Here is a 72089-nt window from a genome sequence, read left to right as displayed (position 1 = left end):
TATTTTTTTCATTTATATTTTTATTATATATTTTTATTATAACACTACAACAAAACGTACTTAGTTCAATGACGTCTGTGCGATGACATTAATTAACCCTGAATATTGGCACTCGAATTGGCAACTATTTCTAACATCCAAGATGACTAAATATTAATAATATCTTTTACATTTATATTTTCACCACATAGTCGTGTTATAACACAACACCGGTGAATGTTCCAATTTCAAAGCCAGTAATGATTATGCGCAAGTGTGAAAGAATTGCAAGCAGTCGAGGCATACTTATGAGCAATGTAATGCTCCATCCAATTTCAATAAACGAGATCAGCAGATCCAATGTCATTGATTGGAGATATTGCGACAGAACAACATTTTTTTATTTAAGATACAACGTCTTATATATTGATTTTAGGACAACCTTATATTACGGCAACACAGATCGAAACAAAAATACTTAATGATGGTTCTGCTTATGCAAGAGTACATAGTGAAGATAGAAGGAAAGCTGTATAATTTCTGATAGTACCTCCTAATCATGAACGGAATAGAAATAGGTTGAAGGAGAAACCATTGCCAAGGGTTGTTGAAGGATTTAAGGATTTTGGAGAAGTACCACTATAAAGCGGGATTATGGAGGTACAAAATAGGAAGTACTCTCGCAAGATGAAGGTGTCTTTGATGCAAGTTTTATTGGTATTTTTGAGAATGGAAATATTATGTATAAGAAAGTTGATGATTTTAAAAGAAAAGAAAGAAAAAGATTATATAGTATTGAAAGGAAATTACGCAAGTTAGGGACATTAGAAGATGATGACAAGATTTTAAGTGTTTATGAAGAAAATGGATTGGAGGATTCTTTAGAATTAATTGCATCTATTGGATTAGAGGATAATGATAAGATTGTGGAAATTCATTCAAGGGAGGTTTATTCTATACTTGAATCTTTTCAAGCACCAGAAGTTATTATAGAGACAAAATATAAAACAGTAGATAAAAAGGTAAAACATGTTGCCGGACCTTTATCAAAAGATTCTAAGGAACAAATGGAAGAATCATCAAAAGAAGAGAGTTTAACAGATCCAAAGAAGATTGGAGATCAGTTTACAAAGGAGACTTTTGAAGAATTGAAGATTGGATGTGATGGTTTCTTATTTCCAACACAAATTGAATATTTTTAAAAAATACTTGCAAAACGAGGTAAATCATTTACCTTTGGATCTCGTGAAATATGATGTGTAGATCCTAATATTATTGCTCCTATGGTTATCTTTACAGTACCTCATGTGCTTTAGAACTTAAGTCCAATTGTCATGCCGAGGGTTTATTTACCTAAATTGGTGGAATTATTGAAAGAAAAGATGCAAATGAAAGTTTTGGAGCCTTCTTTTGCTCTATATTCTAGTCGTTAGTTCACGGTGCTTAAGAAAAATGAATCGTTATGTTTTATTCAAGATATGCAGCCAATGAATGTAGTTACTATAAGAAATAAAAGTATAGGATCTTTAGTAGACAAGTTTGCAGAAGCGTTTACGGGAAGGGCAATTTATTCAATGGGTGATTTATATTCGGATTATGATCAATTTCAACTTATGCATGGAAGAAGAGATCTGACAACAATGGGCATACTACTTCAATTATTTAAAATGTATACTCTCTCTCAAGGTGCTACTAACTCAATTGTACATATGATAAATGGGATGAAAAAGGTATTAAGAGAATTTATTCCTAAAAAAACTATGTCATTTTTAGATGATGTTCCTATCAAAGGATGTAAAGTAGGAGAAAAAGTTGAAACTTAAGATGAGAGGAGGTATCACAAATATGTTGTTGATCATATATAAGATTGTGAAAAGATTTTAACTCGACTTGAAGAGGTTCATCTTATACTTTTAGGAGCAAAATCTACATTTGGAATGCAAGAAGTTCTTATTGTTGGACATTTATGTGGGTTTTATGGCAGAAAGCCAGATCCAAGCAAAGTTGATACAATTGAAAGAATGAAAGATTCATATGACTCTTTAACGGAAGTACGCAGGTTTTTAGGGGCTTGTATATTTTATCATATATGGATTCCTCATTATGCTCATATAGTGGATCCATTGTATGAATTATTACATAAGGATTATCGATTTAAATGGGAAAGAAAGCATACGAAAGCAATGCAGAAGCTAAAGGTATTATTACTGACACCTCCAATTTTAAGAAAAATTGATTATGACTATAATAGATAAGTAATTCTTATTGTGGATACCAGTCCTATTGCTATTGGATGAAATGTGGGTCAAGATGATTTAAGTGGAAATAGATTTGCAATTTGATTTGGAGCTAAAATTTTAAGTACTCACCACCGTACATATTCACAAATCAAAAGAGAACTTTGGGGAGTTGTTTCGGCTATGAAAGGTGAAAAGAATTATTTGATTGATGCAGCAGTAGTAATTGAAACGGATTGCTTGCCATTACTTGGAATGATTACTAATTGTTCAATACCAAATATTGCAATGTTAAGATGGATTGCTTATATTAAGTCATTAAATCCAGAATTTAAGCATGTTGTTAGAAAAGATAATTTAGTAGCAAACATGCTATCTCAAGCATGATATGAAAGAGAAGACGAAATAATTGAAGACATTGATGATGTTGGATCAAAATTCTATTCAGTATCAAATCTTAACAAAGAAGACAAGCTATTTTTTGAAGAAAATTATGAAGGAGAATTATTGGATATTGGTCATTAGTTGAATACCTTGACTAAACAAGAAAATTGGTCTACAGAAAAATTTTAACAAATAAAAAAAAAAGCATATGGATTTTTGTTTCAAGAAGGATTCTTATAGAAGAGACTAAAGAAAGGAATTTTAATGCCACAAATAGTGATAGGCAATAAAAAAGAGAAATAAAATTTATTAAAGAAGTTTCATGATAGTCTATGGACAGGACATAGAAAAATTTGGGCTACTTTTGCTAAGCTTAAGGAACGATATTGGTAGAAAAATATGTATCGAGATGTGTTCTTATTTGTAGAGTCATGTGAAATTTATCAAGCATATTCTAATATACGACATCGAGATGATTTTCATCTTATATATCTTCTAGCTATTAATTTAAATGGATTGTTGATTTGGTTATTATGCCAATCAGATTATGACAAATGAGATATTTGGTCTTAGCTCATGAAGATTTATCAAATCAAGTATAAGAAAGAGCATTGAGAACAAAAACTACGGAAGGAATTTGTAGATTTTTTCTTGAAGATGTTATTTGCTACTAAAGATGTGTAGAAAAAAACACCGCAGATCATGAAGAATTAAATGCACAAGAAGCTCGTGAATTCTTTGAAAGATGTGGAATTAACCTATTGCTAACTAGTGCTTATAATCCTGAGGAAATGCAAAAAGTGAACGTGGTCACCCATCGATTGTGAAAGCATTAGTTAAAGCTTGTAATGGGAAGGTTAGAGAATGGCCAAGACTTTTGTCATTTGCATTATGAGCCAATCGAACAACTCATAGCTCAGTAATGGGATATATGCCTATTAAGCTTATGACAGGCCAAAAACCAATTATGTCAATTGAAGAAAAAGTATCTACTTGGAGTGTACTATCATAGGAAGATGGATTGATAAGACAAGAACTTGTAGCTATTAGAATTCAACAATTTGAGCAAAGATCAGAAGATGTGCAAATAGCATTATAAAGGTTAAAAAGAGCGAGGTTACAAAATAAGACACGATTTGATAAGCAGCATAGATTGAGGCCTAAAGCAATTGAAGAGGTGATTGGATTTTGGTCTATGATAGTAGCTTGGACAATCAACATAGTACTTTAAGGAAGTTTTCTAAACGATGGTTTGGTCCATATGTGGTAACAACTATTCACGATAATGTAACTTACTTGTTGTAGGAATTAGATAGAATAAGGTTAAAAATACCAATTACAAGGAAACGAGTAAAAATATTTAAGCAAAGGTATATAAGAATAAATATAGAAGACCTTGGTGAAGATATAGATATTCTTCAACAAGAAGATGAATTTGACATGGATAGCAAAAATGATGAAGGAAATTTAGACAAATACCTTGAAAACGTATTATGAATCAAACAACAACCGGGTTATTTGGTGCATACGTGAAGATGTATATGTTTAGAGGGAGTGGATGTCGTGTTGTAACATGATTATATGTTGAAAATATAAATAAAAAAGACATTATTAATATTTAGTGTGAAGGACACGAACTCGATAAAAAAGCAATTCAGATAAGTTAGCCTTCACTCAAAAAAAGGTAACAAAATATAAATAAACAAGTATATATATTGAAAGAGAAAATAGAATGGCTATTACCAAAAGACAAGAAAACTAGAGACCCTTGAAACTAGACTAGAAGCAAGAAAGGAGTTGACAAGAGTGAAGAAGGTTTCACTCTTGTCTCTGTATATACTATCTAAGTAGGGGCTACGTGGCGATGTTCTATAGGACCTCCAATATGTGTTGACTTTGTAGTACACATGCCTTGACTTACAAGGCAAGTTTTTCTACGTGTGGACCACATAGTTAGTTTGATCTTCAAACTAACAACATGTGTGGCACATGGTCAACTTGTTGACCACGTTTCTAATCTAAAAAGTCAATTAAAGATACTTATGAAGTCAAAGCAGTGTCTATAAAGCTTCTAGAAAGCTTCCATATTAAATACTATAGAATTAACTTATTTTTACCTACTTTTATTTACTTCCATCTATTTGTATATGTAATTACTAGCTTACATGAGTATGTCTATGATATTACCCTCCCTTCTAGGGACGAGTTCGACGAGGAGCGGTCATCATATGTTGAGGAAATCGATGATGCGATGAATTTTATTCGCCACATACTCTGATCTTTGTTCTCTTCGAAGATGATTGATAGGGCCTCTCAACCATCGGTAGTGTCTCATAGTAGGGCGGGAAGACCACCCAGTTATTTGATCATTGTTGAGGCTTTCATAACTTCCTTCGAATAGAACATTTGAAACACCATCAAGAGTTGTTTCTACCTCTAGCAAAATCACCAAACATCGGGAGTTCCTTCCCAAATGGTGATATCAAACACGTTGTATCTCGCCATCTATTCGAGGAAGAACATGTCATTCTTGAAGATCTTCATCTCGATTATGTCGTCTTGAAAGTTGTGACAATTGTAATATTTCATCCGGTAGGTTAGTAAATGAAGGCTCTTGAGTTGAATCCACTGGTTGTTGGTTCTCCATCTCTTGAGCGTCACAACTACAAAGAAGCTACAAACAAGAATTGAAAGTAGAATGTTATCTTGCCTAGATATTGTTTCCTTTATAAAGAAGGTTTTCATCTTGATTTTGATGGATGTCGTCGATGAAAAGCCTCCACCGCCTTTGCTACATTTGTAAAATTTTTTATTGGCTCCCATATGCATTCACTAATATCATATCTATGCCAATGGACAAGATATTCCAAATTATATTGGCGCCGCCTTGAATCTAAGACTTCTTCTACTTCAAATTCTTCATTATTGTCCACTTCTATAGGAGGAGGTGGAGCTTGTCATCTTCTTGGTATGTCCACTGTCTTGTATGGTTCAAGAAAAGACATGTAGAATATTGGATGGATTTTCATTGACTCTAATACATGTAAACGATATGCAACTAGATTGATTTGTGCAGAAATTGAAAATGGTCCAAGTCTTCGATAGTCCAATTCGTCACAAGGACGAGTGGTCTTGATATTGCGACGAAGTAGCCATACCTTATCACCCAAGAGAAATGGTAGTTGTTCCTTTTGATAGACATCCGCATTGACCTTTTGTTGTTCTTGAGCCTCTTTTAATTATGCCTTCATCATTATATGTAGCTCTGATAAATGAATCGCCAAATCTTTCACAGCAGGATTATCAACTTTTCAAAAGTCAAAAATATCAAGTCATGGATAATAACCATAATTAACAAAGAAAGGTGTTTCTTTTGTAGAAGAATGTACCATGTTATTGTAAGCAAACTCTACCAATGGCAAAAGAGTTGTCCAATCATCTTGTTGGTAGTTAATGGTACATCTTAAATATTACTCCAAAACTTCATTAATACGCTCCGTTTGTCCATCAGTTTGAGGATGGAATGCCAAAGATAGTTTTATATCCACTTTTAGAATCTTAAAAAGAGTTTGCCAAAATCTTGATACAAATTGAGTTTCCCTATCTGATATAATATCCTTGGATAATCCATGATAGCGGTAGATATTGTCAAGAAAGAGCTTAGCTATTTCTTCACCTATGATAGATTTTGTACATGGTACAAAATGTGCCATTTTGATAAAACGATCTACTATTACTATTAGAAGATCCATGATGAAGTCCATAGAAACAAAAGACCATAGTTGTTCTGGAATGGATAATAGCTGAAAAAATCCAAAAGGTCGATGATGAGGAGTTTTTGATCTTGAGCAAACATCATATGATTGTACAAAATCTTTGACTACCTTCCACATTTGAGGCCACCAAAAATCCCTAGATATCAGCTCCAAAGGCTTATTATATCCAAAATGTCCTGCTACTGGGAAGTCATGACGAGCTTGAAGAATACGTAAATATGCTTCTCCTTTTGGAACATATAGGCATCCTTCGAAATAGAGTAGGTTGTTCTTGAATTCAAATTTAGAGGGATCATGAGATTTAGAAGAATTATTCTTGATACCATGAACAAGAGGATCTGAAGACATACTTAACTGGACTTGCCTAAAAAAAGTTAAATCAACAGTCAATGTTGATTTTATTGCTCGAAGCTGAAATTACTCTGGCTTCAAGAGAACCGTTCTTTGTTGCTCAAAAGCTACATCTCCTTCTTTTGGTGAAAGATAAGATCGTCTAGACAAGGCATCGGAAAAACCTTGTTGTTTTTCTGGCTGATAAGTGATGATGAACTTGAATCTTGATAAAGACATGCTCCAATAAGCTTGCCGATGATTTAATATGCGTATTGACATAAAATACTCGAGGTTCTTGTGATCCGTATACACGATGATTGGATTGGAAGCGCTTTCTAGATAATGATGCCATTCTTGAAAAGAATCCATAATTATAAGAAGTTCTTTATCATGGATCTTATAATTGATTTCTACTCTTGAGAATTTTTTTAAATAAAAGGCTACTGGATGAAGTTTGTCATATATTCCCATTTGTGATAAAACCGCACCCAGAGCAAAGTCTGATGCATTTGTTTCTATAAAGAATGCTTTGGAAAAATCAACACGATACAAGATTGGTACAGAAACAAATGCCATCTTCAAAAATTCAAAAGCAACTTCCACTTCTTGATTCCATTGGAGTTTGTCTTTACAAGTCAAATGTGTAAGTGGAGCTGCAACTCGAGAAAAGTCCTTGATGAAGATCCGATAGTAGTTGGCAAATCCCAAAAAGCATTGGACATCTCTTACCATTTTTGGGATCTTCTAATCTATAATAGTTTGAACTTTCTTAGGATCCATCATAAGTCCATCATTTGAAATGATGTAACCTAAGAAATCGACTTGAGTAGTGTAGAATATACACTTTTCTATCTCGACATAGAGTCCTACATCTCTTAATTTTTGTAACACACGACGAACATGAAATTCATGTTCTTCTGGATTCTTAGAATAGATCAAGATGTCATCTAGATAATAAACCACAAAATCGTCCAAAAACTCTCGAAAAACATCATTCATTAGATGTTGAAAAGCTGTTGGTGCATTTGTAAGTCCAAAAGGTATGACGTTGTATTCAAAATATCCATAGCTAGTTCGAAACGAAGTCTTCCATTCATCTCCTTCTTTGATGCATACTAGATTGTATGCTCCCCGGAGATCTATTTTTGTATAGATCTTAGCTTGATTCAAGTGATCAAGAAGTCCAGATATTAAAGGTAGTGGATACTTGTTCTTGATGGTAATCTTGTTGAATCCTCGATAATCAACACACATCCGCAATGATCCATCTTTTTTCTTCATAAATAGAATTGGAGCTCCTATCGGAGATTTAAAATGGCATATGAAATTCTTGGCTAGATTTTCTTCAATATACTTCTTGAGTTCAGTTAATTCATTTTGTGATAAATTGTAGATTGGTCCAAATGGTGGTTGTGCTCCTTCTTGAAGGTCAATTGAACAATCATAGGGACCATCTTTCGGGAGTGTATCTGCATTCTTTTTTTCAAATACATCTTGAAATTCTTGATATTGGCTTGGAATGCCACTTGAAGTCTTTCTACCAGTAGTAACAGGTGTGGCATAAATAATATATGGTGATTCTTTCATAGTAGCATGCAAGAAAGCTTTTGCACCTGTAAATATGAGTTTAATTGAACTGGACTTATGACTCTCTACTTGATTAACTACACTGTTAGTTATACTTTTAGAGAAAGTCAGAATTCAAGAAATCCAATCTATTTGAGGGTTGTATTTTTCTAACCACGATAAATCTAAAATGACTGGATTAGAGGGAGATTTAATGATATTAAATACTACAAAGCTATTATGACCATTGATTATTACTTCTATAGGAAGGATTTCATGAGTAATATCTCCAAAAGATAATGGACGACCATTTATGACTTCTAAATGAACAGGTTTAGTTTTCTTTACTAAAGATATGCTATGTTTTTTTGTAAATTCTTCATCTAAGAAACACGTCGAGGCTCCTGAATCTAACAAGGCTGAGGCTTTGTAATATTTAGATCCTAAAATAATATTTAATATAAAACAAAGACAGGGCTGTGAGGAATTAATAGGACCTTTACTAGATGTTGTGCAAGGTTCCAGCCGCACGGTCCATATTGTAGCTCGACAGACTTGTTTTCCGACATATTATCTTCTTTCACAGCCATACTCCTCATTTTGTGATTGCGTCATTTTTTTGGACAATGTTGAGCAGTGTACTTTGGTTCTCAACAATATAAACATAATCCTTCTTGACGACGACGAGTCTTTTTTTGCTCAGTAAGAGGTTTGAAACATACTGCATCAATTTGCATATCCTCTACTTCCGAATGTATGTGTTGAAGAGGTGTTGGTGTTGCCATTGAATTATAGTAACGTTGAGGTCCACTTGTACGGTTCTCAGACCGAAATTCAAAAAGGTGATTGTCGCACTTCATAGCAAAGTCAATTGCTTGACTCAATGTTTGAGGATCAGGTAAGTTAAGCATTAATTTTTTTACCTCATATTATAATCCGTAGAGAAATTGGCTAATAAGTGCAGTATCATCCCACTTGATATCGGTTGCAAGTTGTCAAAATTGTGAAGCATACAACGTTACTGATCAATTGCTTTGTCGTAAAATATTGATCTTATTAGTTGCAACACGAATTGCATCATGTTCTCCATACATGGATCGAAACTATGTTAGAAAAGCTTCTAGATTATTTAATATTGGATCTTGTCGTTCAAAAAAAGATGAAAACTACAATAATACTGAACTTAAAAGATGCGTACCAATAAATCTAACTTGCAATCCTAGGATTGGATAGCTTTGGGGTTGAAGTTCAATCACAAGTTGCACTTGATTGATAAATCCTCGAAACTTGGATCTGGTGCCATCAAACTTCTCGGATAGGGCAATTCTTGGTTCTCTAATATTTTAAGGGTGTTCCACTATAGGAGAAAGGACATGGTTTGGTGCAGATGTTGAAGCAGCTCAAACCATTTCTATATCTTCACATCCTGCCAATCTTGTTGCTCCTTGTAGAGGTAAATTGAATTGATGCATCGCAAGCATTAACTTCGTCAATGCTCTTGCATTTGTGCCATTACAGTCTTCATTTCAACAAGTTCTGCCATGATAACACTTAAAAAAGAGAAGATGTGTAATATCGCTCAAGACAAATAGAAGAGAGAACTTGAGAACAAAGAAAATATTAAAGACAATATCAATTTAGAAGAGGGTAATCCACAACTTCTAATATGCTTATATCTTATCAAGAAAAAGGAATAATCCACTCTTAATCAAGATTAGAAAAAGCTCTGATATTATAGGTGTACTCTTGTCAATCTGTCAAGCACAAGAATTCGATGAAAAAGCAATTCAGACAAGTCAGCCTTCACTCAAAGAAAGATAACAAAATATAAATAAACAAGTATGTATATTGAAAGTGAAACTGGAATGGCTATTGCCAAAATACAAGAAAACTAGAGACCCTTGAAACTAGACTAGAAGCAAGAAAGGAGTTGACAAGAGTGAAGAAGGCTTCACTCTTGTCTCTATATATACTATCTAACTAGGGGCTATGTGGTGATGTTCTATAGGACCTCCAATATGTATTGACTTTGTAGTATATATGCCTTGACTTACAAGGCAAGTTTTTCTACGTGTGGACCACATAGTTAGCTTGATCTTCAAACTAACAACATGTGTGGCACATGGTCAACTTGTTGACCACGTTTCTAATCTAAAAAGTCAATTAAAGACACTTATGAAGTCAAAGCAGTGTCTATAAAGCTTCTAGAAAGCTTCCATATTAAATTCTATAGAATTAACTTACTTTTACCTATTTTTACTTACTTCCATCTATTTATATATGTAATTACTAGCTTACATGAGTATGTCCGTGACATTTAGTTATCTTAGATGTTAGAAACATTGGCCAATTCCAGTGCCAATATTCAGGGTCAATTAATGTCACCTCACCGACATCATCGAATCAAGTATCCTCCGTACCGACTCTACAACCAGGATCATTTTCCAACCCTACTTAGAACAAGCCTAGAAGGTATATATCGGTGGACACACCCACTATACATGATGGAGGTATAGGAAGACTACTTTGTTGTTTTCATTGCAAACAGGTTGGTCATTATGCCCATGAATGTTTCAATCTCAAAGCTAGTGATGATTACGTGCTAGTGTGTAGGAATTACAAGTAGTCGAGGCATACTTATCAGTAATATAATACTCTATCCAAATTCAATAAACGAGAGCAGTAAATCTAATGTCTAGGAAAAATTGAGGAAATAAATCAAGGTCTATAAGATTCTCCGATAAATCAGGTGGAATGAGTCGAAGCCGTTCTTACCAAGAGTCAAAAAAAATGGAAAGGATCAATTCAATATTCAGGTGAGTCTGATGTGAAGGGCCAATTTGACCTAATTATGGGGACATCCAATCCAGGTCCTAATTTGGGCCTCTTATCCAGTATGAGACCGGACTTGGTTAGGCAACCCAATGAAGTGTCAAATACGGAGGCTTCGGTTCCATTTCAAGTTGTTCTGTTTTCTATGCTGTTTTGGAAGAAACGTCCTTTCCGTAGAAAGATCATCTTAGAGACAAGAATTTTGGAGAAGCGCCGTCGACTGTTCTAATTTGGAGTCCAGGGTGGGAGAAAAGGAGACGACATGGAGTTAAAAGGGAGGAGAGGATAAGGAAAGTGGCATTCGGAGATCAAGATTTTGGAATAGGAGAGCTAGCTTAAAGCTCCTTCGAAAGGTGTCAAATTGAGTTTCATAAGGTTTGAGAGGACTTTTGGAATCGTTGCTGAAAGTCAATGTTTGTATTGGTGATTTGGATTTTTTTTTGTAATAAAGTTAAGGTTGGTATTCTTGACTATTTTGTGAAATTGAAGAAACTTTTGCGGTTGAAATTTAGAGGTATCTAGAGGGTTGAGTATGCCGAGTGTATACAAAAGTTTGTGTTAATCTGACGGAACAGCTAGAGGATATTTGACCATTAGTATAAAGAGATATCGAAAGTTAGCAGATTGGGGTTGTTTGGAGTTTCTGTAATATTGTGGAGATCTATTGACTAGAATAAGGTGACTTTTGGCGTGGTAAGTCGAGGACTTCTAGGCAGCGATCAAGATACATCAGTATGGATTTATGGCATTTTCTTGCAATCTGTAAGTTAGATTGGATTGAAACTTCTTGAGCATTTAGAAGGCTTGCAAAGACACTAGTGGTAGAAGTTTACAACAATCGCCCGGTTTGATTGAGAGTTACAGCTTGCTAAAGCTCGTTGTCTAGAGTTAGGGTTGATAATAAAATAAAATAAACTAATAAAATAAAATAAAATAAAAAATAAAAACTAACAAATAACAAAAGACTTTGTACTTATAATATCTTAAAGTTATTAAAAATAGTGTTCTAAGCACTTTGTATTGGGATTAAGCATTTACATTGAAATCCAAAATAGTTTGTAATTAGATGGTTGAAACCCACTAGTCTATCCGTATACTTAAAAAATATTATTTTATCTTCCATAGCTAGATGCCCTATGCATTCTCAAGCAAGATAGCACGTAATACTACACCAGCATAATGACCAACCTGTCTACAATGAAAATGATGAAGTAGTCTTCTTTCATCTCCATCATACATATTGGCTGTCTCCACGGGTATATACCTACTAGGCTTGTTCTATGTAGGGTTGGAAAATGATTCTGGTTGTCCTGATGGTACGGAGGGTACTTGGTTCGATGACACCGGTGGAGTGCCATTAATTGACCCTAAATATTGGCACTGGAATTGGCCACTGTTTCTAACATCTAAGATGACTAAATATTAATAATATCTTTTTCATTTATATTTTCACCATATAGTCATGTTACAACACGATAATGATACTGGAGCTAAGTGAAGTTGTTTTAAAAATCGATCTACAAAGATAGTAATTATGGTATGATTATGAAGTATCTACGACAAACACGTAATGAGATCTCTGATCACCTACTTCCAATGTGTCGTAAATAGTAGAATAGGCTACAATAGTCTAAGAGACTCTGTATTGTGTACTTTATTATATTGATATGAATTGTAGTAGTGTCCAGAGGCTCAAACATCATAATCTAAACTTGTCCAAAATCATGTCCTTGAGATCCATTCTAGAGTCTCTTTCATTTTAGATCTCAAAATATAAGAATGTCATGTCTCTCTTGAAGTATATAGGTTTAAAGTATAGCATTATCAAATATATAAATTTTTTTCTTGAAATATAGTAAGCCATTATTAAGACTATAATCTTGATACTATATATTGCCCACCTTTAGGTGATTGCTAATCATCTTGAAATAAGCATCTTGATATGTAGCTTCTTTCCATTCTACCTTTTTAGTTAGATTTGAAATGATACTAGTAATGGTAGCGACTTCTGTCTTATCTTTTGATTTATCCTTTAGGTCTAATCTTAGCAATAAGTTTTCTGATACAGTATGTTGTCGCCTTTACTTGTATTCATGCTGCATATCAAAAAACTGCAATTATTCTTCTCAATAGTGATGTCATGATTGTACATTTTTTAAATGCAAATCATGTAGCAAGGCTTGATAGTCAATTTGAACAACCATTGGTTGATCCATTATATAGTGTTGCCACATTTTTATGGTTAATACAATCACTTATTGCTCTTAATCACATACAGAGTAATTGCACTTTGCTCTTCTGAGCTTGCGTGATTCATATACTATAGGTTGAAGGCCCCTATCAAAGTCTTAGTGAAGGATTGTTCCAATAGCAAAGTCAAAAGTATTAATATCAAGCATATTAAAAAGATTAGGATCATATGATTGCAATATTGAAGTAGTAATATATACCTCCTTCAACTTATCAAAGGAGCTTTGTTGCTGCCATTTCCATTCCAATGAGGCACCTTTCTCTAATAGGTTTGACAATGAGATAGCAATGTTAGCAAATCGCTAAACCAAATGGCAATAATATCTTGTAAGGCCTAAAAATAATTGGACTTCACAAGCATTCTTGGAAGCTGGCTAATCTTCTATTGCTTTTATCTTATCTTGCTCTATACGCACACCTTTAGACGACACCAAATACTCTAAAAATGTGACTTTTGACTTCCAAAGTTTACATTTTGATTGTTTACAATAAAAGTGACTATCTTATAATTGACACAATACTTTTTATAGGTGTTGTTCAAGCGCTTTAGGGATTTCATTATATACAAAGATATCATCCATGAAGATGACTACATACTTGTTCAAAAGGTCTCAAAAAAATTTGTTCATGTGATCCATGAAAGAGGCTGAAGCATTAGTGAGGCAAAAGGTAAAATCAGCCATTTGAAATGTCTATAGCATGTATGAAATGCTGTATTTTTTATATCCTCTTTTACAATAGGTATTTGTCAATAACCGCTCCAAAGATCCAATTTACTAAAGATGGTTGCACCTTAAAGTTTGTCAAGAAGATCATCCATGTGTAGAGGTGGATATATATTCTAATATTCTGCTTATTGAGGTCTTGATAGTTGATGCAAAGGAAAAGTCCACCATCGTTCTTGGATGCAAAGAATACGTGTGCTCTCTATGGTGATGTGATTTTTCAAATGAGACCTTTTTCTAAAAGTTCATCTAATGTCTTGTGCAACTCTTCAAGTTTTTTTTAGTGCTAGGCAATAAATTGATCAACTTGCTGGTTTGGCTCTAGGCAATAGTTTTATTTGAAAGAAGGTACCTTGATTAGGAGACATGCCACTACGTAGGTCAGTTGGGAAGACATCTTGATATTCCTATATGAGTTACTCTACCCATTCTACTCCTTCGCTTGTCTTACCTATTATTGATGTAAGATTTAGAACCACCATATATATTAGTTGCTTATGTTGTAATTACTTCTTTATAAAGGTCATCCCTATGATTAAGTCTTTGGTTGTGGATTGTCTTTCTTCTTCACTTGATATGGAGGTATGAAGAGTCAACTTGCATCCTTTATCTTTAAAGTAGATTATCCTTGCTATTCAATCAACTTACTTATTTTCCATCTCTAGCCATAGTATATTAAGGATAATATCATATCTTAGCTTTGTCACCTTAAACCTATTTTTTAAGATATATGTGTCAATCAACCTTAAGATTTTTTCTTCACATATCTTATTCAACACGTTTTCTTGATCATCTGCAAGGTATATACTTCTTTTGTTGATTGCCTTAGTTTTAATTCTAAGCTACTCAACAATTTCAATTGAGATGCAATTTTTTGTAGAACCACAATCTATAAGCACTTGACATGGTTCTCCTCTTAGTAGTCCTATTAGATGTGCTTGTCAATTCTTTTTATAGTTTTCCAAAGCCATGCCATTTATCTTTAAGAGACAATAGCTATCTCTAATATTGGCTCTTAGTACCTTTACTAGGGAGCTTCATTTTCCTACTTTGTCTTATTATCAACTTGATATGTTTCAAGAATATGAATCGACTTTGTCTTCCTAATGCTTGAATTTTGACATTCTGGACAACCTCTAATCTAATGGCCTACTTCTTGATAATAGAAATAGAATCTTTTTTGTACCAATATTTATCGTCTTTGTGGCGTCAAAAATCCTTGTAGAACATCAATCTTCATTGCCATTGGTTTTTATGCTATAATATTAGATAGCAGTATAAGACTTTGTACTATAGGTCTTGCTCCATGATTTTTGAAATCTATAGCATCAACCTTCTTTGTAATCTGAATTGTCTCTTTGAATGTTTATGGATCCTTTAGCTCCATCTTTCATTGAATCTCAAGTTTCAAATCTCGTAGAAATTGATCCATCATCTCCACCTTTAAAATATTGTTAATTTAGAAATATAGGGACTTGAATTAAGAAACATAATCTTATACCAACCTAGATTGTATAAGATTTATTAATTGATTGTGTGTTATCTTCTCTACATTGATGGGCCAAAAATGATTCCTAAACTCAGTCTTTAATTCCTCCCAATCAAAAAATCCACCTTGAGCTCCTATCAAGGACACAAACTAGAAGAAGATACATAAACTCATAAAATCTGTATCAGAAGGAAAGTGACAAAATAGAAGAAAGTATGTTTATTCAAAGAAGAACTGGAATGGCTATTGCTAAAAACAAGAAAACATAAGACTCTTGAAACTAGACTAAAAGCAAGAAAGAAATTGACAAGAATAAAGAAGGCCTCTCTCTTGCCTCTATATATACTACTTAATTAAGAATTATGTGGTGACATGCTATAGGACCTCTAATACATGTCCAACTTACAAGATACATGTCTAATTTACAAGGCAAGTTTTTTAGGTGTATGCCATATGTCCAACTTGTACTACAAGTGATCAACATGTTGACACATGGCCTCCTAGTTGGCGAAGTTTTCAACCTATCAATTACCTATAGACATGTATAAAGGCAAAGCAATATCTATGAAGTTTCTAAGAAGTTTTCTATAAGATATTATTATATTTATCTACTTTGACTTACTTCTACCTATTCTAATTATCTAGATAATTATGAAGGTAAATATATATATCCATGACAGCTCCATAGCTTTGAATTCAATGTTGCCACCAAATGGCTACCGCATCTTTCAAATAGTTAGCTACATATATAATTTCTTCAGTAGTATTTGTTCTAGATAGTTAAAAGTATTGTTGCTTGTTGAATAGCCATTGACATACATCTTCTTCTCTTGAAGTCCTAGAGTATTTATTAGGCTTACTCAATTTCAACATAGTAGAAGTCAACTCCTTTATCGTTGAGGCTTCTATTTGCCCTTACTATGTAGCTATCTAGCCTTAAAGGTGTTGTAATTGAGCCTCTATTTGGGATTGTCCTACCATATCTCCCATACTATAATTTTTTTGCTTGATTCTACTATTACAATGTCTCTTCACCTCTTAGTTGATTTTTTAAGAGTAGCTTGTGGTAGCTTCAATACAATACCTAATATGACTACAACAAGTGATCCTGCACTAGATGATGACTTTTGACACACTATCAAACTTTTATAGTTCTAACTATCTATCCCTATACATTTATCTTATCTATACCTTGTTATATTGATGCTTTTGACTTTGCAATTAGAGCAGTCCTCCTACAAGACTTTGATAGGGGCCTTCAACCTATGGCATATGAATCATGCAATCTCAAAAGAGCAAAGTGCAATTACTCTGTATATGATTGAGAGAAATTAGTGATTGTATAAACCATAAAAGTATGGTAATACTATATGATGGATCAGGTAGTGGTTGTTCAAATTGACTATCAATCCTTGCTATATGATTTCCATTTAAAAAATATGCAATCATGACATCAATATTGAGAAGAATAATTGCAATTTTTTGATATGCAACCTGAGTACAAGTAAGGGCAATAACATACTGTATCAGACAATTTATTGCTAAGACCACACTTAAACATTAAATTGGGAGATAAGACAGAAGTTGCTACCATTACTAGTATCATTTCAAATCCAACTAAAGAGGCAGAATGGAAGGAAGCTACATATCAAGATGCTTATTTTAAGATGATTAGCAATCAGCTAAAGGTGGACAATATATAGTATGAAGATTATAGTCTTAATAATGGCTTATTATATTTTAAGAAGCAAATTTATATATTTGAGAATGTTATACTTTAAATCTACATATTTCAAGAGAGACATGACATTCTTATATTTTGACATCTAAAACAAGAGAGACTATAGAATGGGTCTCAAGGACATGATTTTGGATAAGTTTGGATCATAATGTTTGAACCTTTGCACACTACTACAATTCATGTTAATGTAATAAAACACACAATGCAACGTCTCTTCGTCTATTGCAACCAATTCTACTATCTACGGCACATTGGAAGCAAGTGACTATGGATCTCATTACATGTTTGCCATAGACGCCTCATAATCATACCACGATTGTTATTTTTGTAGATTGATTCTTAAAACAACTTCACTTAGCTTCAGTGTGCTCAAATATTCATGTCTCAGCGCTTGCACAAGTCTTCTTTGATATCGTATCATGATTTTAAATCGTGATCTATGCTTCATGAGAAGTTTTTGGCAAGCCTTATTTAAGCTATTAGGCACATGACTTGCCATTTCTACAATCTTTTAGACTAAAACACATGGACAAATAGAGCATACAAATCAGATCTTGAAAGATATGTTGTGGATATTTGTAGTGGTTCATCATAATGATTGGAATGACAAGGGGTACAACACTTCATCCTTATCCTATAGAATTGACAGATGCAGTAAGCAAATAACAAGTAGCAATACAAAACCTTTGAAGAGGGTGATGAAGTGTTATTTTTTAATGCCAACTTGCCACTTGCTACATCAATCCAAATCCAAAAACTAGCATCTCAATGACTTCGACCTTTTTACATTTTTGCAATGATTTTTGATATTACATATCATTTTTGTATTGTAATTATTTATAGTATATAAAAATTAGTTAGAATATATAATATGTTTATAAGTCTTGGTATGTTAGAATGGTTAATAGATTAATTTAAAGAGAGTGGATATAAAAAACTTTATTTTGAATTTTATCTATTTTGATTATCACATTAAAAATATTATAGGACCTAAATGTTTAGTGTGAAGCCTTGAGAAGAGATTAGAGCCTAAAGATGAAAATCCTAATTAATAGGAGGCTTTTTGGGAGGGATGAATGTAAGGCATGGTCGAATGAAGGCAAGAAATGAGGATCTTCATCCCTATTGGTCGAAGGCCATGCCCAATGGACTTCAAGGAGGCTTTCCAAGGCCTTATTAGAGATAGAAGTTTTTCTTTTGAGGTCATTCTAGCTTTGGAGGCTAGTTTAGGTTTTTGGGTACAAATTGGATATAAATTTTGTATGATTTGGAGTTTTATGAAGGAATTATTAGTACTCAAAGTTAAGGTGTCAATTTCTTACCTACTATCACTCTTTGGGATATAACATATGCTTTCAAAGAACAACAAAGGATCGGCAATTGAGGTTGAAGAAAGCACTTTTTCAGCTATATTTTTTATATATTTTTTGATGAATTTGGAATTTGAATGAAGAAGTTATAGAATATTGAAGTCAGTGCATCCAAACCAAAAGCAATAAGTAAGTGTTTTTGTACATAGTAATGTTTGGAGCCATATCTTGAGTTTCTAGATGAATTTTTGGCTCAAATCTTTTGGAGAAGATAGAATATTGTGTTAAAAAGCTGTACATACAAATTTTCTAAAGTACATCAGTACGTCATATTAAATTTAAGTATGTTTGAATAGTCCAATTAAGAGATACGAATTATTGAAGTTTGGGAATAATATCCTACAAGGATATATAAGGACTTAGAGTTTTTATCATATTTTAGATATTTTTGGAAACTTAAGACTTACATATTTGATTTAATTGCTCCTAAAAGTGATAATTATATATATATATATATATAAACTTGGTATTTCTTATCTAAAAACTTGATAGAGCAATTAGTGACAACTAAGAGCCCAATGCTTTCTTGAAGCAAATTCTCTCTACCTTGATACTGCCTCAAGCTTCTGCCACATATTTGCCTCCATCTAGTCTTCCATATTTTGCCATTAAAGAAATTTTATATAGAGCCAAAGTGCTTTGTGGATTGACACCAACTACCACCACCACCACCAATTGAAGTTGATAATTAACAAGAATATGAAGTAGATAACATTTTGGAACATATATAGAGGCAAGAATGTAATTTGTTACTCAATTGATAATGTTTTTTTACATCCTAATAGCTTACAACTTTTACATTCTCTTTCTAATTCTTTGATTATGTCCAAACCTAACATCCTCCGTATCTTGATTTTCCTATTTATTGTCTTAAGCACCTTATTTGTCTAAGATAAAAAAATTAAAGAATGTAATAATAGAAATGGCTATTATCAAATATTAAGAAACTAGATTAGAAATAAGAAAAGAAGTTGTTAAGAATGAGTAAAGTCTCATTCTCGCCTCTATATATATTGAGTTTGAAACATGTTCCATAAATCTGAACTTAAAATTTCAAATAAGTTTGCATTTGTATGGACTATCTAATCATGTGAATTAAGAATCTCTAAAACATATAAACAATAAGTTGATTTTTTATATTATTTTGTTTTTTTAAATTGTTATTATAACATAAAAGAAAAAAATAATGAAGTAAAAAAAAAAAAAAAATACTTTGATTCCCATTATGATTGCATAACAAGAAAACAAAATAAACTAAATCTATGATAGAAATGTACATTTAACCACCTAAACATTGTAAGTTTTGGTTCTAAAAGATATACGCATCTTCAGAAAACGATGGTGGATGAGATCCATTCGTTTACAATAATGAGAATGTGTTTCCACGAGTCAATTCAGACAACATTCCCATCTTCGTAGATAAATGAATTCCATCCAAATTGTAGCAGAGAGTCAAGGAACTCGGCGAGCTTGACTCGGATCGACGTCGTCACAAGCCACATGCCGTGGATTCATGTAGAATTGTGTCCATACAATGGGAATAGCCTCGGGAAGAGGGAACTGCATCTTCGAAATCGGTGATCTAAAAAAGGAAATGGTGGGGAAGAAAGAGGAGAAAAGCAGGACTTTGTCGCCCACCCTGCGGATTCACTACAGTGTGCTTGTTGGGTGCGACAGCCACCTGGAAGCTCTAGTTCACACTACTCCAGCTGTTAATATTTCCAAGAGAATGAGAGTAGAGAATTCTACACTGTACTGCACTTTTCCACACATTGAACCAGCCACTGGGACTCTCCGTTCAGGGCAGAGTCAAGCATCGGAACCCATCAACGGTCTGTTTATCAACACCTGTTAAGATCGAGTAAAAACTTTCCATCATCTTGATGGGTTGCATTTGTCAGTGCTGAAACCTCGATTTTAGCTTGGCAGCAAAAACGGTCAACTTGCGAAGTTCAATGTATTTGCATGAATTGTTATGTTCAATATCCATGTGGGCTTTTTGTACCTGAAACAAACAATTGAGTTGGGTTGCAGCTTCCGGAGACGAGATCCCAGAACTAGTCAAAATTTCTTGTTGCCGTAATTTTACAGTTTCGTCATTAGCATGAACTAATCTGGCATGTGTCGTGAAGTTGATGCTGCTCCAACCAGCTCTGCATTTGACTATGTTTTTAAATGTTTCTGCTTGAGCAAATGATCTCAGAAGACTACTGTATTTGATGATTCTGTCATCAAATACGGACGAAGAGCTTCTGTCTGAGCGAAAACAAATTTTTCTCATCGTTGTTAGTGAATTTAGAGCCCCAATGCGATTGTTTGCTCTTCATTCCATTCCTAATTCTTTCTCAGGAAATGCTTTTCTATCATACAGTATCTTAAAATAGAATTGATCTTCTAGGCCCTCCCTGCACGCCGGACCTTTAGGCCAACCAGGAAGGGGAACCTGGATACGACCAATTTGACAGTTTTCTATGCTGAGCTTGCAGAACACCACGTTGCAGCAGTCCATATTGATATCTGTTTGTTGCAGCAATCCCACCTGCTAATAACAGGTTGTCTTTGAATTATCTGTACTTTAAACACCACTTTTCTGTCAGAGGGATGTTAGCAGATCCAATTGCTAGTGCGGTGTTGTCCGCGTTATCACTTGAAATTGGGAACCTGAATTTCATGGACCACATACAAGACCTAAGAAACCATTCTGCATTGATATTGACACAATTGACAGGATGACATGCTCACTTACTATTTTATATGATAATCTGTTTCGTCACTAGAAATTGAGCGGCGGTATCGGCGTAGCGTAAAAAAATGAGCGTTCTATTAAATGTCTTGCGAAGAAAGGGGACTGAATCAGCAGGAACATCTCATCGGGGCGCCAAGTTCGAGGCCACGTAGCAATCAACGCGCTTCATGGGCGATTGCGCAATGCGTAGCTCATTCAACCTGTGTTTCTCTTCCACGATTTTTACCTGCCCAACACCAAACCATGATTGACGAGCCACACCAAGAGAAACGTATTAGTTCGTTTCCAAGCTCGAGCAGTTTCGACTCAATTGTTGCCAGGGCTGTGGTAATCAGGGCTAAGAGCGACACATTCAAATGAGGTGACCGAAGAAGCAGAAATCTGAGAAATAAATGACACTATTGTTTGTGTGCATGCAGCAGGATCAAACTACATATAATCCTAAGGCAGCTAACATCAGTCTGAAAATGAAAGGTGATAGGGGTGACCACTTTTGTATCAGACTTTTACCTTAAGTCTAGAATCTTCAAGTTCTTTTTGAGAGGACTCGAGCCGACTTTTTAAACGACTAAGAACTTCTAGGGCCATAACAGGTTCTCTGCCAGTACTGGAATCCGCTATGCCTGCAACCTGTTCAGCCGAATGTTATGAAGAGTGGTGGATTAAACTTCAAAAGTTCAAATATGGGTCAAGCTAATAAACAATGTTCAGCAATTTGTAGGAGACACAAACTGAATGGCAAACTGAAGAATAGACAATGATGCATATACGTAGAACACCAAGTTCCTCATGCTGAATCTACAATTTGACCTCAACATTAAGACAATGTTATTCATACCAAAAGTGTGTGTGTGTGTGTATATACATACATACATACATACACATATACACCTATAGAAAACATGAAGAAAAGATTCGCAAAGCTTACTTCCAGAATATGAGCGCACACGTCCTCTAGCTTTTGAGATACGTTGGACTTCTGCTCCTCTAGTTCCTGCAAAATCATAGAAAGGGTCGGAACAACAGTAAAACAATTCTTTCAAATACATTCTCTAAACACAGGCTAGGACATCTTAAAAATGGCAAACTATCACAAACGATAGCACCTTGTCAACGTAAACTAAACCAATCAAATATGTCATTATTTGGTTGCTAAAAGATACCTGCACTTCGGTGCGGAGACGCTGCTCCTCATCAAAGTTAATCAGAGGTGTTTTGCCTTCTGAAAGGCGATACTTAGTAAGCTCCTCGCTAACTCGGGCATGAAGAACTTCAGCTCGTCTGAGCTTCCCACTGAGTTCATCATTTTGAATCCTCAGCAAGTTATTCTCATCCTGCAAAACAGAGAACAATGTTGCATCAACAACTAAGCAAAGCGTGGATTACAACATTGAGGTTGAAGCTGTCACATAAGCCGTTCTGAGTGATCGGGCACCTTGATCTTGACATGATGCTTAATACGTTGCTGGAGATTCTGCTGTCCAGACAGTTTCTCTACTTCTTGCTTCAGGCCGCCAGCTATCTTTTGTTGAGTTCTAAGTTCAACCTGTAAACGAAGAAAGACATAGGTTATTGGAGTAGAAACTTAAGTGCAGTACAGCAAAGGAGACAGGGTCAACATCCTAAGACAGGATGTGTCTCTACATTGACATGAATGGCACACAGAAATAAATAATTAGAGCTATTCTTGCTCTATTCGTGAAGTAGTGTCAACTTACGCATAGCAGATGCAAGTACTAGTATACCTTGAGATTTTCATTCTCAGCGCAAAGTACTCGCTCACGCTCCCGAAGTCTATTTACAGCATCTTGGGCAGCCACTAGTTCGGACTGCTTCCGGCTGATCTCTTCTAACCAACTGCAATTGGCATAAAACCCAAATTTGTAAGACCCATATTTTGATAACACATGGAAAAACAATAAATGTGCAACAAAATCTAAATTTAGATTTACTTGATTGGCTTCAAAGAGACCTAATGCCAATGCAAAAATGGTGCGAACATGAAGAAAAGAGATAAACCTCTCTCGTTCTTCAATAACTTCGTTAAGCTTCTCATTCAGTTGCTCTGCTTCTTTATCCTAGAGAGGAAGAAAGATAAAGAAAAGAAAAAATTGTTACTCTTACAAAATCATGCGTGTTTCTTGAGATCGGCAATGGTATTGCGAGTATCAGACACTCAACTCAAGCCAACTGCTTATGATGTATTGAGAGTAATCGCATATGACAATTGCATATGACCAATTGCATATAATCATAAGCAGAACAGTACGAAAATTCATTTGCATATAATCATTTGGTCGCAAAGTGTACAGGCTAGAACCTCTTTTTCCAAAGATGCTTCCTGAATATGCAATGCGTTTTGCTCCTGCTGTTCGCCGAGAACTCTCTGCAAAGCAGTTTAAAACAGAGTGCAGTTGAACATATGTATTAATGCTACATTGGCACTTTAATGTTTCCAGGATTTTAAAGGGAAAATAGCAGGATCGGCCCAAAATGATATGCAGGATCTTTATGTATCGTACCACAACATTGGTCATGTCCGACTTTACTTCAAGCAAATTCCCGAACAATTCACGGGTCATCCTCTCAGCAGCTCCCAGCTTTTCATTCAGAATACAAACCTGTACACATAAATTCAGCACAGTTAGTAATTATGCATCGCTAATATGCTGAACCTTAGCAGTTCGAACTTGCATCCAACGTTGTGCTTTCAGTCACATCAATACCTCGTTTTGTTGATTGATGAGCTCAGTTTCTAACTCCTGGATGCGGTGCTCATATATTTGGCGTTCCACATTCAATTCAAAGTTCACTTGGTGGCCCATTCCAATGCAAGCGAATGTCGACCCTGTCCCTTTGAGTCTCGGACCTCTCAGGATTTTTGATTGAGAATTAGCTTGCTCTTCCGGCACGGTTTCAATTGTCTTAAGCTGCGTAGCAGAAAGAAGACACCAGACAGAAGATTGAATATGTTAGCCAGATAGTGTTCTTCTGCTAACATGTGCCTTCTGGGATTGTCAGGATGTAACGCACTCTATGTAATCATCAAAACCATTGAACGCATGAAAGGCGTGCTGTTACTTTTACCTTCACCTTTCCCTCGTATTCGGCCGCCTTCTTCTCAGCCTCAGCAAGAATGTATGTGATTTGTGCCTTGGAGTGTTTTAGCTGGGGTCAGAAGTAGGGATTACGAGGATTAGATAAATCGATTAAGGGTCCTAAGTAATTCCTCACAGTCTTCTGCACAATGTCAACTTCTATCAAAGCTTCAAAACAAAGATCTCGACAGAAAATACCTTTTCAGCCTTAATTTCTGAATCTTTCTGAAGGGCTTGCAACTTCTTCTGCGCCTGTTGCATCTCAGCGTCCTTCTCTTCAAGCTTCCTGCTTGCACCAGGAAAGCATACAATCATAAGCAGAATAGTATGGGAATCAAGTAACAGGACTAGCCGATCGTAACATGCAGACGAATTGGTAATGTCAACAATGGACAAGTTATTAACGAGGCCTAACCGTTCTGCTTCTTCTCGTGCAAACTGTGCTTCAAGAATTTCATCTGCAATTCGTGCATTGGCCTCCTCGAGAGCGGCTTGCCTGACCGACATGCTGTTATGCAGCCTTTGTAGCTCCATTTCCATGTCTTCCCTCATCAATCGTTGTTGCTCGCACTCCCTTGTTACAAGCCCCAGCTGCGTCATCATCCACGACCAGACAGACCCTTTAAAGCCCACCCACCTGGAGTTTACCATCATTCTGAAATCGAGACACAGTCGAAGTATGTTTGGGGCAACCGAAATATCAAGATAAATACCTGGGATTCAAGGGCGTAGACTGTGCTCTCCAACTCCATTACAGATTTGCCGAGAATTTCTGCTTCGATTTCTTTCTCTTCAGCACGCGTTCGGCTAAATTCCGCATCCTGGGCCGCCAAAACAAATATTAGTCGGTTTTGGGAAGAAGATGAGCCTTAAGCTATGTTCTTCAAGTTCAATGAGTTACATGACTAAAATGCAACGGGGAGTGAATGAATTATAACCTGGCGAGCTTCAACAGCTATGGCAGTTTGTTCATCGGCAAGAATTTGTTTTAGTTCAACCTGCTCGGTAAGAGCACGGATTTCTGAGAGAAGATAGTCACGTTCAGTCTCCAACTCCTTTAAGTCTACCGAGGCTTCTTCAAGGCATCGAGCCATTGTGTCCTCAACCGTCAGGAGCGCAGCTTCTAAAGCTTCAATGGCGGCTCGCTTTCTTCTTAGCTCCTCATTCAAAACTGACGCTTTTCCGAGTAAATCCTGCACATGGCCCTCCAACTCTTCGCTCTTATGGGCAGCCATGTCAGCTGAATTTCTAGTGGACTTTAGTTCTTCTCCTAACATGGTGAGCTCGTTGTTCTTCGAAGCAAGAGCTGACTCAAGATTTGCACGTTGAACTAAAATCTCATCAACCGTTGCATTCTGCACTTCTAGTTCTTTTTGTATAGATTCAATCCGTGTTACCTCCTTCCGAAGAACTTCCATTTCAACCTGAAGCCGCTCAACTTCGGCCTGTGATCTCCCTGCACAAGAAGCCTTTTTCTCGTAAATAGTGAGGTCTGCATCCAATCGCTCCACCAAAGATTTGAGCTCAGCCTTTTCCTCTTGCAGTGTGAGTAGGACTTCCTTTTCAGCTGCAATATGATTCGCGATTGTCCGAGCTTCACTTTCCAGAGCACCTTCTTGCTTCTTTAGAAGCTCGTAGAGTTCAGCAAAAGATGCCGCCTGTCGCTGCATCTCGTCTCTAAGCTGTACGTTATGGCTTTCTAGCTCGCAGATATGCCGATCTCTCTCATCGAGATGCTCATGCAACGATTGCACCTCCTCCATCCAACGATCACCGCTTTTCTGGAAAAGTTCAATTGCAGACTCAAGAGCTTTAGTTTTCATTCCTGCTTCCAGTATCTGCTGCTGTAGCTCTGCATTCTCAACTTCTAGATTGAAAATCATCGTCTTCAGTTGCCCTTGCTCCTCTTTGAGAATCCTCACAGTGTCGTCTTTTTGCTCGCTTATCTTGCAGGAGAATGAACGTCGCAGACTAGTGACACCGTCTACATCTCGTGTCAAGCTCTGTCGCAGGTTACGATCTCGATTCATACTTTGTTTGACATAACTCAACTCATTGACAAGCTTCAATACTATCTTCTCTTTCTCTTGTAGCAGTGCTTGCGTTTCTGTGTGCAGAGTTTGACCGCTCTCTGCTTGTCTTCGGGACTTTTCAACCTCGGTCTGAAGAATACGAATGGTTGATTCCTTTTGAGCCAACACAACACTGGCAGCCTTAATTTGATGCTCCCATGACCGCCGCTCGCTATCTAAACACCTCGCAGACGGTGGCAGCTCATTGGATCCTGAATTATCATAAATGTTCTCTGATATCTCTCTTTTGAGCTTTAGCATCTCGTGTGTCATATCCAGCTTCAGTATATGGGCCTCTGCGACGAGTGCATGCAATTCGCCTTCAGCGAGACCCATGGTCATGTCAACTTGTTCCTTCGTAAGAGCCACCACTTCCAGCATCTCTTGAACCATTTTCTTAAATTCCTCCGTGTGTGCCAACGCCAGTAGCTCTTTTTCCCTCCTCCATCGCTCCTTCGCTTTCTTGTTCGCACTCACCAGCGAGGTGACCATTGAGTCAGCATCCCTGAGAGTGGTCTTCCATTCCTCTAACTTCACCAACATGGCTGCTGCTTGGTTCTTTTTCTCATTTGCTTCCACCTGCGCCTCCTCTCTCTGGGATTCAAGTTCCGCCTTTTCTTCCCTCCATGCTTTCTGGGCTGCATTCATCTGTTCCTCAGATTCGACAAGCAGCGTCGTTAGTCTTTGTAATTCAGCTTCGCAGCTTCGAGTATGGGCGTGCAGTTGAGTAACCTCCAACGAAGTGGCTTCCAGCCGCTTCCGAACATCTTCTTCATTTCGAAGGAAATGCTGCTTCTCTGCAACTATCTTATCTATCTCGATTTCCAAGTTCTTGCGTTCGGCGCGAACAGCGGATAGCTCCATTCGTACACACAAGTAAGCCTGGTCTTGCTCACATATTCTGCTGCGTAATTTAACATTCTCAGTTCTCGTGTTCTCTGCCTCTTGCTTGTCTTTTTGTTTGGTGTTGAATCGTGCGTCAGGTACTGAAACCGATCGGTTCTCATCGAGGTTACGCAGAGGTTGATCCGAACCCCTGCGAATACCTGCATGTTGCTCTAACCTATAAAGCTCCATTCTCAAGTCCTCTTTCTCAGCGATCAAGTTCTGCCTCTCTGTCTCCCAGTCTTTGCCCATAGTTGACACAATTTCGTTCAGCAGTTTAACCTTTTCTGTCAGCAGATTCACCTGTTCCTCTGAACTAGCCAGGGATTCGTGAGTTTCCTTAAGTTCTGCTGGAACATTCTTTAACCCTTCAGCAGGCATGTTCCTTGGATGACTTTCAAGGAACTCCTTGTTCTCTTCCGTCTCAATGAGGCGCCTCAGACCACTGTCACATTCCTTCTGGTAGGACTCAAGTTCCATTTTCACAGATTCCCAGCATGACCGTAGCCTCTCAACCTCAACTTTAAGAAACTTATTCTCAGAAAGCAAACTCTCATTTGAGCAAGTTAAATCCTTGATCAACAGTGTGAGTGTGGCTACTTTGGCCTCCACCTGCCTCCGGTCTACTTCTGTCTCCATTAGCCTCTTCTGCATAGCAGATGATTCTTTCTCTTTTTGTGCAACTATATTGATCTTCTCGTCAGGGTCGTTAGATAGTAACCGTTTTTCATTTTTCATTTCCATGTTTTCTGCTGTCAACCGATCAATACCTTCTTTCAATTCTTCCACCCTATACTCCAATCGCGAAACCAATTCGTCTTCTGGAGGTTTGTACTTGCTCCCCTTCCGTAAGTGTTGTTTGTAGCCACCACCTGACACCTGTTCCTCAAGCTTAGCTAGGGTGTTTTGCAGACTCCTGATTATTTGATTTTTCTCGATGCAGCGAGACTCTGCCTCCCTAGTTGCTGCTAGGAGATCTAACCTCTCTAAGACCCAATCCTCGTACTGCTCCGCCATCTGTTCCTTCAGCCTAATATTCTCGTGTTCCTTCAGTTCAATCTGTAACAGGACGAAATTCGAGTCATTAGACATGCTTGGTATATGGAACCTGAGAACAGCCATTCAATAAGAGAATTTTGGAACAAAGCCTACTAGGTCATGGCCTAGCTCATCCTCACATGAACACTTGTATATGAAGTATCTCTTCCTGCAGAACTAGCATTCGGAAGCACTGAATGACACTGGGAATAGTGACAATCACATCAACCCAAAGATGAAAAGCAACACATGAGTAGTGTACAATAAACGGGCAGAATCAAGGAGTATCCTCATCGGAAGCACCTGATTTTGTAAATCATCAGGAAGTACTTGAACGGCATCAAGATAATGCTTCAACTCCTTCTCAAGTTGAGCCTTCTCATTTTGTACCTCGTTCCCCCGGGCCTCCGCGGCGCGAGTTCGGGCTTGGAGTTTTTTAAGCTCACCTTTCGCGGCGCTTAACTCCTCCTCAATTCGTGTGGGCCGCTGCTCAGCTTCTCTAGCAGCCATTGCCAATGCAGAGTTCTTGAGGTTCCAGTTTTCTTTAACGATTACCAAACTACTTTGTGCTTTGTCAATATCTAACGATATTTGGGTAACCTGCTGTAACCGTTGATCAGCCGACCAAAGTTGTATGTTGAGATCTTCCAATATCTTCGCCGTTCTTCCAACTTGTGTCTCAAACCTTCGGTTCTTTGCAGCCAATCGTATTCTTTCCTCCTCCCAGGCCGCGAGTTCTCTGTGTACTCTGAGCGCCTCTAACTGGATGGCTCGAGACTCTTGCTCTGGTGTTTTCTCACGCTCCAGCTGCAATGAGAAAACCACACCCTGTATTTCTTGTATCTTCGCAACAGCTTCTGTAAGTTCTACTCTCATTCTATCCTCAGCAACACATCGTAAGCTGGCTGTTTCGGATAGCCACCAAACAAGAATAAATGCTATCGTGGATTGTCTCTCGATTTCTCTAAGATATATATCACATGAATCCACCTCTGCTTTCAAAGATATCGAGTCTTTGTGGACTTGAAGTATTGATACCTTGGCATCCTCATCAAGGTCAGACTTACAACACATAGCGCTGTAATCGTTCGAGAACTTGCTTAAAGCGTCTTGAAGCTTGTGTCCAAACGAATTGGTAAGATTTTGGGTATGTTGAAGCTGCTTCGTAATGTCCATAATTGCTGTTTTTTTCGTCAAGACTTTACTCACTATTCGGTCAGTCACCGCATTCTTCCCCACAGACAAAGGTATGTTGAACAAGTCTTGAGATGATTTTAAACACGCAACATCAACTGATAGTTTCCCAGAAGCTAGGTAGTCAATCAACTTGGCGGCAGCATCTTCCCAATCCTGTTGAAGTTCGCATGTCTCAGCATCTTTTTCTCTAAACATTTCAGACAATCTAGCCACATTATCCCTAGTAGCAGTTTCCCTCTCCATTGCACCCGCGACCTCATTTCGCAATTCTGAGAGCTCCAAATGAATTGAAGTGGTACCGAGGGCATCTTTCAATTCAGCTCTCGGCCTTGTGTCCATTTGTTGCTCAAGTGTCCTTTCGGCTCTACAGGATTTCTCACATCGGGATGATGTGCTCAAATTCTTAGATCTCTCCAGCTCCAGTGTTGCATTTTCAAACTCAGCATCAAGAGCGATTATCGGAAGATCGACCCGTGCACCATGCTTGTTCTGTTGTTTCAAGTCCCTTTCAATACTGCGAAGCTCCTGTTCCTTCCTTATTTCCCACTTCAGTTGAGTTAGTTCTTGTTTCATTTTGCTCTCCTTCTCTTCCATCTCCCTCATTTTTTCGAGTAAAACTTTGTGATCATCTCGCAAAGAATCAATCTCAATCTCAGCACGAGTTCGGCAACTTTCGAGAAAGATGACTGCTTCCTTCTCGGTATATAGTTGTGAGATTGTGTCATCCAACTGTTTCTGGAGGCATTCACGAGAAGCTTCCACCTCCTTTAGTAGTTGTTGTTGCTTCTCAAGTGTGATCTCCGCCGATTCCAAGTCCGATCGAAGCTGCAGGATTGTCACAGAATGATGTACTCCCGCAACGTCCTTTTCATTTTTGTCTCGAGTTCCTTCTTCCCACATATAGCTCCTATTGGTCGACTCCGGATCACCATCTAAGGTGTCTAACTCCATTTGTAATTGCAAAATAGCATCATGGTGTCTCACTCTCCTGTTGCCTATCGGGTCATGAGCTTCGGAACTTTCTGCACGATTCAACGTTCTGCATTCTTGCGCCCGATAATCTTCAATCTGTTTTTCTAGACCTCTTCCAGGCACGCGCTCGTCTTCTAATGAAGCCTTCAGACTGATTGTCTCTTGAAGGAGCTCTCTCAGCTGATGCTCAAGCTCGGTTCTCTTTTTCAGTTCTTCCTCCGCTTTCTCCTCACTCTGGTTGACAGGCTCGAGTGTGTAAATATTGATTTATACTCAAATACCGGACTGCCAAGCTCCAGTAAGACATCAACACAAAGACTCAAATCGAAGATGTTACCTTAATAAGTTGAGTCTTGAGCGCAAAAAGGTGTCGCTGATGCTGGGCGTTTTTCAGTTCCAAATGATTCACTTCCAAGGTCTTCATCTACAAACATAATTTTTTCATTCATTCATTTAAAATTTCCAGAATTCAAAACATCATTTCCAAACGTCCCAGTCCGTATCAGAAACAAGAATCTGAACTGTGCTAAGAAAAAGCATACCTGAGAACCTTGGCGTCGATCCGCAGCAACTCTAACTGCAGAATCAATTTCCTATTGACAAAAAATGCTTTGCAGGTCAAGTTCCACTGTAAATTTCAGTAAAAAAGATTTTAGAGTGTAGAAATCCACCGAGCCTTGTTCTTATAGCAAATGTTTTTAGGAAGAAGCGAAGAAACCAACCTGAGAATGAGCAGGAGAATCGAGAGAAAGCTTTATACCCAGCAAGTCCACAAGCTGCAAGTAAAATGAACACTTCATAAGTGAGGAAGGTTTGAGGAATGCATATACAGAGAATCAATCACAAACAGAGACCACGGAAATCTATAATGAGGTTCAGAATTGAATTGAAGAACACTTACTTGATCACGTAAATCTGAGATCTCTTGAGCCATAGCTTCTCGCTCCCCATTGGTATGGAAGTGTTGCAACCTAAAAAGCGCAGTGAAAAACAATGAGAGATGTGCAACATGTTCTATCATGTGAGTCACAACAACCAACAATCGCAAGTCACAGAATTGGTTGAACTCACACACGTCATCTATCAATTACGTACTTGCGAAGTTGCTCTTGAAGGCGCATGTTCTCCATCGCCAGCTTCGTGACCTCGGGATCGCAGCCTCTTCCGTCCCAAGTTAGCGACAATTCTTTCAGAGAAGAAATTGCCTCTTCTCCGAAGCTCACCTCTGTGGTCGCATCACCATCACTTGAAGTCTCCAGCCGTTGTAAATTTTCTTCGTGCAACCGCAGAATCGTCTTGTTACAACATGTTCCTCCGGTACGCTGTTTAACCTGAAAGATAAACGATACTAAAGTCGATATGCAGCCAGACGGGTGCAGCCTTGTGGGTGTTGACCGGCCGGATAAAAACAAGCCACGCACGCTGAAATTTGATTGCGACTTAAATATGGAGATGACAGAAGGTAAAATAATGGATACGCTTCGAGGACACCCAGATCCTTAAAATATATCACCCCTCAGTACAAAATTTGGGAACACATGAGACGCAGTGAGCAGAAGCAGATCACAAAAAATACCATACGAAACAAATGTTCAATTTCAGCAGCTGACTTCTTCGATGCTAATTCTGCCTCCTGCTCTCGTCGAAGAGCACCCGCCAACACGGCCTCCAGGGACTTAACCTGGACACTCGATACCGGCAGTACATGCCACATCATCATTCTGTCTGGGAACCATCTGACTTCACTGAGAGAAACAACAGCAGTCTCTTCAGACGGTGATCATATCAATTCTCATAATCAAGTGAAGATTGCGCTTCGACGTTGTCCACCTTTATATTAAGGAAAGTCGGGCTCTGGAGAGCTCTTCCGAAATGCGCGACGGAACCCTCCATCGAACTATTAAGCTCCTCTGATTTGGGTGGGCTTCCTTCATATATAGCTTCTTCCCGTAGACCACCAGATGCCCGTATAGTTGGTATCCGTGATATGCTCTGTCTCCGCAGGCGTGCCAGCTCATCCTTCATAAGAGATCGTTATTGTCAGAAATTTTCCCATTATCAGGAGTTGTATATATTGAGAGGTAATGAGAGAATGTGATAACAAAGCAGTTGGTAGTGAGGAAAGACAATAGCAATTTCATATTTGACAAGAGGTGTCCTCAGTGCATGCAGAACAAAGTCCGTACTACATGTGTGATTGTAAAAACCAAGAAACGTCACGCACCTTTAATTGTTGTATCTGTTGACGCAAGGCATTCACATCTCCAGCTGTGTCTTCATTGATCACAGCCTGAACACACCAGTGTTTGGATTGAACTCCTCGAATTCCCGAGATCAAAGAAATGAAGTTGAACCAAGAATGCTAGAAAAGCTCATAAGATTTGAGGAAATTATACATTATTCTGAATGAACTTGGCGCGCTGTGCAAACTTGAGTGAGCTCAAAGTCTCCAGAGAAGCACTGCACACAATAAGAAGCAGTTTAAATTAGAAAAAGTTGCCCCTCTGCGAGTGGTGCGATACATGAATTGGGTAAAATAACGGTAAGTAGACCTCCTTGACGGAGAGAGGAGCAACAGGTGAGCACCAGCTCGACGGACTGATATTAGCTATGATCGTTGTCTTGGAGTTTCCACCGAGCGAATCCTGCAACCGAAAAACTACAAATGTTTACACAGCGTTCATCTCATGCAATCGCTTAAATTTTTAGGCAAACTCCACCCCTATTGAACATGTTCTGATATTCTTAGTTGGATATTTATGAAAAACTAAGTGCATACTCCCATCAAGCCGCATGAAATGGAATCAGTTAGCGGACCATGCTGAGGGAATCCTGAGCATACCTGGAGGAGAAAAGTCAGTTTTGAATCACGGTATGGAACATGTCTCTGTTTACCATTAGCGGTGTCCACCAGCACCATTATGACAAGCCTGCAGATCAATAAAAAATATCAGTAACCCCGAATCTCAGTCAATTATCAAGAAGAAATTCTGGTGTGAACGCCACCAACCAGTCGTCGAACTCTCTTACCCAAGAGTTGAAAGTGATTTGTTGATACAAGCTGCCTCCTTCAATCGTTCCCCTTCAGCTCCAGAAGCCCTTTGTCTGACGATTTCAAAGTCATCCAAGTCAGCGACCCACTAAAGAACTAGAATCAAGTGCGAAGTGACAACAACTTAGCGGGAATTTAAACTACCTTTCTGAACCTGCAAGGTCGATAAGGTTAAGACGTCCAAAACGGAAATTGATCATATGGTCGCTCTCCCACTGCAATCACCAAAAGATAAGATAGATTAAAACCAAATCTTTCACTGGAAATTTTCAGTGCACGAATCGGGTATGAATGTGGCGTGTTCCAAGTAGAAAACAAACGTGAGAAAATACACAAACCTGGCTCTCGATGATACAGCTGAAGACACTGTGCGAGCGACTGCTTTCCTTGTTCATGTTTGTAGCCGCTACTCTTCTGTTGGCAGCACCCTGAAGAACGAGTGAGGAGGAATGACCTCTATTGTCAGCATTTTTTTTTTTTTCTTTTTCATTTTATTTTATTTTATTTTATTTTCCATTTTGAGATTGCTTGCCAATGGAGAGTCTACACTATAGGGAATACTTGGTAGCACAACATGTGATATGTGCGTTATGAATATGAAATTAGCTTCGGAGAGTCCAAAAGCGCTTCAAGCACTATCATTAACAATGATAGTGAAGGATAGTGAATGATAGCACTATCATTCACAAAGCACATGCATGGTGTTGAAAGTGGTTATTCGATACGAGACTCTGGAATTTTACATCATTCAATGATACTGACAATTATCACATTAATTGAATGAAAGCTCCGGAAATGGATACAACAAAGAATGCTCAGGATGAAAGTACTAAAGGTGGGTAGAAAGAGCTACAGGCGTTTCAGACTTACCAACAGGAGAAGGTGAAGAACGTCTTGGACACTCTGAACTTCAACTTCTACGAGGCCCTCCACGTACACTCCCTTGTTAGCATCCTCTCGCATCTGTTGAAGCACAAATCAAGGTGTTAAGCAACGACCACAAAACTTCAAAATTCAAAACACGAAAGTATAAATCATGAAAACGATCAAATATTTCCACTTTATTATGAATAAATGTCAGAGTAAGGACCTGTAAGTTCGTAGAGGATGGCTCCAGAAGGTCCCCAATCTGCTCGTTGTAAATCTCCAGGAAAGAACACCTACATGTGAATTTCAGATTCTCGTGCTTTTGAAGCTCTTCAGCCTGTCAGAAACCAAAAGGAGCTTCCTTACAACGACATGGATGTGAAATCTATCCGCCTAGTCGACTCTGTTGTTGAAAATTCGCAGCGAGCCCTCTTTTGAACACTTGACCTGATCACTTTAATGAGTTTAAATGCCACTTCTGATGTGAGCTGAAAAGCTGCACTCTTGGACACCGTGAATTCTAGACATTCCTGAAGGGTTGAACGAGCTGGGATAAAGTACGAAGCACAATAGGAGTAGAAACAGGTGGCATACCTCTCTTATCTTTGCGAACAGGGACTCAAACACGCGCGGAGTCATGCCTCGGTTGTCACTGGGTTGGCTATCAAGATCTGAAATGTCCCCAAGCATGGTATGAGTCTTACCACTCCCTGTCTGCTTACAATTCCACATTTCACTGACATTGATTAGTTTCCATCAAATCCTCATCGATCCAGCTGCATTCGGGGAGAAAATGCCATAAAAAAATGCGTTCACACAAGAAAATTTCTGACATACACATGAGTTCAAGTTCTGCTTGTCCGAAAGAGAACGCCTTAAGCTATATCCCAGAGGGCTTGCTTACCTGGCCGTATGCAAACATACAACTGTTGTACCCAGCCATACAATTTTCAACCATCGGCAGTCCAGCAACTCTGAAGAGCTCCTCCTGCACAGCACACCAGCACACAAATTTTAGTCAATTTTAAATAATACGTCATAATAGTTGCAGTGACAATGTAGGTTTCGTCGAGCGGCAAATACATGCACAAATCACTTCCAATGACTCGGATGCCAATTGCTCTGTGCGACAAGAGCCGATGAGAAAAGGGCGTCGAAGTGTGCGTACTTGAGATATGGACTCGCCAGCCACATGGTCAAACGTGAATCTCGACTCTGGTTGCCCAAGCCAGGTGATGGAGTGAGCACTTTCCTGTCTCACGCATCTGCTGTGTCCCTGTTGCGACGCTTCGGAGTCATTTATTGGCCGTGTCCGAATTAAAACCTTCACAGCCAGTACCCAGTACGCTCGATTAAAATTCCACAATCAAGGCATCAGTGTGACAAGGGTATTACAAGCTTCCTTACGAATTGTTCGTTTAAAAAAAGAAAGAAAAGAAAGAAAAAGAAAACCCTTGAGACCCGCCGCTTGTTGACGAACATCCAGAGCAGAATTCTCACCATCTCGCGAAAATCTTGTCTGAGAAACTTAATTCACACAGTGCCCAAATTCCATTCGTGTAAGCCTACTCCTGCTGGTTCCATAAGTCACTAGCAACGCTACCTGACGACAAAACTACTCATCTAAAAGGATACAGAATGCTCCATGGTTTCAAAGATGTAAACGTTGGTGAGATGAAAAACAGGACCCCAGGGAAATCTAAGTTCACAGCTGACCTGAACATTATGATCCTGCCAGAATGTTGGATCCTCCTCCAACTCGAAATGGGTTTCCGCCGCGATCGTAGCTGCCTGTTGGTTTTGAAATAGCGCCTTTACACGATTTCCAGCCGCTCCTGAGGCCCTAGTGCTCGACAAACCCGCCAATCCTTTCGAGGACGAAGAACGGCCTCCAAAACGCAGCGATCGGCTTGCGCTACGAGGTGTAGCAGCCGACGTAACTGATCCTAGAGAGGTTGTGCTGCTGTAAAGCTCAAAGTTTCGTGTCTTTCTTGATCCTTGCGGGGTCGATGGCATGCTGTCACCTCCCCCCTTGTGTGATAGTTGGCCCAATTTGACACTACCGCTGATACCAGAGAATGATGCGGATTGCTGCAAACTTTTGATCGCCGAGGCACTAACGCGGGAGGTATCGAATTGGTCGCGGGTAAGTGAGGGCGATGTCCTGCATTGGAACTCCCTTTGATTATCTGGTGATGGCCGCGACTGCAAAGTGAGCTTCGTTTTTCGCTTCGCAGCTCGAACTGGAGTACCAGCATTCGGCTGCTCGCTCCTTGGAGAACTCGGGACGGGATTTCCAGCAGCCATTGCGAGCGCAGGATGTCTCTTCTTCCCCCCGCGAATCGTCCTGGGAGGCGATAAATTAAAACTGCTGAAATGACCTCCATCAGTCCCAGATACAGATTTCAATGGCGAGAGATCCCCACCACCTCCGGTATCTCTTCGCGTCGTCACAAATGCAAGCTGTGGAGTCGACGCACGAGTCGACTCAGCTTCATCCTCACCCCTTAGGCTGAGATCGTCCGCTTCGGATTCTTCATATGCCAGCTTCTTGGGCGACGGCAGATCCGAAAACATCCGAGGCTGATACATTCCTTCTCTGACCCTCCACCCTCCTCCCTCTCTAGGCCTCTCGTCTCTCCGTCTTTGTCCCGTGCTCTTCTACTCTCCTCCAGCTCACCATCACTGTGAATCCTCTCCTCAAACTAAAGTCTGTTCTCCCACACCTTCCACCAATCACCTCTCACCTCATACCCCACGCACGCATCACTTCATCAATCCTAATCTCACACACTGTCCCAACGCGACATCACCGAAGTAAGTCATTCACTGCGTGCGCCTGACACAACCAGCACAACCAAGTCTAAAATCGAGGTTCGCAATCACGGCACAGTTGGCCAGCTTCTTGCCTGCGGAACATCAAACAAATTTTTCCGTCTTCTTCCTCTTCTGCTGCACCAAGCTTCCCTGGGTTTTCTTTCGTCACGCCAGATCGATCATGCACGGAACCCCGTGCAAAACTATTTTCTGACTATTGTTCCCTTATGCCCAAAAATACATTCATCCGAATCATCTCTCCTCTATAGCGTGCATCCTGGCCGACAAATGGCGAGTCAACTGGCCTTGAACCTCCACAATTAGTAAAACCATCTGAGACTGAGCCTGGATGAACGGATCAAGAATATATTGCTCCGTTGGTTTTGGGGATCATCGGTGCGTCCCTGAGCTGTGGCCTCTCTGTCGTGGGACCTGTTGTTGCAACGGTAACCAATTCAGGGGACCACCATGCTCTGTGGGAACTCTTTTTCTTTCCATTGGGGTTTTTACAGCAGCTTGTAGTGGTTCCTGTCACAGACCTCAGTCGGATTTACCATCGCAGTGGTCAATGAGGTCGGAAATTAGCGGCAGCACAACCCTGCCTCGCTTTTGGAACGTCATCCCTCGTCAGTTTTGTGGCAACCAGGTTATCCTCTGGATTTTGACTCTGCATGGAGTTTTCTGCCTCGCTTGTTTTCGAGGGAGGTGCGAATTCGTTATTATGAACTTGAATTAAATGCCACAGCAAGTTTGGCATGACGCAATCATCAGCCACGGTATCTTCTCGTGCGAAGAACCTCAACTGGAAGCAGAAGGCTGCCAGTTGCTTAGGGGAACACAGGGTCTTGGCTGGTTCTGTCTAAAACTCATTCCGGTGCCTGCTAGGGACATACTCTGAGTAGAAGCGCAATCAGTGGCGGGACATGAGAAAAGAAATGATGGTCAGCATGACCCGAAACGTGCGCAAATTCAAATTTTATGGGGCACTTGATATAGCATAATGCCGATTGAGAAGGAGAATGTTCAGATCTGTAGCAATATGGCATCTCGACCTCATTTGGAAATAATAAAATAATACGATGCTATGCATCTAGTTCTTATGAACAGGTGGACCAGTTGAGCTCTTCAAAGCACCACCAACCAAACTTAAATAAAATACATTAAAAATCATTAGGACGCATGACAATGAATTGTTTCCTCTCGGATTTTCAGCAACATCCATAGGCGATGAAAGATCAGATTGACAATGTGTTGATTATCTGAAGGCTTCAAAAACTCCCAGATCCGAAATTCTCATCCTATGATTTGCGAATGATGCATGGAACTGTTTCAACACAATGCTGGCTCAATAATTTTCCTAAAACAAATCACATTGTGGAAAAGAAGATACGAGGGTTCCACTCCGGAATTGGGGTTGGTTCCACTACACCCACGCATCGAATTAGGCACTTAGTACCAACCTAGATTTTACGGCAGTAATCCAGTTTTGTAACAAATTAAAGACAGCTACCGAGAGCTTCACCTGGACTCAGCCTAGTGATAGTTCCGCACTTGTTTCTTTCTTCTTCTTCTTCTTCTTGTTTTTTTTTTTTTTCCCCAACTGAATGAGGTGAATCTATTAGGTTCAAACTGGATATTAATACTGAAAGGATTCTTGTAGACCTGACCACGACTTGACGCAGACTATTGCTTACAAGAGTCATTAACTTCTTGAGCAGTTACTTGCGATTTAGAGGAGCGTTTCGAAGCCAAGGATACCCGGTAATTACCAGCCTCCTTCACCATTTCGTCGATTCTTCTCTCCAACTGTTCAAGCTGAGATCCTGTTTCACTGATCTGGGCAAGTATGGAGTCCGATGAGGTTAAAAACTTCGAGTGCAGAGACTCCAGCTGGTGCTGCAAGCTCTCAGTGATGCCTGCAGTCATATGGTGCGCAATATCCACCGCTTCGTCCCGACAGTGATGCCACTCCGGGGCCTCGCGCTCTCGCTTGGGACTTCTCGACTCTGGATCCATGAGGTAGCAAGCGTAACTCAAACAACAAACCAAACCCTCGGACGGTTCCTATCAATCACATTCTTGTCAGTTCTAATTACAAAAAGCAATTGGCAGTTGTTCCAACATCACAACATGTATGTACAACAAGATGCGATTGAAGAAACAGTCCTAATCTGCTCTCAAGCTTCTCTCAAGCAAAAACTCAGTTCCATCATCGAAATCATGCGACATCTCAAAACAAGCCTCATTATGGAGCAGTAACAAAGCTCGACGACGACGAGGATACTAAATGGCCCCACAGCAAGAACTCATGGCTGAGTCTCCAAGAAAACAGACTGTGAATGTGAGACCGTTCACCGTGGGGTGCCTTATCATCGTGGATGTAACAACCGCGGGGTGGGTATAACAGTTTTTTAAAAATAAATAAAACTGGATAAATATAGATAAATACTAAATTATCACTTTACTTTATGAGAATATCATTTTGCAATACTGAAGTCAACCTTCTTATATGCACGTATAAATTATGTAATCTAAATTAAAAGGCTATTGCAATTATTAAGTAAAGATCAAACTACATATTGAATAAAAATAAATATGATGATGTTTATTGATCATCCCTACACATCTTTAAGCAACTATTCATTAGCAATGCTCATTCAAGAACAGTGTCTGTGAGTCAATGGAGGATACTAACTATTTTAATGGATTCTTTATTGTTTTTGAATGTATATAAAAACTAAAGCCTATTGTGTTTGTTGCTTTTGCCTTTGTTGGTGTATTTCTACAACAACCAAAAAAATGTTCAATTATTCACTAAGGTAATTTAATTTAATTTTTATATTTCTGATGTTTGAATGTAACATTTCAAAGATCCAAGGTTGTTTAATTCTTCTAGAAGTATAGTTTTTATTTAATCTTCTTCTTTGATATTTTAAATCCTGTAAAATTATCAATTTAAAGTCATATAAGAAAGTAACAAAGATGAAATATTGCTTAGATGTGCTTGATAAGTTTTTTTTTTTTTTTAATATATTTATAAAAAACTCTTTTTGGTAGATATAAAGGTGTTATTATTCACTATTTAACAAATATTACATCACTATTTTGTGTTTATTTTGCCAAGATGTGCATATAATGCCCACAAGATTATTTATTTAATTAATTTTTTTAATGACTTTAAAAAAATTGCATTCAATATTTATCTTTATGGATAATATTACTAACATAATGCATTGTGAATGTAGAATTTTATATTATTTATATAAATGTATATAACATGACAAGATATAATATTTTTTAGTAAGATGTTTTATGTTAGTAATACAATACAAGATATTTTTCTTAAAAATCTAATTATCAATGCAAATCCTAAGAATAAATATATTTTAAGTTATGTTACTAAATTCTATAATAACTAATAAAATTTTATATCCTCATAAGCAAAAAATATTTATTGTTGGTTACAAAGTAATAAATCTATATAGATAAGGTATTTTTTGTTAATATTATATTACATATTTATTGCATTAAATTAGAATGTAGTAAAAAAATTTACATATTTAATATTTAAATTTATTTTATTCCATTCTAAAGATCGATTAATTAAATGTATCAAATACTTGTATTTAATAAAAAAAAAATAATAAATAGAATGTCATTATTTAAATACAAATTATGATAAAAGTTTGATAAAATAATAAATAGTATGTCATTATTTCACTATTTTATCAAACTTCACAACAATAAAACATCTCTCATTGTTATGAGGCAATTTGCCCCAATCCACCACTAAATCATCACCAAGTCCCCTTACCAAAAGCAATACATTGTGCAATGCAACTACCAATCATATATCCTTCACTTGCTATTGCATTATTGTATTCCATGAAGTTTGCTTAAAAATACACTTTGCATCTAGGTATGAAAGAAAAAATATAATTTTCAACAAAAACGTCCTAATAATATCAATAGAATCCTAAATAAACTTTAATTAAATCTTTAAAATGTTAATCCATCTTTAACAAATCCAAAAGAAGTCTTAAAGAAATTATAAAATAAACATAATTTTTTTTATAAATAACCTTAAATAAATATATATAATAAAAAAATCTTTAAAAAATATCAAAGAAATCTTTAAAAAATATTTAAAAAAGAAAATTTAAATTAACTTTAATTAAATTCTAATGTAACCATCGATAAACTTTAGCACATCTCTTTCTTTGAAAAATCCTTAAAAATTCAATATGTCTCTAAATTACATGAAATCTACTCTAAAAAAAACCTTTCATTACTTTGTTTTCAAATCTTACTCTTTGATCAATCAAAGAACCATGAAATTGCCATAGATACATGGTTTTATGCCTTGGGATTTGATTTTAATCTTGATTTACAATTGGTCCTCTCTGGGTATCAATTCTTGATATTTAGGGATAAATTTTGATAAAAAACTATTCTTAACTCCCTTCTAAAGATGCCTATATGATTCATTTTCTTTATATACTTTGTTTTTCTTTATTTATGGCCTTAAAAAGTAAATAGAAGCCTCTTTTATAAGAAGGCAATATTAATATTTATTAATTTTTACTACCTCCTTGTCTATTATCTATATTTTTAAGATAATTTGATAAAATATTTTTATTTAAGCTCCTTTTCATTTGATGGCCATATTACAATACAATAGTGTATGTTTCTTTTGTCACACTACTAGGTTGTGCACTAGACCTTGGCTCATCTCCATTTGCATTTTCATCAGCACAATCAAAGATCAAAGTTAGACATTCACCTTGTAAAATTCAATGCCTACAGTCCATCCTTCCTTACAGCTTGCTCCTTATGCCTTGTTGGAAAGCGGTTGTGATCCAATCTGACTTAAATATAGGGCAACCTACTTAATCAAAAATTATCTTAAATACACCTCCAATAAGGTCTTTGAAATATATTTTATTATGATCTTGTATAAACTCACAATAATTTGTAACCATTTCAATTTATAGTACAAAAGTTAGAATTGAAAAAAATATTAAAAACAGTATGGTACTTTGGATTTTGAGACAATACAAATTGTACCTTCATGGCTTTCTTATTTGATAATAAAAGACACCACACATATGCAAGGGATACAAACAAATACCAAAAATTCAGGAGATCTCAATAGTATCAAATTTTAATTCATCAAACTCAAAGCTTTGAGCTTTCATTATTCTCAATATATCATACATTATTCTAATATGATCAATGTTAACTTAGTTCTTTTAAGACCATATGAACTCAACTTTTAATTGACTTTTCATGAATACTTCTAATAAAAGCAATGAGGCATACAACAAATTAGTTCTTTTAAGACCATATGAACTCAACTTTTAATTGACTTTTCATGAATACTTCTAATAAAAGCAATGAGGCATACAACAAATTAGAGAGGATTTTTGTATCTTCTTGTTTATCACGTGTATTTGTCCCTTCCTAAGCTATTTTACATAAGCGATATTATGTATTTTTATAAATTAGTTGATAGATTTTTAAAGAATTAGATGATGTAAAAGTAACTTTTTACCATCATTAAATTTATTATAAACTTTTAATTTTTTTGCAATCATTTCTACCTAAAACATTCTTTAAAATATTTATATTAATTGAATTATTAATGTTATTGTATCAATTAATGGATATAATAAATTTAAATCAAATTTTGTCTTATTTTAATGATTTAAAATTTTTTAAATTATTAAAATAATAATTTTAATTTATTATATCTGTTAATTTAAGGCAAAAGTTTATTTTTAATTTTATTAGATAATATTCATTAGTATAAAAACGGAAATACTCTTCTTCCTAAACAAACCATTGAAAATTTTGAAATCAATAAATAATCATGAATACATACATAAAAGATATAAAAGATTTTAAGTGTATTTAAAATTAATTTTTTAAAGAAAATAATTATTATTTAAAAAATAAGAATGATTAAAAACATTATATGAGTTGTCTTTGATTTTTTTAACTTTAACTAAAAAATGAGATGAAGTACAATATCTCAAATAAATATTGAGATATTAACTCATGTATAATACAAAAATATATGCAAAGTATTAGAATGTTTTATTTTTAAATTTACTCGCAATTTTTTTTTAAGTCTATGAATTTTACAGTAATTCAATTTAGGCTTGGAATATGTAACTTTTTCACATTTTTAATTAAATATAAATATCATATATTTCAATTTTTAAAGATTGATCTATAATTTATTTTTTAAACTTTCAAATAAAATTAACAACCATGTTAAGACTAAAGACAATTAAAATATAAAAACTTGTTTTCTTATCTATAATGAACTTTCAAAATTAAAAGACATAAAATTATCCAAAATTTTTTGATATTTAAAAATTGAAAAATAGTAGTAGTTTAAATTTCTATTAATTTGGATGTATTATAATTTCTACTTTGCATAAATCAAAGGTATATTTTATACGACTTTAACATATAAAATAAAAGAATTGATGTTTTTTTTTAAAAATAAAAATAAAAATAATAAAAATTGGTCTTAGACGGTTCAATAGGTGGTCTCACTATAAATGTCTGTTTCGAATGTCTAATATACAGATTTAACTAAAGTTTATGTAAATAGATACACATATAAATGATTATTTTTATTTTTAAGAATAAAATTATATAATTTAATTTTTTGCAAGAAAAATTTATTTATAATATTAAAATTATTTTAAAAAACTTAACAATAGTTATTTATTACAAAAATATTTAAGAAAAAAGAATTAAAAACATTCGTAGGTGGGATATGTTATAATATCTTGGCTTAAATTATTAATTTTCTAATAATAGAAATATACATATATATAAATTCTTTAAACAAGCTTATATTCTACTATTATTTAATAAACTATAAGTTAAAAAATGAATTTAATTTTTTTAATGCTAATATATGTATGTCTATATATTTATATAAACAAATTTAAAATATTATACATAAATTAAAAAATAAATCTATTTTAGAAATTTAAAATTTATATATTATACTTAATATATATTACATTTAGTTTTAAATCTTATAAAATATATAAAATATTAAATAAATAATTTTATAACGTATTTAATTTTATTGTTAAATTACTTCAATAGTATTTAGCATATATTTAAATAATTTCATTCATAAATTAAAATATTTAGTTACTTGTATTGATTATACTTAATATATATTACAGTTAGTTTTAAATCTTATAAAATATATAAAATATTAAATAAATAATTTTATAACGTATTTAATTTTATTGTTAAATTACTTCAATAGTATTTAGCATATATTTAAATAATTTCATTCATAAATTAAAATATTTAGTTACTTGTATTGATTTTTTTCATATATTGATAAAAATAAATTAAAAATTTAAACCTAATAGAATATAAATAAATTTTTATTAAAAAATTATATTACACATGTAGTGTATATAAAAGTAAATTATATATTTATTTATTTATTTATTTATATATATCTTATTTTTTATAAATATAAAATCTAATAGACTTTTTTCTAAATAAATATTATTTCTTATCAAATTTTATTTTTTATAAAAATATCTATATAATTTTTTTAATATTTTTGAATTACAAATTGATAGAGAAAGTTTTCAAATATTTTACTTTAAATTTGTGTCTTATATTTGTGAGTCTTATTAATAGATTTTAATTGGTAGAATTATTAAAGATGGAATTTTAAATTATTTTAATACAAGACTATTTGGATTAGAAGTTCTATTTGATCATATAATTATTTTATAGAATTGAGAAATTTTTATAAGTTACAAGAGTCTTATTAAAGAAACAATCTTTAAAATAAAGTCTTAATAAGTTTTAGAAATAATTATCATATTTGATTTCATATTTTCTTTTAGTAGTGAAAACTAGTATTTAATTATTAAAATAAATATCTTAATTAAACTTGTATTTATATGTGTAGTTTATTTAAAAAATATCTAAATATTATTCACTAGATAAAAAAAACATAAAATATTACATATTATTTTAATTAGTTATGTGGTAAATATGATTTTTAAATGGATTAAATTAATTATATCACTAAAAAAAATCATTAAGATTGAATAATTAGTCTTGATGTGATATGAGAATTAAAAAATAAAAAACAAAAAACAAAATATATATATATATATATATATATATATATATATAAATCTAAATAAAATCTACTTTGGTAGTACATTATTTATAATTATACATTGGTAGTACATTCTTCCTAACTATTTAGATATATTTAAAGGCCCAACATGGCATACTTACTAACTAGGTATTTTGAATACTATGATAAATTCAAAAATAAATAAACAAAAAAATTATTCATAGAAAATAGAAAGGCCAGTAGTTGAATGAGTGGAAGTGCAAATATTTTATGTGAGATGTAGCACCTAAGATGTAGATAGAAGGATGAGACCAAGGCCTTATGGCCTCTCTAAGACATCAATATAATGTATTTATGATTCTTGGTGTAGTTCAAATCCTTGACCTATAAAGTAAGTTATTCTTAAGATAAAACATATTTTTTATTTTTTATTTATTATTTATTATAATTTATTGATAATAATTTAATTTTTAATTTTTTTATGGAATTAAAAAGATAAAAATAATATCACTATAAATATACTTTTAATTTTAACTTTTATCTTTTATAGAATGTATAGTTGCTTGATTATATTTCTTTCACTTGTTTTATTCTTATTTTTTTTCTTATTAATTTGTTTCTAACTTCACACCTCCAACTGCAAGCAACTTTTAATTAGAGCTATCTTACATCACTAATATATACATTTACTCTAATAATTATCTAAATAATATGAATATATAGAAATAGATAAAAGTAGATAAATTTGATATAATATCTTAAGAAATGCTTCCTAAAAGCTTTATAGATTTGTGTTTCCTTTAATACATGTCTATAAGTGATTGGTAGATTGAAAACTTGACTAACAAATAGAAAACATGTGGCATACATATAAGAAGCTTGTTTTGTAAATTAGACATTTGTTAGACACATATTAGAGGTTCTAAAGAATATTACTATATAGTTCTTAATTAGATACTATATATAGAGTTAAGAATAAAAACTTCTTCATTCTTATCAAATTTTTTTTATGCTTCTAATTTAGTTTCAAAAACATTTAGTTTTTTAGACTTTTACAATATTTATTTCAATTTATTCTTAAATGTACATATTTATTTTTTATTTTTTCATCTTATTTTTTAAGAAAAAATTCACTTATTTATTTACATTCTTTAAGTTCTTATCCTTAATAGATTGATGAAAGCACACTTATAATATAAGAGCTTTGTCATTTTGTAATTAAAAGTAGATTATTTTATATTTTTAAATAAGACATAAGCATATTATAAATTATAAATTATCTATTTTTAAATTAATATTATTCTTAGAATTATTTTGTCCTAAAGTCTTTTCTTCTATTTAACTTAAGTAATATTGAACATGTTTTTTTTGTAGTATTATCATGACAAAAATTATTGAAATAAAGAATTTAATGGTACAAATGTAAGTACAAAAAAGAAAGTTAAGACTTGCAATGCACATACTCAATTTACTACCACAAAGAGCAAAAAGATTGGTAAAAACTAAAGATATAAAGTTGATGAATTTAGAAGTATTAATGAATAAAAAAACTTATTAAAAAAGAAGTTATAAGAATGGAGTCTTACGAAATCTTGGAGGTAATTATCTTAGTTTATTTAATAATTTTTCTTAATATTAAATATTAATATTTATTTATTGATATTAATATCTATATTAGTCTTTCATCTACATATATTACTTATAAAAAATCCTATAAATATTATTTAGTTGTTAAAAAGAGTATAAAATATTTAAGGCTTCAAGACCTTTCTAAGTCATACTTTTACATTATATGTAAATCTTAGTGAGTCTTAAATCTTTGATCTATGAATAAGTTATCTTTAAGATAAATTATTTTTACTTAATTTTTTAATTATTTAATTTTTATTTTTAAACCTCCATGAATTAATTATATTAAATTAAATTTATATATTTTTTATGTCATTAAAAACTAAATAAAATCATCTATTAAAAATAAATTTCTTAAATTTTTAAATTTTATTTTTATTTTAAAGTTTTTGAGTGTATAATTACTTGAATACATTCATTTTATTTTTTTGTGTTTATTTTTAATTTTTTCTTATTATTTTCTTATCTTAATTTATACCAATTTTTTTTAAAATCTTTTAATTGGGATTATTTTGTAATTTGGATTTATGAGAAATTTTGCCCTTACAAAATTTTGATGAAATCTTAAACGAAATCCTAAAAATATCCTAAATAAATCCTAAATAAATATTAAGGATATGAATCTCAAAAAAAAAGAAAAAAAAGAAAAAAAAAAAACAATACATTCTTGTGTCATTCAAAAAGACTAAAAAATCATTCAAAGATTGTATAGTATTGAATTAGAATGGCTATTGCCACAGATAAGAAAACTAGAAATTCTTGAAATAAGACTTAGAACTAAAAAGACATTGACAAGAGTGAAGAAGGCTTCACTCTTTCTTCCATATATATTCTTAATTAGGACCTATATAACAATGTCTTATAAGACCTCTAAAACGTGTTGAGTTTTTAAGACACATCTCTTCACTTGCACGGCAAGTTTGTACAAGTATATACACCACATAGTTTGTTTGTTTTACAAGCTACCAACATGTAGTTAACTTATTGACTAAGTTTCTAACCTATTAATCAATTATAAATACACATAAAGTCAAAGTAGCTTCTATGAAGCTTCAAAGAAGTTTTTCTAAAATATATTATTAAATAAATTTATTTTCACCTACTTCTATTTAATCATATAGATATATATTAGAGTAAATATGTATATCTATGATGTTATCTCTCCTTCTAGAAATGAATTCCAGAAGGAGCGGTTATCATACATTAAAGAAATCAAAGATGCAGCAAATTGTGTTTGCTACATATTTTGATTTTTATTCTTTTTGAAGATGGTTGATATGTCCTTTAAACCATTGATAGTATCCTATACCAAGGCAAAAAGTCTACCTTGTTATTTGATTGTTGTTGGAACCTTCATAACTTCCTTCAAATAAAACATTTAAAACACCATGAAGAATTTTTTTAACCTCTAATAAAATCACCAAACATTGAGAGTCTCTCCTAAGGTCATTATATCAAACACATTGCATTTTGCTATTTATTCAAGGAAAGACATGTCATTCTTAAAGATCTCCATCTTGATTACATTGACTTGAAGGTTGTGACAATCACAATATTTTGTCTAGTAAGTTAGGAAGTGATAGCTCTTAAATTGAATCTATTATTTATTGGTTTTCCATCTCCTTAGCATCACAAATACACAAAAGCACCAAACATAAGTAGAACATAGAATTCTATCTTTCTTGGATCTTATTTCTTTTATAGCAAAAATTTCTTATTCTTCATCTTGGTTTTGATGGATGTCATCAATAAAAAAACCTCAACCTTCTTTGTTGCATTTGTAAGATTTTTTACTAGCTATCATTTATATTCATTAATATCATATTTGTGCCAATAAATAAGAAATTTTAACTTATTTTTGTGCCATCTTAAATCTAAGACTTCTTCTACCTTGAATTTTTTATTATTATCCATTTTAAAAAAAAAATGGCATTTTTCTTCTCTTTAAGATATTTATTGTCTTATATGGTTTAAGAAGAGACACATGGAATATGGAATAAATCTTCATAGACTCCAATAAATATAATCAATAAGCAATACAATTGACTTGTTTACTAATAAGAAAAGGTCCAAGTCTATGATAATCCAACTTGCCGTAAAGACAAGTACTCCTGATATTATGATAAAGTAAACATATTTTTTTACTCATGTTAAATTATTGTTGTTTCTTCTAATAAGAATTTGTATTGATTTTTTGTCATTCTTGAGCTTCTTTTAATTGTGACTTCATTGTTGCATGTATTTTAATAAATAATTTTTCAAATCTTCTACCGCAAGATTATCAACTTTTCAAAAGTCAAAAGTATCAAGTTATAGATGATAACCATAAATGGCAAGGAAAGGTATTTATTGAATAGAAGAATGTACCAAATTATTGTGTGCAAACTTTGCAAATAGCAAAAGAATTGTCTAATCATCTTGATGATAATTAATAGTATATCTCAAATACTGCTTCAAAATTTAATTCATTTATTCTATTCGTCCATCTCTTTGAGGATAAAAAAACCAAAGAGAGCTTTATATCTACCTCTAATATCTTGAAAAAGATTCTCCAAAATCTTAATATAAACTGAATCTTCCTTTTGGATATAATATTCTTAGAAAATCTATAATAACAATAGATATTATCAAAAAAAAGATTAACCATTTTTTTTACTTGTGATAGATTTTTTATATGGTACAAAATATGCCATATTGATAAAAAAAAATCTATTATTATAAATATAGAATTCTATAAACCTGAGATTGAAAGATCCATGATAAAATCCATACAAATAAAAGACCATGGTTGTTTTGGAATAGATAATAGCTAAAAAAATCCATAAAGTTGATGATGAGGAGTTTTAGATCTTTAACAAATATCATATTATTGTACAAAGTCTTTGATTGCCTTCCATATTTGAAGCTATCAAAAATCTCTAGATACTAACTCCAAAGTCTTATTATATCCAAAATATCCAGTTGTTAGAAAGTCATGATGAGCTTGAAGAATACATAATCATATTTTATTTTTTAGAATATATAATCATCCCTCAAAGTATAATAAATTATTTTTAAACTTGAACTTGAAAGTATCATGAGACTTCAAAGAATTATTCTTGATATCATAAACAAGAAGATTTGAAGATATACTTGATTGAATTTGCTTGAAAAAGGTTAAATCAATAGCTAATGTTGATTTTATTGCTCAAAGATGAAAATACTTTGACTTCAAGAAAATCATTTTTTGTTGATCAAAAGTTGCATTTTTTTCTTTTGGTACAAGATAAGAACATCTAGAAAGGATATCTGATAAACCTTATTATTTTTTGGATCTATAGATGATCTTAAAATCGAATCTTGATAAAGACATACTCCAATGGACTTGGTGACAATTCAAAACATGTACTAACATGAAGTATTCAAGGTTCTTGTAATCCATATATACAATAACTAAACTAAAAGCACCTTCTAAATGATAATGTCATTTTTGAAATAAATCCACAATTGCAAGAAGCTCTTTGTCATAGATCTCGTAATTAATTTAACTTGTTGAAAATTTTCTTGAATAAAAAACAACCAGATGGAGCTTATCATTTGCTCCTACTTATAATAAAATAACATCTATAGCAAAATCAAATGCATCTGTTCTCATGAAGAATGTCTTAAAAAAATTGATGCAATATAAAATTGGTATAGAAATAAATGTTATCTTTAAGACTTCAAAAGATGTTTTTACTTCTATGCTCTACTTAAGTTTGTAAAGATTAGAATAGATTAGAATAGATCCATATATTTTTAGAATAAATTAGAATATTGTATAAATAAAAAATAACAAAATCATCAAGAAACTCACAAAAGACATCATTTATGAGATGTTAAAAAATAACTAGTGCATTCATGAATCAAAAAGGCATGACATTATATTTGAGATATCTATACCTAATTTAAAAATTAATCTTTTATTCATCTTCTTTTTTAATGTGGACTAGGTTATATGCTCTTTATAGATCTATTTTTATGTAGATCTTTGCTTCATTGAATTGGTCAAGAAGTCCTAAAATCAAAAGTAGGAGATACCTATTCTTAATAGTGATCTTATTAAGTCCTTGATAGTCTATGTACATCTGCAAAGATCCATCTTTTTTTCTTCACAAAGAAGATAGGAGCTCCTACTAAAGATTTTGAGTGGCATATGAAGTTTTTAGTCAAGTTTTCATGAATATACTCTTTCAATGTAACCAACTCATTTTGTAATAAGCTTTAGATTGATCCAAATGGTAATTGAGTTCTTTCTTATAGATCAATTAAAAAACTATAAGATCTGTGCTTTGAAAGAATATCTACATTTTTTTTTCAAAAATGTCCTAGAAATCTTAATATTAGTTAGGAATATTACTTGACATCTTTTTACTATTAAAAATAAATGTAGCATATATAGCAAAAGATGGCATTAGTTTTGTCACATGCATGAAAGGTCTTATACCTACCAATAAAAATTTGGATGTATAAGGATTATTTATTTCTACTTTATTATTAAAATTTTGGATTAAACTATAAAAAAAATTAAGATTAAGAGAAATCTATTCTATCTCAGGATTATATTTTTTTAACCACAATAATCTTAAAATGACTAGATTGAAGGGAGATCCGGTTATATTAAATATTAATATACTATTATGATCTTTAATTTCTTCATTTAAAATAACAATCTTATAAATAATATCTTCAAAAGACAACAAAAAACCATGTATGATTTTTATATGTAGGGATTTAGTTTGATTAACTAAAGGTGTTTTTTGTTTCTTGACAAAGTGTCACGGCCATAATCATGTAAGCTAGTAATTACATATACAAATAAGTAGAAGTAAGTAAAAGTAGGTAAAAGTAAGTTAATTCTATAATATTTAATATGGAAGCTTCCTAGAAACTTCCTAGATGCTGCTTTGAATTCATAGGTGTCTTTAATTGACTTTTTGAATTAGAAACGTGGTCAACAAGTTGGCCATGTGCCACACATGTTGTTAGCTTGAAGATCAAGCTAACTATGTGGCCCACACATAGAAAAACTTGCCTTGTAAGTCAAGGCATGTGCCCTACAAAGTCAACACATATTGGAGGTCCTATAGAACATTGCCACGTAGCTCCTAGTTAGAGAGTATAAATAGAGACAAGAGTGAAGGCTTCTTCACTCTTGTCAACTCCTTTCTTGCTTCTAGTCTAGTTTCAAGGGTCTCTAGTTTTCTTGTCTTTTCGCAATATCCATTCAAGTTCCTCTTTCAATATATATACTTGTTTATATATATTTTGTTACCTCTCTTTGAGTGAAGGCTCACTTGTCTGAATTATTTTTTCATTGAGTTCTTGTCTTTGACACAAAGTCTTTATTTATAAAATAGGCTAAGGCTCTTGAACCTAATAATATATAGACTTTGTGATTTTTATGTCATAAACATACATCTATTGTAAAACAAAATGAAGAATCTAAAGAAAGAATATGACCTTTACTAGGTGTTGTATATGATTCCAGCAGCATAGTCTTTATTGTAGCTATAAAAATTCATTTTTTGACACATTGTCTTCTTTAGCAATCATGCCCCTCATTTTGTGATTACATTTCTTCTTTAGATAATATTGAACAATATGCACAAACCTTTTTCTATAATATAAGGACAAACCTTCTTAACAATGTCGAGACTATTCTTGTTCACTAAGGGATTTCAAATGTAGTATATTAATTTGCATTAGTTTTAACTATGATAAATAAGTTTCTAAAAATTTGAGAGCTCTTGTCATTACTTGGCTTGTTCTTTTCCAACCAAGTTTTTGTTCTTGATTCCTTTCAAATAATTAATTGTTACATGCAATGGCTTGAATAATAAATTATTTTAAAGATTTTATTTTTGACATTGTCAGTAATAAATCTTTGACGTAAGATTTTAATTCATATTAAAATTGATTCTAATCCACGTCGCAAGTAAGGTTTTGAAATTTAACAGCATATATGGTGGCTAATCATAATCCTATTGCAAAGATAAGAGCTTAATCTTTGCAACTCTTTTTAGATCACTTTCTCCAAATGTGGCCATAAATACTTTTAAGAATGAATTAAAATCACAAAAGAGTCATAAATCTTTTTCTATCAAAGATGCAAACCAAGATAGAGTACTTCCAGATAAAAGTACACCTATAAATCTAATGTGAATAAATCCATCAATATATTGGAAGGAATGCAATCTTAGATAGAGCTTGACTTATTGTAAAAACCTTCAAAATTTTGATCTTTTTCTATCAAACTTCTTAGGTATATTAATCCTTATCCCTATCGTACTTGCAGAAGCAAAACTTCTTGAATTGACTTATGAAGTTGATTTACTTCTTTCTTTCAACTGTACAATTTCTTAACATAGACTCTAAACTTCTTTCATAGGTATAGGATTAATATTTCTATAGTTGACACTTATGATAGATGAAATTTCTATCCTAGGAAATTTACAAGTTCTTAAAAATTACCAATAGTTACAAATCTATTCTTGCTTTTGTCAAGTATAGCATCCATAATATTTCTTTCCTTTTCAAACAACTTAATAAATTCACAAGTCAAATTAGAAGAGGATAATTTATAACCTCTAATATGAAATGAAAATTTCTAAAATGAAAAATAATCTACTATTTTTAAGAAAGAAATCAATGTTAAAAAATTAAAAAATTAATTTAAAGATGAATAATCCTCAACCTTCAAAATACAATAATAAAAGTGAGATAATCCACTTACTTTTAAAATAAGACAAGAAAAATGAATTAGCATTCTTTTCAAAACTATCAAGGATATGAATCTCAAAGAAAGAAAATCTCAATACACTCTTGTGTCACTCCAAAAGACTAAAAAATCACTTAAAGATGATATAGTATTAAATTAGAATGATTATTGTCACAAACAAGAAGACTAGAAATTCTTGAAATAAGACTTAGGACTAAAAAAGTATTGACAAGAGTGAAGAAGGCTTCACTCTTACCTCCATATATACTCTTAGCTAGGAGCTATGTGGTGGTTTCCTATAGGACCTCCAAAATATGTTGAATTTTCAAAATAAGTATCTTAATTTGCAAGGCAAGTTTCTTATATCTGCACCATATAGCTAGCTTTTTTTGCAAGCTACCAACACATGGTTAATTTGTTAACAAAATTTCTAACCTACTAATTACCTAAAAATACATGTAAAGTCAAAGCAATGTCTATGAAGCTTGTAAGAAGCTTCATTAAAAAATATTATGAAATAAATCTACTTTCATCTACTTCTATTTAATCATATAGATAAATATAAGACTAAATATATATATACATGATAATAAATCCTAATCAAATTTTTATAATAGTTTTAAAATTCTAATAATTATCAAATAAAATATTAATTTTAAATATATATATATATATATATATATGTAAATATATAAATTTTAAAATTTAAGCAAAAAAAATTCAATAAGTTTGAAAAAAAACAAACTCACAGATTAGAAAAAAGAGTTTTTAATGCTTTTGAGTGTTAATTGTCTTCTTTCTCTAATATAGATATTGATCTTTTAGCAACAATATTTGATATCCATCTAAATCACTTCAAATTAATCTTGAAACAACTCTTTTAAATTTTTTTCTTTAATCTTCTCCTTCAATTAGCAAAAAAAACTTTGAAATTGCTTAGGATGCATGGTTATGTGCTTTAAGATCTGATTCTAATTCTAATTTACAATTTCTCTACTTTAAGTATTAATTCTTAGTTTCTTAAGATAATTTTTATTACAAAATATTCTTAATTCTTTTCTAAAAAATCTTTTATTAATTTTTTTATAATTTAATTTATTTTATTTTATTTTATTTATGGCTATTTAAAGTAAATAGAATTATATTTTATAATGAAGAAATATTTATACTTATTAATTTTATTACTTCTTTAACTATTATCTATACTTTTAAAATAATATTTTATAATATTTTTAATTAAGTTATTTTATAATATAATCTTTTTTTTTTTTTATGTAATAATTGTGTTACAACATAAAACATTTTAAATATCTTATTGAACAAGAAAAGATTCATTATCATTAAGAAAGATTATATTTATACTATAGAAAATCTAAATATATTCTTAAATATTATCTAAAGAACCAACACAATCACAAAATAAAGAGTATGGCTATCAAAATAGACAATATGTCAAAAAATAAATTTGTCTAGCTACAATAGAAACAATATCGCTCAAATCTTGTATAGCTTTTGGTGAAGGTTTTAATTTCTTCTTTGAATCCTCTCCTTGTTTTACAATAGATGTTTATTTAAGATCTATATATTACAAAGCCTCTGCTTTATTAAATTTAAAAGCGTTAGTTTGTTTCTTTAATGAAGTATTTGTTAAAAGACCTACTATACTTTTAGTAAAGAAAATTAAACCTATACATTTAAAATTCATAGATATCTTATATATTTATTTATATTATTTTATAATTAAATCTTCAAAAAATTTAGATATAAAAATATTTTCAAATAAATTATAATAATTTTAATTATATTTTTTTGATTTTAATTTAAAAAGACGCCTTCTTAAAAATGTATATAGATTAATTTAGGATCAAAAAATTAGTTGTATATTTATATATAGAAAAATATTAAAAAAATCTTTTCATTTACTAAATCAACCTATCCTATTATGGAAAATAAAAGAGATCAAGATGAAAGTTAGGAATAGAGAGAGAGGAACAAGGTGGAAATAAGGGTCATGATTGTAATGATAGGTTTTAGAGATGATCCATTTTTCTAATGATGGTGACAATAGGATGATGATGGATAAATTTAATTAATAATCGGTCAGTTTATTATATAAATATTATATATATATATATATATAATTTAATTTAATTTTTTAATATTAATTATTAAATTTATATGAAATTTAATATTTAATATATATATAATATATAAAATAAATCTAAAAAATAGATTTTAAATTAAGCATAAAGTTTGAAAATTTTCATTATATCTTTTAGATTTTAGATTTTTTAATTATATTTAGTATTTAATATATAATTTTTTTTGTATAAATATTTTTATGTTTTTTGAACAATACTCTCATTTATTCCAAGAATATAGAAGAATTTTAACAAATTATTTATCTTTTATTACAAAATCTTAGAAATACAAGATTAAATATCAAATTAAAGAAATATGCATTTTATATAATTTTAATAGTATATTTTTTTAATATTTTATTTCAAATTATTATTTATATATATACATTAAAACATACTAATTATTACATTTTAGATAGATACAGTAAAATATAAGATATTTAGTATGTTTTAAAGTTTTAAAAATTATTAGATATTTACTAAGATTTTTTTATTTTATTTTTTAACTTCTCTAATTGATAAATAAAGATAAATTAGAGTAGAATTTAAGAATATAAGTGAAAAAAAACTATATAAATAAAATAAATTCTTTTTAATTATTAATTTATAATATCTATATTTTATAATATCTAAATTTATAAAAATATTATAATAGAAATTTATTTATTTATTTATTTATTTATTGTATCATTATTATAGATTAATTATCATAGTCTTATATATATATATATATATATTGACTCCTAATAAATTTATATTTATTTGAAAATTGATATTAATATCTGATATATACTTATGATATGATCATAGATTATTTAATTGCAAGACCATTGATTATTTCACATCAACACATATCTTGAATTTTTCTCATGCTTTTAAGAGCATTTTTTTGTCATAATTTTTATTCAAATTTATGTTTTATCATCTTTCCAAACTATTTATGACATATCTTGTCTAAAAACTTTTATTTTGTAATAAAATATATTTTTTTAAGATTATAAAAATTATAGATTTAAAGTATAAAATTACTTTTTGTCAAGATTTATTTACAATTGAATTTAATTTAATTTAAACATTTTAATACAAAAATATCGAATATTATTATATATTTATTAAAATAAACATTAATTTCTAAAAAATAATGTATATTTGATCTATAAACAATTTAGAACTTATATTAAATAGACTTAGTATCTTCAAATTTTAAAAAGTCAAAGAATTTATACAATTTTGGAATGTTTTTTTTAGACAAAAATTCTATGCCATCAATATTATAGAGATTTATAATTATGACTAATCTATAAACAATAAAAATTATACATTTCGATGAATTTCATTTCAAACCTATTAAATTTTAATTATTATATTTTTACTAATTAATGATATAATTTCTGTCCAAAATTAATTTTAAAAAATTTAAAAAGATAATAAATCAATTTTTAAGATGTACTATCAATTTTTATGACTTGAAAAGACTTCTTGCTAAAAAAAAATATATATATTTGACGATAATTAATTTTAATATTCTATTTAGAAGTGTTTAGTTTTTGCTAATTTAAGGAAAAATTTATAAAGCGATATTTTTGTTATTTTGATATAATTAATAATTCACTAAAAAATAGCTCATTTTTTTATAAAATAGTTATTAAATCTATCAATTATTGTAGAATAGAGTATAGATTATAATTTATAGAAAATATTATTTAAAATTTTTAGAATTTATTAACTTAAAAAAAAAACCTAAAATATAACTATTTCTTGTGAAATTTGTTTCTAAAGGAGATAATAATGATATTCATACAAATGCTTCTTTAAAAAATATAAGTTAGAAAAAAATAGTCATAGTCTAATTAGATAAATTATTATTTAAAAACATAAAAAAAAACTTTCTAAAAATAATAGATCTATAAATATATTATTTTCTATAAATTATTAATATTAGAATTGTGATTATTATTTTATCTAATTTTAAAATAAAATTAAAGATTTTACACTTTTTAAGAAGTATAATTTTTAAAAAATCTTGGATATAAATTAGTATCAAAAAGAAAAAGAATACTTAGAAAAAAGAGAGTTAAAAATAGAAAAAAAAGAATAAGATGAATGAAAAATATTGGTATGAAAAGGAATCAAAACAAGAAGAGAAGACTTGATATAAAAAGAGTTAACAGAAGAAGAAGAAGAAGAACCAATGAAAATAGGATTAGAAGGGAGAAGTTAGAAAGTTAGTGTGAATAGATAAAGTGGTTAGCTGCTGATGTATTATAAAAGACAGGGTGATTAAGTTGTCATAGGTAATTAAAATAATTAGAAATAAAGTTTTTTTACTAAGTTCAAATATTATTTTAAAAAACTTACTATATAATAGCTATAAATAGATAATTTTTATATTATAAATATCATAAGAAAAATCATAATAAAAAGATTTCAATGGAAGTTTTAATATATTACTTTATTATACCTTTTTGATCTATTAAAAAGTCATAAGTATTATAAAAAAAGATTCATGAAGAACTTTAGGATTCTCAACATAAAGAAAAAAGAGCTTTGAAGAGAAGACTAACATTAATAAGAAAAGATTCATTTATTGTGAACTAAGCTCTACTTCAAAATAAACAATATTGATGTCCTACTTCAGCTTTGACCAAGACATGTAAAAATATAAAAAAGAGATTGAAGGATAAAAGATGACCATAATAGGTTTAGAGTTTAATAGCTAAATTGATTAATCTCAACTTTAACAATGACTTTATCTCCAAAAACTTACATCAAGGCCACAACTATTGAAAGCCAAAGAATGATCTTTATTCAAGGTTGTTGTAAATATAAGGATAATTCCTATGTGAAAACATAGAAGAGATATCCTACAATTTTTAAGGTGAGAGAATCTAAATGTTTAATGATATCAAGTTTTTTTTTTTTTTTTTTTTTTTTTTTTCTTGGTGAGAGATTTAAAATATAATATATTAATTTGGTTAGATTTTAAGCTTAATGAATAAGTTTCTAAAAACTTTAAAGTTGTTATCATAACTTGATTTATTTCTCTCCAAAAAAATCTTTCTTCTTGGCAACTTTTTAAAAATTTGATTGTTACATGCAATTGCTTAAACAATAAATTATTTCAATTAGTCTGATTTTTATATTTTTAATAATAAATCTTTGATATTATCTTTTAATCCATTTCAAAATTGATTAATATAGGCTTTGTCATTCCAATCCACATCAAAAGCAAGGTTTAGAATTCAACAACATATATAGTAGCTTACTGTGCTTGTTATTGTAAAGATAGAAGTTTGGTCTCTACTACCTTTTTGGAATCATTTTTTCCAAATTTGGGTGTAAACACTTCTAAGAATGAATTTATATCATATACAAATTATGAATCTTTTTCCATAAAAGGTGCATATTAAAAGAGAGCACTTCTAGATAAGATTACGTTTATGAATTCAACTTAAGTAAATCTATTGAAATAACTTCTAAGAGCTTAGAATTTAATTTATAAAGACTAAACATATGCAAATTGATACAATTTAATTTAAAAAATAAACTTTGAAATAAAAAAATAGATACTATTATATTTTTATTAATATTAAAGAAAAATATTTTATAAAACATATGACTATTGCATCAAATTAAAAAGCTTTAATTTATAGAATATATATTCTAATATAAAAAAAATAGTTAAAAGAAAATATTTGATTGAAATAGAGACCTTGTAATTAAAATATTTTAAGCCACTACCATCAAATATAAATTTCATACTATTATCACATTTTATATCTTATATTAATTTTTTTATAATTTTTTAAAACTTCAAGTTCTAAGTTTCCAACTTAATTACTTTTAGATATGCAAGTCTCAATATATTTTATGAATAGAGGCTTTATGCTCTCAATGAAAATCCAATAAGCTTTAATATAAGTAATTAATAAAACAATCACGTGCATTTGGAGGTATTATTGCAAAGACTTAGTAATTAAAATTGATATAAAAAATCAAGGATTTTATATTTTTTTAACATTATTTTCTATCTATAATATCTAATAGTATTTGGCCTTTTTTAATTATCATCATGTAATCTTGGTATTGATTGAGAAATATAAAAGATCATTTTAAGATTTAATCCAAATATTAGTAAATTTCTTTCAATTTTTATTTTTTGGAGTAAAAATATTTAAGTAAGATGTAAAAGAAAAGAAATTAATTTTTCATATATACAACATTTAGTCTTTTTTCAAATAGAGATTTTAATAGAATCTTAAAAAAGTATAAATAATATTAAGGTGTATATGAAAAATATATTAATATATTATTAAAATTCCAACCATATGATTGTACAGTTGACCTTGAAAAAAGAACTCAATAACTATATAGACTAATTTACAACTTGCATTAAAATAAACTTGGTTCTTTAAATGATTACATTGATAAAACTTATAAATTTTCTTATCTTATGTTCAAAATCTCTTGAAAATAGGATAATCTTTTTTTAAAGATAATTAATATAGATTCTTACAAATGACTAAAGATAACCATGGCACAAAAAAATTATTGTCAAGAATTGTTATCTTTTTTATAATATTAGAACTCTTTTTATTAATTGAGTGAAATTAAGATTCATATCAAGATAGATCTATAAAAAATCTATACTTCCATATATATGAAATAAAAATATAAATATAAATAAAATTTTATTTGTAAATAAATAAAAGATATTTTGAATGTGATGTCATATCTTTTGGACTTAAAAATGTTCTAATTCTTTTCTAATATTTAATAAATAATATGTTATATAAATTTTTAGAAAAATTTGTTGTCTATTTTTTATATAATATTTTTATCTATTTTAAGAATATAAAGATATATATATATATATATATATATTTATTTATTTATTTATTTATTTTATACTAAAAATACTTTAAGATAAAGGATTATATACCAAAGTTAGAAAAATGTACTTTTTATATAAGATAAATAATATTTTTAGAGTACGATATTTCAAATGGTGGATTTTAAATAGATTTTAATAACATACAACTATTCTAGATGAAATAACTCTTAAAGTTGTATACAATTATTCTTATGTTTTTTAAGATTTTAAAATTATTATCAAATATTTTTTAAAGTTCTTATTATATTTATACAACTAACTTCTAATGAAAAATTAGAATATAAAAAAGACTTAAAAGAAATATTTTAAGGTTCAAAAAAATGTTAACATTAGCTTCATTTTATTTTATTTAAAGTGTTTAAATTATTTTTCTATAGAAACAAATACATAAAAATTTGCATTATAATTTTTTTACAATAAATAGATAAAATAGTAGACATCGTTTTATAATTTTTTATATAATAAAATTATCAAAATTTATAATTAATTATAATACTTATAAAAATATTTTCTATTTTTACACATTTATTCCAAAAATAGTATTACTAAGTAAAAGATAATTTTTAACTAATTTCAATTTATATCAATCATAAGAATCTTAAGTGTTTGATGTCAGCATAATTTGTATTTAGTATTACATATTGTTTTGGAAAATAATATGGCTTATTGATTTCTTGTCTAGATGTTCTTATCTTCTACCAAAAGAAAGGGATATTATGCATGATCAACCACAAACAATTCTTTTAGTTCTAAAACAACTACGTCTTTGAGCCATTAGGTCAAAAATTATAATTGATACTATTTTCTGATAAAGCTAATTCAAGTATATTAATAAATCATCTTATTTGTAATATTAAATTTAACTTTTATAATAATTCTAGTAGATTTTATTTTAAATTCAACTTATTTTATAATAAAAATTGGTTAAATATTCCTAAAGTCTAAACACAATAATGTGCATTTCATGTAGTACATAATGTTTTAATACTATAAGATTTTGAATACAACAAAACTTTAGAGCTTATTTTAAAAGTTTTCTTATGGCTTTAAATGTAGAATTTTAAAAAAATATTTGTTCAATCTGGTAACACTTTTTTTCAAGCATATACTTCACCTTATCAATCCTATAGACTTTTTTAATATCTACATATTTTAAAATAGATTTAGTCAATTATTTCAATAGAATTTAATACAAATCTTTTAATATCAAATTCTTAGAATTCTATATTGTAAAAAAAATAGAATATTTTTTATCATAAAAAAACCATTATAAGTACAGAAATAATTATTTTTTTTTAGATAATATTTATTGGTACTATAGAATTTTAAGTAATTATATTTGATCAATGAACCTAACTTGTGTCAAAGTCTTAGATTCCATTTTTCAACACATTATATTATTATTATTATTATTATTATTGCATTACAACTTTAAATTTAGAAAAAAATATAAATCAAGTATTAGAATAATATTTAAATTTATACTATCAATTATTAGTAATATAATTAGAATTTTTTTTACTATTAGCAAAATAATAATGTGATAAAATATTATATTCTTTCACTTACCATATTTTTTTGATCATGGTTATCATTCACCATTTAATATTTTTAGAAGTTTAGAAGTTAAGAATTTAACAACATAGTATTTAACATAGAAAATAATAAAAATTTATGCAAAAATAATAATAAAAAAAAAAAAAAAAAAAAAAAAAACTTCATCTAAAGTTCGTGATAAAGTATAGTTAATTTATAGTAAGACCAAGATTAAACAACCTTGTGACAACTTGGAATATTGAAGGCTTGATTTATTTGTCATTTAAAAATATATTAATCCAATTAAATATCAATAATAATTAATAAAGCTAATAAAGATATATTATATTCTATGTATCTCTTATCAAGTCTTATTTTATAATCATTACATTAAAAAAAACAAAAATTAGCACCATCTCTTATTGAAATAGATGGTAGTCAATAGTTTGAAAAAAAAGAAGTCTTAAATTTAAGGTGGTGCCAAAATAAATTAAAATATCTTGAATAGTAGAGTGAATAATATTATTAGTAAATTTATTATAAAAAGCTCATAGAAAGCATCTAAGATTCTTACAAATTTATTAGAAATTATTGCTATTTTTCATTACTAACATCTTTAATAAAAAAGACCTACTATTATTAAGAAGATAGTATAAATAAAGGAAGAAATAAGTTTAAGAATCAACTTGTAGAATTTTACTTGTAATATATGATGAAAATTTCTATAAGTTCTTAGAAATATAGGTTGTTTTAACCTTCATAATTTTTACATTAAAATTAAGATTTTCAAGATAGACATATTTTTTCTCAAATAGATAATAAGATACAACATATGTAATATAACAATTTTGGAAGAGACTCTTGATGCTTAGTGACATTATTAGAAGTATATATCATACTTAATGGTATACAAAATGAATTGTTTAAAGTTAGTTATAACATAAAGGTAGCCTCAACAATAATCAAATAATTAAGTAGTCTTTTTATACCAATATGAGACAATATTGATGTCTAAAAGGACCTATGAAGTACCTTTATGTAAAACATAAATCAAAGTGTGTTATCAACACCATTAGAATAATCTTAGACTTTCTCAATTTTACATTAAAAAATTATACAAAAAATAAAATAAATGATTTTTTAGTAAGATATTATATTTTTATTTTTATGTAAATAAAAAAATAAAATGAGATATTATTTTTAAATTTTTAAAATATTAATAGAATAAAATATAAATTAGAAATGAATCAATTTTAATTTAGCACATATGGCATAAAATAAATGATAGGAAATTCCTAAAAAACTCTTAGCAATGACATGAATGACTCTTGCTTCTTTTGGCTTTAGAAAACGTGAAGAACAATCTAACATAAATTTAAGAAATTTCTTGCTTATCAAGAAATTTAGAAATATAGATTAATTATTCTATAGTATCTTAAGAAAAAACAAAGAAAAGTATCATAACTTATCATGCATTCATGCTTATCAAAACTTGTCATGCATTCATGCTTATCAAAACTTGTCATGTATTCAGGCTTATCAAAGATTAAAAATATAATGATCTTTAATTCATATTCATTTAGAAAATTTAGAAACAAAAAATTAATCAAATTTTTATAATGCAATATGGTTTACAGCAAAAAAAACCATTTGATTTGAACTAAAAATTAATATGTATATTTTTTTCGTTGAAATAGATAATAGATAATTGACTAGTAAGAAACTTCAAAAAGAATTAATATAGCTTTAAAATTCTAAAAATATTTGGACTACAATATATAAACTAAATATACTAGATGCAAGCACATGCATGAAATAGACATGTACTCTTTCTTCTAAAGTCATGTCTAGTACAACAGAACCCGTCTTAATGCGTACTATCTAAATACATAACCTCCCTAAATGCAAACCAGCATCCTAGTCCCAACCTCAAGCACATACTTAGCGTGACCTTAACAGGAATTGATGTCTAGAATTACAATTTTGAAATGGCCTAAATTTTCATTAATCAGGTCAAGGGGTCACACCCTTTATGTTTCAATAAAAAGAATAATTCATTACTTGACCTATAGATTGCAGCTCTCTCACTCACTTCAGTATGCTCCTCAATCATTTCCAGTAACTTCATTCTTTTTATTGTTATTGTGCAATAAACGAAAATATGATTCAATGGACGGTTTACATATAAGATATATTTATTTTAAATAGAGAATAAGAAAGTAGTGCATTTGGCCTCAAGGATCTCTCACAATTTGTAAAATATTGTTCAAAAGCGTTGAAGTTTGAAAAACTGAAGAATTAATTCATAGAGAAGCCGGAAGAGCGTGCAATCGCTGAATCCGACCATATGTGTTCACACTGAGGAATCTTCTCAGCTTCCCTGGACCACAGAAACGTGTTCACACCAGGGAAACATTCCACATGTGGTTGTGACTCCTCTACAAGAACCTCTCGCTTCAGCGTTTTTCACTGCTTCCTTCTGGACTCTGTCTCCGGTGTTGTTTGTTTTGTAAAATAGCTTTCATCGAGGGTTCAGGAATTTTCTGTCTGATTGGTACAATAGAGTATCAAGTGTTTGGGTTCCCAAGGAAGAGTCAATCGTGTATCGTTGCGGATTCCAGTGGCCATGAGCAGGCGAGTGCACAGCATGAAGGAGAGGGTGCGACGGCTGAGAACACCGCAGACCTGACGTCGTTCGTGCGAAGCCTGTCGCTGCAAATGCGAAACCCGATTTCAGACCATGTCGGATGCTATTATTAACGAGACCGAATCACGCATCGAAGAGTTGAGGAGGGGCATCTGTGAGCTTGTGAGGGAGATTGGCCGTGTTTTCGCTGTCTCCACTTCTTCATCCAACATTTCCCACCGAGAACTCCGAGTAGATTCCGTGTAGAAACTGAGGCATCTAACGATAGTCAGGAACAGAACATCTGTGTTGAAATTCTCGCCATGATCTTTCCCTATGCTCGAAGACTTTGCTCATGACATCATCGGCATCTGGAGTGGTACTTCCCAATGAGGTGCATATCAATCTGAACCATGTGTTTTTCTTTGCGTCCTTTTCTCTTCATTGTCATCCATCGGAAATGAGAGTTTTTAGATGGTGTTGCCCCTTTGCCAACTTCATAGGAATTCAGATCAAGCTGCCTTGCTCTGCATTCAAATCATCTGTATAAAGTGGTTGTGAAGGGAATCGAAGACATCACAGAGATCATGGTAAACTCTGAGAATTTTATCACAGATGATATGTCATGAAGAAATTAGTTAATGGACTTTCACATCTTCTGTGTTTGGAGAAGCATGATTTCATCATTGCGACAGTTAGATGTGTATATCATTCTATGTACTCTAAGAACTGTGTTTTGCAGATTTAAATTGTTAGCATACTGCCGCCTAACTTGAAATTAAAGACAATACAAAAGGTTGGGGTGGATATTTTGGACTGTTCTTGTTCATAAAGGGTGGTACCTTCATCTAATGTTCTTCAAGCACATGTCCACTTCATGTTCTCAAGTCTTATCATTGGATTGAGCACCTTGGTCTTTCAAATATTCTATTATGATATGTTGATATATAATTGGTCTTTCAAGTATTTTCTCATTAATATGAAAACATATTATTACAAAATATTTTTGCATATTATTGTAGTATACTTGATAAATCAAAGTGCTCACTGTAATGATAAAGCTTGAGAACATGAAGTCTACTTGACTTCTACTTTGTGACTTCTACTTAACTGAGCCATCTACTTTGCTACTTCTACTGAACTGAGCAAGGATGGAGATGGATATTCTTTTGTATGTTGAAAAGTAAGAAGAGCACACTGACCATGTAGGAGACCACTACATTCGTGAGGTTAATTGATTAAGAATGCAATGGTTTAGTTGTCTAAAGTAGTAAGACGATTAAAACCCTCTCTTCCTGCTTTTATGGATGCAGTACTGTCATGTACCCTCCAACTTTAGTTTATCAAAAAAACATTGTCTACTTCTTTAAGTTCATGTGTCAATTCATGTGACCATGCTTGCCTCACAGAAAGCCACTGAAAAAACTGTTATGTCTGTTACGACTGGAGATTATAATGCACCACTACGCAGTTATTATAATGAGATTGAGCTTTCATGTGGAAGTAGTATTTCTCATGATATTAGCAACTCACACGGAAGTTAGTTTTGATAGGTTGCGAGCTGTGTCCATGAGACCGTAAAAGCCCATGAACCGCTTAGTCTATTGATGCGCGGTTCTGTTGGCGTGGGACTGGATGTGAAGTTTTCTTCATTTTCTGTTTCTTACTTGTGCGGTTGTAATCTCATTTAGAAATGTATCTGGGGATTACTTATCATCAAAATACTGGAATATTTTGTTGAGCACACATGTGAAATCTGTAAGTAAGAACTGAGTTATTACGATTGAGACGCATTGAAGCTCTAGTTCATGAGCCTATTCAAATGACATATTCCCTCAAGATGTCATAACGTTTACCTCTACCCACTCAAAGTTCACAACGCGTTTCCCACCCTTTCAGTGACAGATTTTGTTCACAAGAATCTTAAGTAGTAATTTGAAAGAGTACTTCATGCTCTGTGAACCTGGCTGAAGGAAGTAAGATCGCAACGTTTCCCACCTCCAACACGGACGTGCGGATCGCGCTCACCTATAGCAACGATTCCTTCGATTAACAGCTACGATTAGAATTTTGGAGAAAGAAAAGTTTATGATTTCAATTGAAGGGCATTTGCGACTGCATGGAAACTCAAAGCTGAAGTGAGAACACAAAGAGACAAAGTTTGTGCATGGAACTGCAGTGTCAGTTCGGCGATTGCATCAGAAAGAAGATTACCATGCTAAGAAATGAAAGAGTCCCCTGGAAAGCTTGACGGCATCTCAACAATTCTACTTTCTATCTGAAACATTGCTTCGTGCGTATATTCCCACTGTCTCAAGTTTTATCTACAGACCCCACACTTATGAAAAAAGACTGACCAAACTCATCTTGAAAGAATATGATTCAGTGCAAACCTTGTCGTGCACTAAAATCAAAACTCGCTTACCTGTCATCACGTCCTCCACCGAAGATTGAAGCACAAACGAATTGGTCAGGAGACGTCTGCTTCCAGAAAGGACACGGAGTGACACCACACTTTTCAGTTCTCGGTGACAACAGTTCCGAAATCTCGGAAGTAAAGGGGATTAGTCAACGCGCCATTTTCCGCCAACGCTGAGTCGCTAGTTTGAAATCTATATGAGCATGGAAGCCATCGCAACGACAAACATCCAACAGTCGTGACGAGGCCGAAGGTGGAGGCAAACCCAGCCTTCCAAAAAGAGACGGTTTGTACGAGCAGGGGGCTGGCTCGTAGGCCGGTGGGTCTATAGATCCACGGTCACGGAAAATCGGGCATGCACTGACCTACGGTCAGCCGCTGCAGGGCTAGGACCCAGAGCACGCGATTATAGGAGTAAGCGCCTGTAAAGCCCAACTTTGGCTCATTTGAGATGGGGACCCTCTGCTTTCTTCGTTCACAAGTTGCAATTACGATGATTGGATCTTTTTGAGCATCCAACAAAGGCTTAGATCATTGTTTCTAAAATTTACTGTCTCTCAGCAGCATTGATGAAATTCTTCCTACTTGTTCTGAGGAGATCGTGATGGCAGTTCTTAGCCAAAAAATAAAGTAAAGGAAAAGGTGAGATCAAGAAAGGTGGTAGTAGATTTTTAATGGAATAGATGTGAAAGTGGTTTGCATGTTTTGAGTTCGTTCCATGTAATCAAACGGCTTAGAACGTTGTTTGAAGTTTTTTCCACAGTGATTGGGAGTTAAATTAGGAAAATAAGTTAATCCTTTCTATACTTATAAATACCTTAATGGATATGCAAGTGTGTGTAGAAACATGTCAAAATCGTTTGTGTTTTTATTTATGTGATTGAAAAGTCACTTCAAATGTATCATATGTACCAAATCCCAAAATCCACAAGTATCTTGGTCTTGTTGAAAAACCTCACCCGAAAATGACATAGACATCAAATATATTCACAAGTTTTTAGCACACTTTTATTTTATTTTATTTTAGTCATTGTACGTTAACCATAGTTACTGTCCTTCAGTTTTTGATGGGAAAAGACAATAAAACAAACTTGTGCATGAGAGTTATCACATATGTATATATATATATTTTTATTTCCTACTTATAAGTATCATTTTAAAAAAATTTGAAGTTCTCAAGGTAGTATAATTAACATTGATCATTTTAAAGATTTTTGGGCTTGTGAGATTTGAAATCAGCACATTCTAAATCAATATTGGTTAGTTTTTATATTCCATTAGGTGATCATTTACAAGTGATTATTTTATATTAACACACACACACACACACACACATATATATATATATATATATATAGATACATTTTTGCAGAAAATATGATTATTTTTTCAGGGGATTTTTTGAATATGATATTAAGTACAATAAAAAGATATAGAGGAATACTTTAAAACTTATTCCCATGGCAGGAGCAAACATTTCAGAAGTGGCAATGTACTTTACTTTGAAGCTTAGAATCCATTGATTTCATCGAAATAATCTTGCCATTCTCCGAGACCTCCCACTTTTTGAGGTGTCAATACGTGCTGGACGTCGAAAACCTTCACCACCTGCCATGCTCTACGATGGTTTGGTTCAGATAATGTGAAATCTGGAAAACTACCCTCAGATCTTCATTTTCGAAATGTGTTTCACTACAGGTATCTATTGAGTCATTCACGAAGCGCTTATTTTATATTTTCGAACGTCTTCAAGGTGTATTTGCAGCACGCGGCTAGTTGAAGCTCCGTTGATGTGTTCAATTGGTACTTGGGCACCTTTGATCGTCGCCAGACTAGGAAAATCTTGCGATTCGCAACGTTAATGACTTGCAACTCATTGAAGTACCCCTGTGATGTACTGCCTTGTAACCATTTAGTAAAGTAATTTGCGCTTGATGTAGGCATTTGTGTAAGTTTGAAGATCCTTAAGCGACGAGCTCAGAAAAGTGGATTTTGAACAGCACCAAGTTTTGCAGTATAGGTCTTTGAGACTGAATAGGAATCTTTTGGTCGTCTAATTAGTTGGAATAGCTTTAGTGTTTTCAATTTGAAGTACTGGAGAGCATGTATTGATTGTCTCCTTTGCAGTCGCGATAATGTCATGACATATATTCTCTCAGTAGTATCTAACCAGATGATCAATGCCAAGAAGAGACGTCAAATAGTTTATATTCTTTACTGAACGCATTCTTCCATTCTAGGGTTTCAAGAACATGTTGGACAATAACGTACTGTCCTTGCGCAGATGATTATTGAGCTCCTTCATCAGCCTCAAAAATAATGTGAGTGGCGCCTTCAGCTCAAGAAGCGCTTGATTCAGCCGTAGTACCTGAGGGGAGAGGCAACATGATTCACAATTGGAATTGCTGTTAAAAGAGATTTGCACTTGTGGCACGACGACGTCATATTCCTAGCAATCAGGTGCATGCAATCATCATTTGTCGCTACTTTCCAGTTATGCATGTCATGAAGAGAGCCAGAATGACTAATTTTTAACATGAATTGCCGAAGTGGATCAAGTATTTTTAAACACTTTTTAAACGTTTGATGCGTTCCTCAGTTCAATCAGCTCTTGTCATAACACGATGAAATTGCATGCACGGAACTGAGAGTTCTTTTCACTGTCTGATTATTTAAAACCTGATATTTATGGTCGCAAGGATATTCTGATATCACTTAGAAAAGCCTGGAGGTCTCCAACATGTCAACTTGATGTTAGAAGATGGTGTGCATTGTGGTACTTGTTGATAGCTCACTGTCGTTGATCTCAATTTATGGATAGGTATTAAGATTTTAGTCTGGAAAGCTCTGTGGTCCACAAACGAGGTACAATGCTTCAGATACCAAGCAGAACCACCTACGGACTGCCGTTTATGTCAAGGTTCGGTTGTGTCAGTCCAATTGATTTGCTGAATGCTCCGAGAATTTGTTGGGTGCTTGTTCGATTGGTAGTTAAAATCGGTTGGTATCCTCAACATGATCTTGTTCGAGTTGAGTGCTTTGAGTGTGAGGGGATCCCAGGCAAGCGCGGAAACTACTGCGTGTGCTAGCTGAATAGGTGACAGTAGCATGGTCTGATGGCAAACAACTGGACAAGTGAAAATTAGTTCCCTGGTGGTACAGCATAATATCGAGATTAAAGTTTCCTGCGAGCACTTCAGTGCCCAATGCAGCTTTCTTATCCAGTTCCACAAGTGCTCAAGTCGCACATGATGTGTCAGCTCCCTTTGTTCCAAATTGTGGTACATTAGGCTGATCAAAAGTTTCGACAGATTGAATTGTAACATGTGTATCGGTTAAGAATTTCTAAACAGGAATGTTTATCTCTTCGTAAAGGGGCACCTCCAGTTCTCCGGCTATTCTTTAGTCCTATTGCAGAATACCATTTCAACCAATTTTGCAAAGCAACTGGGTGCAAAGAATAACTCGTTCTTTGATTCAGGCTCTTACACCTTAAATGATCGGCAGAGCTAGAGTCAGACTCCCAATTCCGGTAGGTCGATCAGAATATCACTTCTAAAACCTTTCAAGTGTTCGAGGCTGACTGTAAAGAATCAATGTCTAAGCTATTAGGAAGTTCTTATCAAGACCCTTTTGTCTTTCGAGTTCACGGTAGTATCTATGTGCACCTCATCGTGTTCTTTGACGTTACCCATGATGTGGGCATACCAACATGCTGATCACTTTTGGTCTAGAGACGTGCCAGCATAACAGTGTGCTTTAGCTAAAGAACTTCTAGCTAAAGCATCGACTTGCGTCCTCAACAATATAATAATCTATTTTTTTCAGAGATTCAGTCCATCGGGAAAAAAATATTCCGAAAATGGTTGAGAATTGTTAAGATGTATACCCCCTCTCCCCTCCTCTCTCTCTCCCTCCCTCCCTACCTCCCTCAGAAAAGTCCTTCCCTTTTCTTTCGATGCGATGGGAGTGCCCAACTGCCACCCCTGTAAGAGAGGAAAAATTGTTATCGTATTATCCCATAAAAAGTTATTACTGTACTTATGTCTGTGGAGCAGCATCCTTGTGGGTGTTTGCAGCTCTCCATGATTTTGGAGGTCAAGAGGGTTCGCATGTGGCTTGAAACTTCCTGCCTCTTTCAGAAACACGATGGATTTATAGGATATACGCCAGAGGATAAATCAGTCGCGCGTGGTCTAGTTTGTTTCTAGGTTGGACGCCAGGGTCCTGCATTTGGTCCTTTCCTTGGCAACCAAGTTCTTAGAAGCGTGTCACAACTCGACAGTATTAGCGTCTCAGGCTACAGGACTCCCGACCACCGCGTGTTCTTGCCGTTTACAGTTATCTGTCTCCCCTTGGTCTGCATGTGGAGAGGTTTCTTATTTTGATCGCGGTTAAGGCCCCAGACACCCTACTGGACACATGTTGTCCAAGCACAAATTGTCGGTAGAGGATTCCACAACCCGCGACATCGAGGAAGGCGAGGGGGTATCGGTGCCTGGGATGGACTCGTGGTTGCTTGTAACCCTAGCA

General features: G+C 32.8%; 2 protein-coding genes across 4 annotated transcripts in view; one reads left to right on the top strand and one right to left on the bottom strand.

The window, feature by feature from the left end:
- Positions 1–20731: 20731 nt before the first annotated feature.
- Positions 20732–38609, bottom strand: LOC112282908 (kinesin-like protein KIN-12F). 3 transcript variants are annotated; one of them, XM_024521077.3, is made up of 38 exons: positions 36326–38609; positions 35778–35933; positions 35514–35597; positions 35204–35323; positions 34833–34946; positions 34613–34705; positions 34081–34170; positions 33887–33957; positions 33721–33795; positions 33533–33620; positions 33277–33335; positions 33087–33150; positions 32915–32980; positions 32521–32709; positions 32267–32371; positions 31786–32021; positions 31592–31661; positions 31413–31466; positions 31233–31283; positions 31028–31114; positions 28825–30924; positions 25924–28542; positions 25465–25719; positions 25240–25347; positions 24942–25117; positions 24725–24812; positions 24516–24596; positions 24155–24358; positions 23951–24049; positions 23749–23814; positions 23448–23506; positions 23174–23285; positions 22864–22974; positions 22592–22762; positions 22357–22422; positions 21939–22058; positions 21429–21654; positions 20732–21250 (listed from the first exon to the last, which is right to left on the bottom strand). In XM_024521077.3, the coding sequence occupies exons 1-37, from the start codon at positions 37199–37201 to the stop codon at positions 21550–21552; spliced, it is 9288 nt and encodes a 3095-aa protein (XP_024376845.1). In that variant the 5' UTR covers positions 37202–38609; the 3' UTR covers positions 20732–21250; positions 21429–21549. The 3 variants fall into 3 exon arrangements, with proteins under 3 accessions (XP_024376845.1, XP_024376843.1, XP_024376842.1); XM_024521075.3 differs by having other exon boundaries at positions 20732–21255; positions 25465–28542; XM_024521074.3 differs by having other exon boundaries at positions 25465–28542.
- A 33276-nt stretch (positions 38610–71885) lies between these two features.
- LOC112282123 (transcription factor EAT1) overlaps positions 71886–72089 on the top strand; it is a 3771-nt gene continuing 3567 nt past the window's right edge. Inside the window, exon 1 of the mRNA XM_024519366.3 lies at positions 71886–72089. This exon is cut by the window's right edge and continues 368 nt beyond it. The gene's annotated coding sequence lies outside the window, so the exon portion shown is untranslated.

This window comes from Physcomitrium patens, chromosome 5 (assembly GCF_059467195.1).
Source record: "Physcomitrium patens ecotype Gransden chromosome 5, ASM5946719v1, whole genome shotgun sequence".
Lineage (NCBI taxonomy): Eukaryota > Viridiplantae > Streptophyta > Bryopsida > Funariales > Funariaceae > Physcomitrium > Physcomitrium patens.
The sequence above is the reverse complement of the archived record's forward strand: the minus strand, read 5'-3'. Positions and strand labels throughout refer to the sequence as shown.

What these genes read in the sequence shown, in the direction of transcription:
- LOC112282908 (XM_024521075.3), bottom strand. Translation starts at nt 37,201, where the DNA reads ATGTATCAGCCTCGGATGTTTTCGGATCTGCCGTCGCCCAAGAAGCTG. An exon ending in AAATCACTTTCAACTCTTGG is followed by an intron (nt 33,621 to 33,720) that starts GTAAGAGAGTTC and finishes ATTGATCTGCAG; the next exon opens with GCTTGTCATAATGGTGCTGG. An exon ending in AATACGAGGGAAAGGTGAAG is followed by an intron (nt 24,359 to 24,515) that starts GTAAAAGTAACA and finishes TCTGCTACGCAG; the next exon opens with CTTAAGACAATTGAAACCGT.